Source organism: Natrix helvetica, assembly GCF_964273705.1.
Source record: "Natrix helvetica genome assembly, chromosome: 3".
Taxonomy (NCBI): domain Eukaryota; kingdom Metazoa; phylum Chordata; class Lepidosauria; order Squamata; family Natricidae; genus Natrix; species Natrix helvetica.
In genome coordinates, this window is record NC_138549.1 from 78,321,085 (window position 1) to 78,382,343 (window position 61,259).

The following is a 61,259-nucleotide window of genomic DNA, read 5'->3' on the forward strand; positions in this document are numbered from 1 at the left end:
TGGTTTTCCCCCCAATGGGATTTCCCCATGTATTTTACCAGGAAACGTGGATAAGGCAGGCAGGAAAAGTCTTTGGCCTCCTAAGCATACCGAAGTACTCTGAATCCGTTGGCAATATCCATTTTTCTGTACGGGTTCATGGGGAGCTAATCCTAACCCTAAGTGGGTTTTCCCCCCAATGGGATTTCCCCATGTATTTTACCAGGAAACGTGGATAAGGCAGGCAGGAAAAGTCTTTGGCCTCCTAAGCATACCGAAGTACTTTGAATCCGTTGGCAATATCCATTTTTCTGTACGGGTTCATGGGGAGCTAATCCTAACCCTAAGTGGGTTTTCCCCCCAATGGGATTTCCCCATGTATTTTACCAGGAAACGTGGATAAGGCAGGCAGGAAAAGTCTTTGGCCTCCTAAGCATACCGAAGTACTCTGAATCCGTTGGTGATGTCCATTTTTCTGTACGGGTTCATGGGGAGCTAACCCTAACCTTAAGTGGGTTTTCCCCCCAATGGGATTTCCCCATGTATTTTACCAGGAAACGTGGATAAGGCAGGCAGGAAAAGTCTTGGGCCTCCTAAGCATACCGAAGCACTCTGAATCTGTTGGCAATGTCCATTTTTCTGTACAGGTTCATGGGCAGCTAACCCTAACCCTAAGTGGGTTTTCCCCCCAATGGGATTTCCCCATGTATTTTACCAGGAAACGTGGATAAGGCAGGCAGGAAAAGTCTTTGGCCTCCTAAGCATACCGAAGCGCAGTGGCGTAGCGTGGGGGGTGCAGGGGGGGCCGGCCGCACCGGGCGCAACATCTGGGGGGCGCCCTGACTCGCCCCGCGCCGCCCTTTGCCGGACTGTGGCCGCCTCTTTCCGCGCCCGGCTCGGCCCACGAACTAAGGTCCCAGGCCCCTCCTGCGCACCGCCTACCTCCCAGCGGAGTCGCCAAGACCCACCGCGCCCCCCTCGTGGGAGCCAAAGAAGAGCAGCGCTGCGCTCCGTCTGCCCGCCGCTGCAACGCCACCGCGTCCACCCGCTCCGCCTGGAGTGCCCCGGGGAGCCGGTGCCTTCCCGAAGCCCCCGGTGCGCCTCCCACCCCCGCGGCACCTGCTTCCCTTCAGTCGAGCCTTTTCCCGCTGCCCTTCGAGCTCCTCCTCGGGAGGAAGGCAGGAGGCCAGCATGGAGAGCCTCACTTGACTGATGCCGACCCAGGGGCAGCTGCAGTCGGGCCGCCCTCGGGTTAGGGGGCGCAAATTACTTGCCTTGCCCCGGGTGCTGACAATCCACGCTACGCCACTGTTGCTTAGCAATGGAAATTTTGAGTACACAGTGGTCATATGTGGTCATAGATCGAGAACTACCTGTGCTAGAATAGGACTGGGGAGACACAGTTTCAAGTCTACCTTCAGACGTGAAAATTCCCTGAGTAACTTTGGAGCAAACATTACCTCTCAGCTTAGTATCTTCCATCTTCCTACCATATAGTGGAAGGGAACAACTGGAATAGGAAGAGCTATAGTCTGTTTGCTACTTTGAATTCTTAGAGGAAAACTGGAATATACATCTAACAAATATATCAGAAATAACATTTTGCGTGGAAAAATAGAATATCTGCCAACTTTCAACTTTGAACATATTTTAACTTAAGTCAGAAATACATAAAAGCCAATTGATCATTCCAAAATAAAAAGGGATAAATCTTCTACTCTAATTACTTCATCAATTTTGTCTTTCTGGTGGCTTCAGTTATTCTTGGTTTTGAATCTGTTTAATATCAGATTTTGGTTTTGAATCTGTTTAATATCACTGGTACTTTAATGATGTTGACATAAAGATAAGAGCAACTGAAGTCAGTGAAGTTGAATAGAATAACAGAGTTGGAAAGGACCTTGGAGGTCTTCTAGTCCAACCCCCTACTTAGGCAGGAAACCCTATACCATTTCAGACAAACGGTTATCCAATCTCTTCTTAAAAACTTCCAGTGTTGGAGCATTTGCAACTTCTGGAGGCAAGTTGTTCCACTGATTAATTGTTCTGTCAGCAAATTTCTCCTTAGTTCTAAGTTGCTTCTCTCCTTGATTAGTTCCCACCCATTGCTTTTTATCCTACCCTCAGGTGCTTTGGAGAATAGCTTTTCTCCCTCTTCTTTGTGACAGCCCCTGAGCTATTGGACTATTGCTATCATGTCACCCCCGGTCCTTCTTTTCATCAAACTAGACATACCCAGTTCCTGCAACCGTTCTTCATATGTTTTAGTCTCCAGTCCCCTAATCATCTTTGTTGCTCTTTTCTGCACTCTTTCTAGAGTCTCCACATCTTTTCTACATCGTGGCGACCAGAACTGAATGCAGTATTCCAAGTGTGGCCTTACCAAAGCATTATAAAGTGGTATTAACACTTCACGTGATCTTGATTCTATCCCTCTGTTGATGCAGCCTAGAACTGTGTTGGCTTTTTTGGCAGCTGCTGCACACTTCTGGCTCATATTTAAATGGTTGTCCACTAGGACTCCAAGATCCCTTTCACAGTTACTACTATTGAGCAAGGTACATATACTGTACCTGTGCATTTTGTTTTTGTCGCCTAAATGTAGAACTTACTTTTTTCAGAGTTTCATTTTGTTAGATAGTAATGTTTCCAACTGGATATTTTGCTATTTCTGGAACCAGTGCTAATGATTCCATAATTATTCATCCCATTTGGCAGCCAGTTCACTTTTTTACAAGAAAGGAGGCAGGTCGGGTTTTCAGCAGGGTGAGGTCAGGAAAGCCAAGAGGGTAACCCCAACAGTGTAATCAAAGATTGGCCTGTTTTACACATATTGTGTGTACCAAGTGAAAACACCCATACATATTCCATCCAGCTGCCTAGTTCATAGAGCAACCCTGGTCTTTTATAATATTATAAAAATATTTTCTCTTGAAACAATTAAAATGCAAACAGCACATAGAAGGTCAACTTATGATACAGGATTTAAAAGTAATTTCAATGTAATAAAGGTAGAGGTAGGTTGGGGTTTATGTCTGCTGAGGAAAATCACTTCAGCTAAGAGCGTCTCTTAAATTTAGCACCAACATCAATTGATTTAAAAAACAAACTCTTAAGGGATAGAAATTGAGCAAGTAAGCCGTTGCTGGGAAAATTTAAAAGTTTTCAAATCCGTGCAGCAGGCTCCAAATTTCGGCCTAGTCCTGCAATTTTGGGTCAGCTGCAGTCTGCATAATTCATACACTGGATACTTTTTTTCCACAGCTGTCTAATCTCATCCCCTGGCCAAATTTTCTGCAGAGGCAATGTATGATCTAGAGCAGTTGTGTCAAACTTGTGGGCCATGGGCTGGATGCATCACGTGCTGGCCACATCCATCCTCAGCTTCGCAAAAGTGAAAAAAGTCATGATACATCACGTGATGATAACATGATGCCACGAGTTTGACACCCCTGATCTAGAGTATCTCTAGCAGTCCTGCAACAACTTTATTGTTAATACTTTTAGCTATTACAAATGAGAAGGAACCACTTTTTTGATATTTATTTGTTTGTTTATTTATTTATTTGCAACGATGAGAAAAACCTGTTTTAAAATCTGTGATTCAAATTCAAGTCATAAAGCACATCCATGGAACTCATATCCACCTGCTTCTGTCCCTTTGTTAGCTCCTCCCATGCGGTGACAAAGGGGCAAAATGGCAACAGAAATGGAATAGTAGGACTTGCCTCAATCACAGATGTTGGAAGTTGTTTATGTTGGGTTAAGCAGTTCACGGAACAGAGTGGCAGTTTATTGACTGGAGAAAATTAGATTAGTGTCAAACAAATCTGATTTTAGGGGCTAACTAACTCCCTCGGTGTTAATTGGCTAAATCAATTAGTTTTTTTTTTAGTTCACCCAACACACTAACTGACTCTTCAATAGTTAATCATTCCATGTGAGCAGCCTGTATGCAGGATTAATAGGAATTAAACCTTCCTGTCATTTCCTGTATTGGAAGTTAAACTGTAGCTTCCTTGGAAGCTGCAGAATATAGATCTATATTCTGGAAACAACATATAATGATGAGGTTGATATGAATAGAGATTAAATTCTATCGCAATTGCATTGACTCATTCACATAAGCCTGAATTCACAATAAGCCTTTAGAACAATAGATACTCCATATACTATGCTTACAACCAAATACTGCATATTTACTTTTAAAAAGCATCACAAGCTAGAAAATAAGCTAGTGAGCTATCAAACCGCATACAATGTTGTTGTGTTGAGTACATAATTAAGTATCTAACCTCAAAAATAATTTCAGTCTAATTATCTAGTTGGCTGCCTGTTTTTTAATTCAGTCATCGCTCCATGTTTTAGGTGGTAAGGAACATACAGGTTTGAAAAGCAAAATATCTTTTCTCAAAATGTGGATTTGTCCAGTGTCAATTATAGATCATTACTCATGCCTCAGAATCATTTGAGCACTTTGTTAAGATAAAAGGGCAAATTCATCCTGTTTTCAGAGCTTTGTAACATGCTTTATTAGGTAATTGATACACAGGCTCATGCTTACACATCATCAACTCAGCTGACAGTCTGAGGAATGAAGGAAAGCTCTAACAACACTTTGTCATTGACGAGCAACATTTATATGCTAACACTAAGCACTATATTCCATAAGTAAATAAGATGCAAGGAAACCCACAGAATCTAGTTAAACATTCAAAGAAGATCAAATCATGAATTGGACAATCCACATTTAAAATGAAAACTCTGTGGGGCAAAAGATACTCTTCTTTTCTCCAACAATTTAATTTCATACAAGAATATTTATGCAAGGGTACGAATATGCAAGCCCAGCTGAGTTCTCAGTCCATGAAACAGAATATAAGATTTCCACCTTACATATTAGACCTATAGGAGGCAACATGGTTATGATCCTACTGTTAATACAACTATGTGTATTTGTCCAAAACAGTGTCTCTCCCAAGCGCCCTTGCAAATGGAATGGGATTTTCTCCCCCCCAAAAAACACCAAAAAACCAGTTGAGGAACTTGTGCCTCTCAAGATATTGTTGAAATCCAGCTCTCCTTGGCATGGAACTTACTTTCGAAGAATAAAAATAAAACTTTTCCCTTAGGAGATGGTTCACCCTTCTAGAACATTTTAAGCTATGAGCTGTATTGATATAAAAATAACAACTGTTCAATAAGATGGAGGAAACTGTAACGAAATGTGATGTTCTATTTGTAATCTTCATCATATTCATTCTCAAAGATAGCATCTTAGTAAAATGTATTCCCCACATGCTGTAATTTTAGCAGGCATATTATCCAAGAAGAAAAAACTAGAATTTCCATTTGAATTAACATCCACCATTTGAATTCTCTCCACTTCATTTTTTTTAAATTGAATTTTACATCTGACCACTTCTTTCGCAAGCCTTCCAAAAAGGATTTTATGCACACCACAAGCGAGTCAGTTCTCACCCTCCCCACTTCCAGGTTACCAGAGTCCAAAAAACATAATCCAGTCAGGGTCCTGTCCTCTGAGCTATTACAGAATAACAAAAGCCTCCTCACCCCTATTGCCCAAAATAAAAATAAAAATAAAATACATTTCTAATGCTCTCTAACCTTGTTTTCTGTGTGTGTTTGTGTCTATTTCTCTGATGGTTTCCAAAAACAAAACAAAATCTGAGAAGTTGGTCTTCCAGAAAGCTATGCAAGGGAAAAGCTATATTTTTAAAAAAAAAAAAAAAAAGTTAATGAAATCATTTAACTCTTCAAACATTTTTCCAGTCCCTTTCTTGCATTCTAAATGCTCCCCTGATATAGGAAGGTGAAATGATAATGTGTCAGCAAATTTGCAACCGGGCATTTTTCCAAAATAGCTGTGCCCATAGCTCTGTGCTGCTTTTTATAATTTGCACTGGGAAGGTAAGTTGTGAGAAAACAGTCTGGAAAAGAAATAGGAGGAAGGAGACAGTAATGAGCAGATGAACTGGCAGGCAGAGTGAGGCAAAGGTTCCTATGAATGGCGGAAAGGAAAATAGCAGCCTTGCTGTGTAGTCAAATAAAACAGAACAGAGTTGGAATCCATTTCTCCAAACTAATATTACAGTCCAACATGGACTCCTCCACAGACAAAGGACAACTCCTCTAAGAATTCTTTTAACCAACTTCCTTTAGTTTTTCTTTACAATAGGGCACTGCACACTAGAACAACTAGATACAAGGATAGTTTTTCCCCGAATGCCATCCCTCTTCTTAATAACTAATTCCCACAACACTATCAAATAATTTAATAAGACTGTATTATTATTATTATTATTGCATCAACAGAATTGTATCACAGCGGCCAGTAGTTTCGCCGGATTTGGCATTAATTACTAGTCGGGCCCCACCCAGGGGCCTAGGACGTCGTAACGTATTTTCGTAATATGTGTGCGGATCCAAGCAGTGTGGCCTTTTGCATTTGACTGGTGGTGATTTTGTCAATTTTTAACTGTTTTAAATGTAATTCCAGTGCTTTTGGAATAGCACCCAGTGTGTCGATTACCACTGGAATTACCACTGCTGGTTTGTGCCATAATCGTTGGATTTTGATTTTTAAGTCCTGGTATTTCACGATTTTTTCATATTCCTTCTCGGCGACCCTGCTATCACCTGGTATTGCGATGTCTATGATTGTAACCTTATTCTTCTCAACCAGTGTGATGTCTCGTGTATTATGCACCAGTATTTTATTCATTTGTATGCGAAAATCCCACAAGATCTTGACCATCTGACCCTCGATGACTTTTTCAGGCTTATGTTCCCACCAGTTTGTTGCTGTTTTAATATTATAATTTTTGCACAAATTCCAGTGGAATTATTATTATTATTATTATTATTATTATTAACTTTATTCATTAAACATGAAACTCAGCCAACTGAACATTCAAAAATGCATTACAAATACCAATGACTGGTGCTAATGGTTGATTTGGTTTGCTGCCAGCATCCTTGGTATCAACCAAGTACCTTCTTAAAATATAAGATGTTCCGAGTAGCACAGTTTTTTGCAGTTCCACTGGTGTTATTGCAAGAAGCTGCAATTTGTTGATGTATCTTGTAAAATTCTTGGACATGGTGCCAAGTGCCCTGATGACAATGGGTATCACTGTTACATGCTTCATCCATAGCAGTGTAGTTTCGATGGCCAGGTCGCAATATTTCATTATTTTTTCTAGTTCTTTTTCTTCGACTCTGGCATCTCCAGGAACAGCGATATCAATAAACTATACAATTCGACCCTCTACAACCGTGTTATCTGGCGTGTTGTGCTCCAAATGACAATCCGTTTGTATTCGAAAGTCCCACAAGATCATACTCTTGTGGGACTTTCATAAAGATTATTGTTGTTGTTGTTGTTGTTGTTGTTGTTGTTGTTGTTGTTGTTATCTTCCTTACTAATATCTATCTCTTCCAACTTATTACTACAACCATGTTGCTTGTATCTTTAAATTTATATTGTTTTATTTGTTTCCTAATACAATTTGATAGCTTATTAGTAACCTTGACTAGCACTAAGTGTTCTATCATTTTATTCTTTTTTTTAATAAAGTTTTTATTTTTAAACAAACATAAACAGACAAAACAAAACAAAGTAAAAACATAAAATCATCTTCCATTATGAACAGTGTGTCAATTGGTTACAAGACTTTTGTGCATTCTTTCCTTAGTCATCACTTACCATTTATATAAAAACACGTATTATCAAATCGAATATGTATCTTTTTATTCTTGATGAATGTATTTTATTCTACTTATGTACACTGAGAGCATATACACTAAAGACAAATTCCTTGTGTGTCTAACCATACTTGGCCAATAAAGAATTCTATTCTGTTCTGTTCTATTCTGTTCTGTTCTATTCTATGAGATATTCAAATGATGTAATGATAAGTGCACATTTGGTTTATTATTAAAACTAAATTTATTTTTGCATTCAACACTAGTGCTACCTTAGACAATTCAGATGTTCCCTTTCTCCTTAATTTCATCTAGAAAATTCTGAGAATTTCAATACTCTCATCAGAAGGGCAACAGCTTAGGGAAATTTATGATTATGGGCTCATATTTCAGGCTTTCCAATGCTCACCTGAAAATAAGCTAACATTTGTATCAATATAAATGATGCTGTTTCTTTTACAATGACAGTTGTCAACCAAGATTTATCGCCCACTGACAAAATGATATGAGATCTTCAACTATTTTTGTTCATCAAATTAATGTCCAGAAATGCACTTGGTAGGACCTAAGTCAGTTTGCAGTTTGGAAATGAAAATCAAAACATCCATAAACATTTCTAGTGTCCAAATAATAAATGTGCAAATCCTTATTCTGGCTAGAGAGAACATTGTCATCTCCAACCATGGGGCAGTGAAATTGACAAGCTAAACCTTGTGGAATTTTTAGCCACACATTGCTCCTCATCAGAAGCTGTTTTCCTGGGAAATGACCAAACATGATATTTCTTACACTCAAGAATTTTTACTTTGGCTTTCCTTATGTGGCTTTCATTTATAACACTTCCTTTAGTTTTTATTTACAATTAAATATTCAAATGATGTGCTGATAAATGCACATTTGGTTATTATTATTAAAACTAAAATCATTTTTGCATTTGAGACTGGTGCAGTGGTGGGATATGACTGGTACACCCCAGTACGGGCGTACTGGTGCCTGCTGGGAGCACCAGGAACCTTTCCGATACGGTGCTCTGGAGGGCCCGCCCACCCGCCTCCTCTCCTTACCACTTTTTGAGCCAATCGGGGCTTTCGCGCACGCGCACGGAGCATACAGCACCTGCGCAACGCTCCACTGAGCAACTGGAGCATCATGGGCGGTAAGTACGCATGTGCCCGTTCACATGGTGGACACCGTTGCAGCATACCGGTTGCAACGGGATCTGGAACCCACCACTGGACTGGTGCTACCTCAGATAACTCAACTATTCCCTTTCTCCTTAAACATTTGAAAACACAGTCAATCATATAATTATCATCAACAATTTTATGATCTCAATGTACTTGGTTAGGTAATATAATGACAGATGAAATTGCTTTAAAAGAGATGAAATTATTGGTGGAAGTGTTCAATCTCTAAAAGAGTTTGCCTGCTCATTTTTGGGCCTGTGCTTTGTGTCATTCAGTTCATCTTAATAAAAGTAGATATTGATTGATTATATTCCATCAAGTAATTTTTGGCTCCTAGCGGCCACATAGATTTTTGCAATAAATAATAAACAAATAAATAAAGTAGAATCTTGGATATATTACAAAAACAGTTTGATACAGTAGCACATTGTCATGTAAATATTTATAAGACTGTATTCAATGTTTGTTAGGGAGGTAACTGCTTTTGATCCACTGGAACACATATACGTCTGGTAAAAATGTGCTGTTTAAAGTGTCCTTGTATAGTATAAGTTTTTTATTCTACATAAATTGCAGGACCCCTCAGTGGAAACCATTTTATCTCTGAGTTACCTACTGACTATATTACACAGCTGTTGAGATAAATAAGAGAGAAAGAGAGAGAGAGGGAGGGAGAGGGAAATTATACTTCCTATACTCTAACCCCACATACATGTTGAAAGTACATTTACCAGAACCAGTCAGAGCCTACTATGGGATCTCAATTCCATTAAAGAGATTAAATGGAAGATGGATCACACACATATTTTGGTTACAGATTTTCTAGCATATCTAATTTTGCTTTGCTTTGTTTAGGAGTAGGTGAATTGAAAAGGTCTGCTGAAGCCCTACAAAGTCAAAATAAGCAATACTAAACTGTATGAACAAATATAGTTCTATTTGCTAAAAATATATTGTCAGTATGCATGCAGATATTCTAACAGAACAACAAAAATAGCTATTCTCTAACTATAGAATTTGTCAGGTTTTTACTTACTTTCTTAAGGAATAGGCTAGGGTGTGGGTGTTTTAAAAATAGACTTTTTCAGTTTGGGAGAGAGGAAGAGGCTGGAAGAGATGATTTTTCCAGAGCATTGCTTACTTTTAGGAGAAAAATCCTTAGCGCTCCTTAAAAGACTGGCAGAAATTGTAGCAGTATATTATGAAATGCTTCCATCTAGTGGAATAGAAATTATCTGCATGGTACTGAAATAATGCCGAACACATATTTTCAAATTTTACCATCAAAATACATATTGGTTATATTGCTCCTTTCTTGTGTTAATAATTTTGTCTCCTAATCAAGATGTAGTATCTACTTTGATTTTGTTTTGCTCTAGCAGTTTTAACAGATAATGATTTCTAAATGAATCATAAGAAAAAGAATCCAAAATCTACACTGAGCCAGTTAACTTTATCAGGCTAAACTAAAGATAGATAAAGTAGTTAAAGAGACCCAATTTGGCCTAGTGGTTAAGACACCAGCTGAAAATCAGGAGATAGAGAGTTCTAGTCTTACCTTAGGCATGGAAGCCAGTTGGGTAACTTTATCTCAGTCACTCTATCTCAGCCCAACCCAACCCATCTCACAGTTGTTATTGTGGGGGGAAATGAGTCATTTATAAAAAATAACTATGGTGGTATTTAAAGTAATAAACCATTTTTAGAAATAAAGTATCAGGAAGGAAAGTTGGGGTGGTGGAGGATGTTCAGCATATGCCAATATCACTTCATTCACATTGGAATAATCAGCAAATATATAAACTTATCCAGGATCAAACCAAAATTACCAAAGATTCTTACAAAGACTTTTGGGGGGGGGGATTTCAGTCCCTCATTTTTGGAAGCATAAAAAATCAGTGGTTAAAATAAAAAAATAGTTTTATCCTTACCTTTGGAAAGTGGAAGATTTTTAAATGGAGAGAAAAACTGGACTAATTTAAACATGTACTATTTTGTGATACATAAAAAATGAGAATAGAAGCTATGAAAGAGAGGCCAGTTTATAACCTGAGAGAAAAATCTTTATAAACTTCCTTGTGACCTAATAAAGACATTGCCTATATATTGCTTTATACTGTAATCTATTAGGAAAATTAAAGCTGCAGGAACTGGGTATGTTTAGCTTAAGAGAAAGAAGGACTAGGGGAGACATGATAGCAGTGTTCCAATATCTCAGGGGTTGCCACAAAGAAGAGGGAGTCAAACTATTCTCCAAGGCACCTGAGGGTAGAACAAGAAGCAATGGGTGGAAACTAATCAAGGAGAGAAGCAACTTAGAACTGAGGAGAAATTTCCTGACAGTTAGAACAATTAATCAGTGGAACAGCTTGCCTCCAGAAGTTGTGAATGCCCCAACACTGGAAGTCTTTAAGAAGATGTTGGATAGCCATCTGTCTGAAGCGGTATAGGGTTTCCTGCCTAGGCAGGGGGTTGGACTAGAAGACCTCCAAGGTCCCTTACAACTCTACTATTGTATTATTGTTGTATTATTGTATCTTACCATGTTTTTTTATATTTGCAGTCAGTCTCTAAATAAGCAAAGATACATTCAGAATTAAACAGATCACTTCACTATTGTCTGCAATATACTTTTGAATTGATGGTATTTTTATGCCAAATTAGTTTAGCAATATATTTTATTTAATGTTTCAGCTCCATTGCTGTCTCCTAAAATAAAATTCCTTGATCTTTGATCTTGTTCAGTAGATTTCTTTTTTTAAAAAAACATGCAGAGTTTGAAGTCCTGCAGCTGAGCAGTTTTGTCAGCCACTGATAGACAAATTTGCTCTTGTTCCACATCATATAATCATGCCTGACAGCTTAATTTATCACCAGATATTTAAAGTATCTAGGATATTTCCTACATTAAAAGCTTCCGTTTATACTTTTAAAAATTGCAATATGCGTTGTCCATCATTGCTGGATTTAACCCCCTTTTTGGCTTCAGTAAAAGACACTGAAGTTATTGGGTGGGGTATAAGCAATGCCATATAATTTTTGTTGAAGAAACATAATTCAAGTGCTCCTAGCTTAATTAGAAATACCAGTTTTTAAACTCTTAAAATGCACATTCTATGCTTGCCAAAAAGGAAATGGATTTTAGTTCAAAATGACTTGAAATAAAAGCAGATGAATGCTTTTTCCCCTTGAATGTTTAAGCATTAAAACAAATATATTACATCACTACCCTTGCATTTCTCAGTAATTTTTTCCAGGATTGAACTTTTGTGGCTGCAAACCTAATTTTTTAAGGAATACCAGCTGCACTTCAGTGTTCATGTACATGGCTGTGTGTGTGTGTGTGTGTGTGTATGAGTAATATGACTAGCCACCCACTTTCAAGCTTGTAATAATATTATTATACCACAAAGGGCAAGCTTTCTAATTTTCTGTTATGATACCATTAAGAATCTGGCTTTTAAAAACTGGCTACTTTCTACAGGTAGTTCTTGACTTATGACTACAATTGAGCCCAAAATTTATGTTGCTAAGTTGTTAAGTGACTTTTGGTCCCCATTTTATATCCTTCCTTGCCACAGTTGTTAAGTGAAGCACTGCAGTTATTAAATTAATAACAGTGTTAAATGAATCTGGCTTTCCCACTGACTTTGCATATCAGAAGGTTGCAAAAGGTGATCACATGACCCCAGGACACTGCAACCATCATAAATATGAACCAATTGCCAAACACCTAAATCTTGATCATGTGACCATGGGGATAATGCAACAGTCGTTAAGTGTGAAAAACAGTCATAAGGTTCTTTTTTCAGTGCTGTTGTAACTTCAAATGGTCACTAAACAAATGGTTGTGAGTCAAGGATTATCTGTATGTCATATAAAAGTGAATGTAAAAACAGGGGCCCTAGCTGAACTTGAACCAAATTGAAATACAGAAATTAATACACAAAATCCTAATCTAATTGTCTTCCATTGTTATAGCCATCCCCTAGCCATTAAAAATAAGAGAGGAAAAGCAATAGTTTAGTTAAGGAGATCAACAGTCAGATTCTTTTTTTACTGTAGAAACAAACAAGACATTGTGTTAAGACATCTGAAAATGGGATAGTAGGAAGAAAAAACTACTTCTGATGCTTATCTTGAGCTCAGATAGAAACCTCTTATATACTATTCAATTGGGTAAATGATGAACTGAGAAGGACTTACTTTTCAATTAAAAATGTCTACGCAGTTTAAAATACTGCCTACTTGGCTGAAATCAGATAATATATCCAATATAAATCAGGGGCAAGCAGAAAGACTCACACATGTGTCAAGCTAACTACTTTCTGCCTAAAATACACTAAAATACTCCACACTGCTTGCCTTCCCTTGGGAACAGATAGATAAGGTTTCATGGGCAGGGGGACGGGCAGTCAACCTTACAGTTAGCTTTCCACAAAGAAAGTGTACATATGGCAGGGTTTATTTTTTAAACAAAATTGTATTTCTATTTTTCAAAATACAAATTACATACAAAATTGATGAAACACCCAAAATTACCGTTAAACACGACCATGCGTAAATTTAATTTAAAAATAGTAATAAAAGCCAAAGGAAAGAAAACAAAAAAGGCTTCATGTATTAGACTTAACAATAGCCACTGGTTCTTTACATAACAATATCATAAATATCACAAAATTTTGCCACAGTAGTATTTACTGCTTTATTCTTTGATTAATAGAAAATATCACTTTTTCATAAACAGTTATGCCATGCTTACAAAAGCCCACATTTCTTAACATCGGAAATAACTTTCCCAGTTTTTCAATATAATTATTTTATCCAACCTACGGGCTCCATATAGCTATAATTCCTTCTAAAGCATATTCCAAAATTGTAGTATATAATTCAACATCACATTAACATGTTTAACATTTAAAGATTTCCTTGATTAAAGATTAAAACACTGTTCCAGAAAGATACCAGATGATCACATGACCATGTTCTATGGGCCTACACTTCTTACAAAGAAAATCTGATGTTCCTCTTTTCCAAATACATTTTTGGGAGATCCACTATACTTAAAATACATTTTTAATTAATCAACGTTATCCTCAATTCATTTTAACATTTTTAAGGATATAAATCCATTGATCAGGCCTAATTAGAGAACTCAGTTCTTTTCAGTTTACATGAAATTTTAAAATAATTAGTTAGAACAATTTTTATGGGTCTGATTAGCATCTTCCAAGCAGGGTATTCACAATTGCATTATAGACAATTGTGATCAAATTTGATTAAATTTCTGCAAACGGAGGAAATACCTATGGAAAATAGATGTAATTCTTTATTTTACCTCTGGGTGGCATTATTACTCTAAAAAGAAAGTTGAAGCCAATATACAAAGGTTTAGTATTTGAGGATATAATAACATCCGTAATTCTTAAATGTGGGTTACTTTCTTTTAATAATAAAAAAACATAGACATTTATAGACAATTTAATTCAAATGAATTCTCTACTTTACACTTTCAATTCCACAGTGCCATAGCATTAAGAGTTCCAAAACAACTGAAACTGGAAAGAATACTTGAGCATTGGCTACAGAGGAATTTTAAACCAAAGGATTTGAGTTACTAGCCATATAAAATGCACATAGCTATCTATATTGAATTAATGTTGACCCATTTAGAAGTGATGGAATCAAGACTAATCCTGAGATAGACATTTCGGTTAAACTAGCCCAAATTCATAACACAGTAGTAATGTTTTCATAGAGCCAGTTTGGTATAATAGTTAAGGCACCAACTCCAGTGAGTCATTTAACAGCTGTGGCAAGAAAGGTTATAAATGGATAAACCTCACTTAACAACTGTCTTGCTTCACAACAGAAATTTTGGGGTCAATCATGATTGTAAGTCAAGGACTACCGGTATAAATCCCAGCCAGAAGCATAATACCAGTCTGCCTAATAATTACAGATAAAATCAATCCATGCAAAGTAAAAATTCTAAAATATAAATGTACAAATAAAAACCAACGAACATATTTCAATATAATAGTTTAATATGACTTTTCCTCAGCATTTTAAATATGTACAAATACAGTTACATTTAAAAAAAAACCAATTCTGACTACATGCAAAATCTTTATAATTTAACTTTAATGTTACAGACATTTTACATACATACAGTATAAGTGCAAATATTTGTGGAAAACATAGGTAGGACATGATTATGTGTATAATTACATAGTCAAACTTCAGTCAAATCTGAATTTCTTTCCCCAGCATGAAAGCAAAAATGTTTACTTCTCTTTGTGTTAGGACAAGAATCTTTTAAGGTCTTCAGCCAATGGTGAACCTTTGATTCTTTTAACAGAGCGATATTAAAACAACACAGTTTTTGCTTTCAAACTGTATATGCACTACAAAAGTAACAGCAGAGGGAAGGACTATTCAGAAACTATCTCCCTCCTTTAATTAAAAAATATACTAGTCCCTGAGATGACAAAAAATGTGTGTGGAGGTGTTTAAATCACTATACTGTCACATCATATTTACCCAATGTATCACCTGGGACCCATATTGCTATGTATAAGCTTTCCACCTTCCTTTCTAAAGCAATTTTCAATAAACCATTAAAAACCATAGCCAAAGGTTAAGGCAATATCCGGTCTAGCATTTTATTGGGGTTAAGACATGACTACTAAATGGTAAAACTTAAGGCATTTCGCACTTGCTCACACATCTATTTGCTGTATACTAGGCTCAATATGTTGTCAAGGAAAGACTTAACTGCAAAATAGATTGCATATTTCTCTCTTATTAATACCAAATGGCACAACATTAATCTAAATAACAATGCCCTCATTTTCCGGAGAAAGGGAAAAAGTTAGCCCCCTTGAATATAGTTGGCCTAGTTATAAGCAGCAAATAAAGTAACTCTTACCTCATTAAACATTCATAAATATAAGACCAGTGCTGAATTAAGTAATGTCTTCTTTGATATGAGCTCAGAGGTTTAAAATAAACTTACTGTGTTCCTGCAGAATGAATTGGATTTTGAATTGGATTTTTCTATCTAAATTTCATCTGCAATACAAACAAGGCCAGGTGGTACATTTGTGGGCCAAGAACCATTTTTCTTGGCATTTTCATCTGCTTCTTTAGTGAGAAAATTAAATCAAATGTACACAAAGCCATTGGTATTTTTACATGCATTATATGGAGACACACATGTATTTGCTTTTCCACATTCCGGAAAAGCGATGGCAATATGAGCCAATTGCGAATTGAATTTCAGTTCTCCTGAGATATTCATTTGTGAGACTGTTATATCAAGATATAGAACCTTTACAATATATAAATATAGCTTTCTGATCAATCCCTCATCTAAAGCAATAATTTATCCACAATCGATTCATATGCAATCCCAAGATAAGTGTGTGATTTATACCCAATGTAAAGTTTCCTGTAGGTTTTCAGGGGTAGACCAAAGTTTATACTCCTTTTTGGGAACTGTTTTTCGCTTCTCAAAGTTTGTAGGTTCACCTCTTACAAACTGTTTTCCTTGTGATTTAGCATTTGGCATGCCCCCATCCTGAAGGTGGAATGAATTTTGTCTCTCTTCAAGTTCAAAACTTATGATGAGTGACTGTGCTACAGAGTTCAACTCATCCTGGTCCACCACTGGTGAGATTTCATGAAGAGGGCAGTCTGTTGAGCTAACAGGCAAAGTAGGTGATGGAAAATGAGCTGTAAAATTCCCAGTTAGGGTGCAGATCTTTTTGATAAGAAATCTGAATGGACGTTTATTTGTATAAGCACCTGCAAGGGGGGAAAAAAGTAAATCAAGTCTAAAACAATTCAAAATTAAGGAGTTGAGTCACTTAAGCATTAATTGAAAAGAAACACGAATAATTTATTTTCTTCTGACTTAGATTATTTTACGGAAATGATGTACAAATGTACATAACTATAGAAATGGCCATTTGTCGGGGCTGTAATTTGTTCCAATATTTGAAAATCTGTTCAAGGCTCCCTCAAACATCCACCATAAAGTTACCTTTAAAAAAAAAATCTTCCAGTAAATAATATGTAGAAGCTGTTCAGTAGGCATCTATTTTGGCAAAGTTCACTTTTTAAGAAGGCACCAGGTTTTTATAAAGCACCTACATTTCTGGGAGGGAAATTAATAGGAACTGCTTGTGTATATCAATAAACAAACACAAGAATAAAAAAGCAAGTCAGATAGAAATAGACTATAGAAACTATGGAAATATATTCCTTGCAAATTAATCATAATGATTAATATATGTTGGTGGTCATAGAGTTAGGAACAAGTTATAGCTATATAAAATTATTTGATACATGAGATCCCGAAATGTAAAAACATACCTAATTTGGAAACATTGGTTGAGATAATATTATGAGACAACATTAAGAGGAAAAAATGGGGACACAATAGATGCATAAAAATGCCAAATCCAATCTAAACATCTGGCTGACTATGTTACCAACCATAATGATTATAATCACCAGTTTCTATCACAACTTTGTGGCCATAATTTTCAAAATGGTTTTGCCAGATAAATACCTTCTAATAAATGAATAATCATCTGGTGGGCTTGATCTAAGCAATGCTGTAATTCCAAGAATTCAGTAGCTTTATCGTGTGCCTTCTTTAATTCTTCGTCAACAGATTCTTCTTCTGTTAATAGACTTACTACTTCATTCTGTCAGTAGGAATAAGTTTTTTTCAAGATGATTAAAAAAACACTTTTGAAAAAAATAAGTTAGTATTTGAGAACTACTTAAGCCAGTAAATATCATGGTAGTATAATGCACTAAATAGAACGTCTGTGGTCATTTGATTTATAATTTAACAATATAAAGCAGGGGTGTCAAACTGGCGGCCCACAGGCCAGATGCATCACGCATAGGCCACGCCCATCCCAGCTCCGCAAATGTAAAAAACATCGTGATATGCCACATGACAACAACATGACGCAACGAGTTTGATACCTGTGATATAAAAGATAAAAAATGTTAAAAAACGAATACGCCATTATGTATGTGTCAATAATATGGTGAAAAACTATATTCCAACTGTAGTGGGAAGAAAATTGTGATGAAAAATGTAATACAGATAGTCTTCAACTTACGACTGAGCCTAATTTTTTTGTTGCTAAATGAAACATTTGTTATGTGAATTTTCCCTCATTTTATGACCTTGTCAGTTGTTAAGTGAATCACTGCAGTTGTTAAGTTAGTAACATAGTTATGTGAATACGACTTCCCTAATTGACTTTGCTTGTCATAAGGTTGCAAAGGCGATTACATGACCCTGAGACACTGCAACCGTCATAAATATGAATCAGTTGCTAAATGTCTGAATTTTGATCCCATGACCATGAGGATGCTGTAATCATCGTAAATATAAAAAATGGTCATGTCACTTTTGTGAGTGCCATTGTAACTTTGAATGGTCACTAAATGAAGAGTTCTAAGTCAAGGACTACCTGTAGAGTTTCTACTTACCTTTTTACACTCAGACATGATCTCTTCAAGGTGTTTAGCCAATTCAATTGCTTTATACTTTATTTGATTCTGAACCTGAAAAAAAAAATAAGGATTTGAGCAATTAAAGCAGCCCTTCTTTAATGTGAGTTTTAAAACAGCTGCATCTGTTTCCAGCTGCTTTAACACATGTCAGAGAGGTATTGGCCTTGTGCAAGGTTCAAAGCAGTTCTTCCAAATAATTTTGCAAGTATGTACAGCCGAGCCTCAGAAATTGCAATCCACCAAGAGGAACTGCAAAAGTTCCAGAAGGGCAGGTTACAGAAGTAGATTGATACATAAATAAAATCAATCAATCTTTAACCCTTTGTTAGACAAGTCCAGTTATATGAACACTTCATAAGGGGAGGATACATACACCAAAGATTGTGCACAGAAACATCATTCACAAATATATTCAGTGGATGAGAAGAAAAAAAAGCCATTTACAGCTGCAATTCAACCAGAGAAAAGGCTAGAGAAAAGGATCACACACAACTTAGTGCATATAAATTCAATAATTCATTAAAACACAAATTAATAGGATAGTGATTTTAAAAGTTTAAACCAACATTTATCACAACTACAACTAAGTATCATTTAAAATTTTGCTTCATGAATAATGTTTTAATTAAGCATTAATATTATTTGTTCCACTAAGAGAATTAATTTTTACTTTTTGTCAGGTCTGTCTAAAACTGCTAAATGTTTTGTAGTAAAAATATTTAACACCATATCATATCTGAAAATTATTCTTTCAATATTTCGTATTGCACAAAGGTGAGTTAAGAGCAGGGACTTTATTAATGGAAATAATAATTTTCAAATCAAAATGCATAAGATATTTTTAAAATTTCTTTAGGCTAACCTTTCAAAAATGTTTTACTATTGGCAAAAGTAATTTTGGGGGATTTTCTGAGTAGTCTTTCTCATTGGCCAAAGTAGCTGCTGCACTTTAGACCAAGTGTGTAAAATGCAATTTTTAAAGGCATCCCTGTGAGAAGCACAGTGAAGATATTAAAACTAAACTGTTAAGGATGTGGATTACTTTTTGGTCTCCATATTGATTGGGACTCCAGCACATCAGACCAAATTGGCCTTCATTCCCAAAAATCTGTTTACCTTGAAATAGACAGCTTTCCTCTCCCATGTACAAATGGTTATATGTTTTCATATGGCGTAACAGATGGCATAAGACAAAAAAAAAATCCTATCAAGAATTACTTATGAAGGTATATGAGAGCCACCAACATATTCTAGAAATTCTCAATAAAATCAAGGTGAAGCTTGTCAAAAAATTATTAAATTTGTGAAGACTTAAAAAAATACTTCCAAGATGTTGAAAAAAATATTTTTATTTTCACATCACCTCATTCTGTGGGTACCATTTTGAGAATTCCTTCTGCATTGCCCTGCATGTTTTTTGTATATAATCTAAAAGGTGTCTCAGTCCCAAGACTATTCCATCATAGATATCTGGTATGAACTGTTTCTGATACAAACAGAAAGACAGAATTAAAATACAAAGTAAAAACTCAATTATAGTTTTCTAATAGTTATGAATGCTTACAACGGTTAATAATTCAATGCCCATTTATAGAAATAACACCATGGCTATTTGACACAACCATCTTTTAAAAAATATTTATTACATTTCAATGCCACAATCAAAAAGGTAAGCAACAGTCCAAAATCATGAAACATACAGGGAAAAATAAAAACATCTGAGGTAAATAATAAGTGGTAATTAAGGGAAAAAACCAAAGCCAACATCCTTTCTAAAACAATGTACAACAATCTAGCTGAATATAATATCCTGTTAAACTAAATAAGCCTTTAAGAAAAGTTCTGTCTCAACCAGTTTCCAGGACACTATCAATATTGGGCAAATCAAGACAAAAAAATTTCCACCCACTGGGTTCAATCCCCAGCCCCACCCCAGACTTAATGGAAATGAAGAACCTACAACAGTTTTTCTGAGATATGTACATTTGGCAAGTCAATTCTGGCTGAAGATGGTAAGTCTGCAGCTACCTTGGCATCAAGTCCTATCATTCATTCACGTTTTTTATAGGCAGTCTTCAACTATGGCTGTAAATGAGCCTGGAATGATGGTTGTAAGTTATACCAGTTGTAAAGAGCAGTGGTTAGAATGCAGTATTGCAGGCACTCTGCCCACAGTCTGAAATTTAATCCTGATGGGGCACAAGGTTGACTCAGCCTCCCATCCTCCCAAGGGCGGTAAAATGAGGACCCAGATTGTTAGGGGCAATACGCTGGCATAAACCACCCAGATAGTGCTGGGTGGATCAGTATGCCCAATTTTGCAAACTTATTTTTGTGCTCATTAAGCAAACGTGGCAGTTGTTAACAAATCCATTTTTTGCAATGAGCAGTTTTTACTTGAAAAATCAAAGTATAGAGCTGATTTCCAGCAAAATAAATGTTGTAAATGATGACCATATGATGTGGGAGACTGCAAATGACCATAGATGCAGGCTAATTGCTGAGTGCCCAAAATGTGATGTGGGGGAGGGGGAGCTATCAGAATCTGGATCATAAGTAGCCTGTTGCAACTTCTAACTGTTGCTAAGTGACTGATCATAAGAACTACCTGTATGCACACACACACACACATACTGTACACATAAATGCACACACCCTTACTTTACCTTTGCATTGCTTTCATCACCTCTGTTTCCATCTGTAACACTTAGCCCTGAGCCCGTCACTGCTGCCAAATGTCCTATGTATTTAGCAAGGTGCTTCAATATTTCCATTATTTTCTTCTCTGCCTCTGCTACTACTGATGACAGATCTGCACAGCCACCCTGGAAGATAAACTTATAGCATGAGGAAGTGTTTGCTGTTTGAATTTTCCTCATTCATTCCAATTCATAGGGTTAAAATAGCAGAGACTAAATTTAAACTGGTGATGTGTATAAATTGATTTAAACAGTATTTACAGTACTGATATTTATAAGGGTCACTTGCAAGATCCCTTACCTGAAAGAGCAATTGCAGATATCCTCCCAAATGTTTTGCATCTTCTCTTAATTCATCAAAAACTTTTACAAATTCATTGGTTTTTTGGAAATTCTTCAGCCATTGGTTAGTCAGAACAACAAATTGTTGGAAAGCAGATGTAATTGCTATGCTGCAGGACTGGGCAGTTTGATCCACAGAGAAAACTAAACACAGAGATAAAATCCTCAATTAGAATGCAAATTGAGAACTGGGGAAAACTTAATAGCTCCTGTTTCAATTAAACCAATCTGATTTGTGTTTTAAAAGTAGAGCTTACAGTTCTCTGGATTTTCTTCAGCTTGTCCATAAGCTTTTGTCATAGCAATGACTCGAGTATATATTGTAATCAAAGTTTTAAAAAGAATTTGTGCTATGCTTTCTTCTTCGTGAACCTGTCCCAGCACATCCAAAGCCGAACTTAGCAGTTCCTTACAAATGCCTGGTACAAATGACTCGTGAGGATCTGAGATCAGATTGGCCAATGTATCAGTTGCGCCTAGGATAAAAGAAGACATGAGCATCATGATAACCAGTATGGCTTTCCTTATTTTTAGTCAAGACTTCCCTCTGCAAAATATATAATTGGGTTTTTTTTAAATCATTTGAGAGGAAAATATATCAAAGAAAACATAAATTTTATAAAACTTCAAGGACTTTTATAAAACTTCAAGGACTTTAATAGAGGGCCGATAAAATAAAAACAATGTTTAAAGACAACTTTTGAAGGGCAGAGCATTACAATATACATACCTGTTACACATGAATTGTGCAGTTTCACCTTTATCCCAGACAAACACCCAGAGATTCTCTTGCTCTTTCTCAAACTTCTACTTCTCCTAAAATTACACAGGAGCCAAGTAAAAGAGATCATATTTAGTTTCAGTAACACTTCTAAGAATGCCAGTATTCTTTGTCAGTCTGCATTCCCAGAGTATCAGCTTCATGCCAGTCTATTTTCATTCTCAAGGAAGATGACTTTAGGTCTCATACAGAAGTAGTGTCTTTAAGACCTTCTTCCACGCTAGGAATAGGAAAATTGGGATTCCTTTTAAACAAAAGCAGAAAGAGAAAAGGACAAAACAAATGAAAAAAATGGGAACTGAGGATGGAAGAGGGAGATTTACTGTCTTCCCAAAAACTCCTGAAATCTAAAGAAGAGAACTAAATAACTAAGTCCAGGAAAACTGCATCTGAGAACCAGATGTCCAGGTGAGGTTATTTCCCAAGAAGTTGATTTAAACGTTTAACATTTTTTGTTCTGTGTTTATGGGTGCAATGAGCCGCCCCCTGTTTTAAATTCAGTTTCTCTTTATGAGGCTGGTCTTTGAATGGATTCCAAGCCTTTCTGTTCTTCAGGCTGGGTATTAACATTTTTGTAAAAGAATTTTTTCTGATCTATGTTAATAAATTTGAAACTTCCCTTACTTTTCTGTAGATTCTGGCAGAATATTCTACTGGAATAGATGAGTAACATCTGGCAGGATAAGATATTCTTGGATAACGTTTAAGTCAAGCTTTTATTGTTCTCATAATCTGAAGAGATCCATGACTATATCCTTAAAAGATGGACTGTCTGCATTTTAATATTTAAAGTTTAAACATTGACTTTTTATTTTATTCTTTTACAGAATAAAGTTTGATTTTGTTTACTGCCAATGAGATTTGCCTTCCAAGGGTTGAAACCTCTAGTCCAGTGGTGGGTTTCAAATTTTTTTTAGAACCTATTCTGTAGGTGTGGCCTGTTTTGTGGGAGTGGCTGGGCGGTTATGTGACCGATTGGGCGTGGCCAACTTGGAAAATGTGGTGAAACTCACTTAACGATGCTCTTGCTTAGGAACTAAAATTTTGGGCTCAATTGTGGTCATAAGTTCTCTTTTTCTTTCTTTCTTTTTTTTCTTTCTTTCTTTCAATTCTCTCTCCCACTTTCTTTTTTCTTTCTTTCTTCCTTTCTTCCTCTTTCTGTCTCTCTTTGTGTGTCTCTGTCTCTCTCTGTGGCTCTTTGTCTCTCTCTCTCTCCCCCCCCCCTCTCTGTCATTCTCTTTCTGTGTCTGTCTGTCTCTCTCTCTCTCTCTCTCCTCCCTCCCCTCATCTGTCACTGTGTGTGTGTGTGTGTGTCTGTCTGTCTGTCTCTCACTCTCTCTGTGTGTGTGTGCCTCTCTGGCTGTCTCTCCCTCTCTGTGTGTGTGTGTCTCTCTCTCCCTTCCTCTCTCTCTGTCATTCTGTGTGTGTGTGTGTGTGTGTGTGTGTGTGTGTGTGTGTCTGTCTGTCTGTCTGTCTCTCACTCACTCACTCACTTAATCACTCACTCTGTGTGTGTGTCTCTCTGTGTGTGTCTCTGTCTGTCTGTCTGTCCCTCCCTTCCTCCCTCCCTCCCCCTCTCTGTCACTCAACAACTGGCCTGCATTTATGGTTTTTTGCAGTATTCTCCAGTCATAGGACCAAAATATATGGTTAAAAGTACCTGGCAGCGGTGTTTTTCCCCGGGGGGCTCCGCAGAACATCCCAAGACCAATGCCACCACATTTTCCCTCTTCGGGGACAGGTCCTCTTCAGAAGGACGAGGCCCCGCTGGTCCCCCTTGCGTTCCTCATCTTCCGGCTGTGGCCCCACGCCGTGGAAAACATAGGCACGCGCACATCCCGCACAATTACAGCCGGAGCAGGACCAAAGCCCCTCTCCCAACTGGCCCTTCCTCCCTCGGAGGGCTTCAGAGGAAAGCTTCTGCAGAAGCCCAGGCGAGTGAGAACAAGTTCCTCCTGTTACGAAGTCTCTGAGACTGTAATTGTACGGGGTGTGCGCACTCGCCTATGTTTCCACGACTCGGGAGCCCTCCAAGGGAGGAAGGGCAAGTTGGGAGAGGTGCTTTGGTCCTGTTCCGGGCTGTCATTGTGCGGGGTGTGTGGGCACCTATGTTTTCTATGGCATGGGGTCGCAGCCGGAAGCCGAGGAACGCGAGGGGAACCAGCAGGCTCTTGTCCTTCTGAAGAGAACCTGTCCCCAAAGAGGGCAGGTATGGTGGCATCGGTCTTGGGATGTTCTGCAGAGCCCCCAGGGAAAACGCCGTGGGGGATGGCTTTTTAGCCAGACGGCTGTCAGAGAGAAGAGGGCAGCGCATGCAATGCTGTTGGGCTTGTGCAACAGCCAAATCCTTGCCTCCTGTTCCTTCTTCGGCTGCTGCACAAGCCCATGTTGCGTGCACTGCCCACTTCTCTCTGACAGACACCTTGTTTCCAATGGAGGAGGTGGGGAATGCATGCGTTTTCCTCCCTCGGCATGGATTTCCCACCTCCTATTGGTAACTAGGTGGCTTTTGATGGGGCAAACCTGGTGCGGACACGTGGGGCAAGCGAGCGGTGACTGGGCGGGCGGGGGGAGCGAGCAAGGGGGCAGGCAACGGGAGGGAGCGTTCCGGTATGCGGCCTCCGGGAGAACAGGTACTGGAAGACACGCTAAATTTAAGGAACAGCGTACCCCTGAAACTCACCCCTGCTCTAGTCACATGCTTCTACTTCTACTTATAACTTGGTTGGGAGGTAGCATTCTTGAAATTTCTTCCATTTTTAACATTTTGATATTTGATTACCAGAAAGGCAGAATTGTGAGAGTTTTCTCACACACATTTTAGCGTTAGTGGCTGGCACCCCCAATAAAATAGATAGTGGCAGCAGAAGTAACAAGCTGTTTCTCCAAGCTAAGGCTACAATGTAAAGTCTCAAAAGGTTTTCAGGAATCTCCAGCCTTGCATTATATGAACTTATCCTTTCTATAATAAATAGAAACATCCTTTACCAAATGTAATGATCAATGATTACAGAACCCCTTCAGGAACATCACTGGCTTCCTCATAGAAAAAAATAAGCATCTCAACAACAATATTTACATCTATTTTCTCTTACTTTGGGAAATGCAATTTTGTGATCTTGAGACATAATTTGACGCTGTTCTAGTTACCTCCTTGTAGACTTGGAACAGCTGGATACATTTGAAAAATCAGGTTCCCACTCATCAGTAGGATCATAAAAAATCTCATCAGTTCTCTCAGTGCTGTTCATCTGGAAAAAGAATTTGTTTTGCTGAAGATCATTTTTAGAGTTTAAGACTAAAGGCAACATTCAACTTGTACTAGGATATAATCACATATTAAAATGCAGATCAACGTACTATTTTTAAAACTCATACTTTTTCCACAAAGATTAAAACCCATGGAAGAACTTTTCTCACATATCTCTAAATCTAGGCCTTCCCTACACAATATAGATCAGGATCCTTATAAATGACTGATAAAGTTATCATCTTATTGAAAATAAGTACCGTATTTTTCAGAGTATAATATGCACCTTTTTCCCTCCTAAAAGAGTGTGGAAATGTTGGTGCATCTTATAAACCGAATAAAACCATTTTTGGCCTCTTGAAGCCTGTCCCCACATCCCATTTTTGTGAAAAATGGGCCATTTTTTGCAAAAACGGAGGCGTTTTTGCCTTCCCCCAACTCCCAGAAGCACTCTGCAGGCTTCAGCAGGGCTGGGGGAAGGCAAAAATGGCATTTTTGTGAAAAATGGGCCATTTTTCTCAAAAATGGAGGCGTTTTTGCCTTCCCCCAGCTCCCAGAAGCACTCTGCAAGCTTCAGCAGGGTTGGGGGAAGGCAAAAATGCTGTTTTTGCGAAAAGTGGGTGAAAAATGGGCTGTTTTTTTGCAAAAACAGAGGCATTTCTGCCTTTCTCCAGCCCCCAGAAGTACTCTGTAGGCTTCAGCAGGGCTGGGGGGAAGAAAAATGCTCCTGTTTTTATGAAAAACGGCCCATTTTCCGCCCATTTTTTGCAAAAACAGGAGCCTTTTTCCCTTCCCCCAGCCCTGCTGAAGCCTGCAGAGTGCTCCTGGGGGCCGGGGAAACCAAAAACATTTTTTCATACTTACCTCTTCGAAATCTTGGTGGGTCTTATACATCGGTGCATCTTATAGTCCGAAAAATACGGTACTTCAGTTAACGTATCTTGGTGCAAGCCCATACTGGCACTCATAAAATGTGCATTTTTTTTCCTTAAATGAGTGTGATCAGAACTTCAGGTGATTTATAGTAATATAGACACATTCCTTTCTTTGAAACTTAATGAGCCTTCCTGTAGTCAGTTGACACAAACAAATCTAATAACTAGTGAAATTAAAAAGAAGAGAATTGTACACTATTATTATGAAAAGGCACCTGGGTATGTCCGATTTGTTTCTCCATAGAAAAAATATAACTTTCTGGATGAGATTCAGGTGCTTTTTTTTTCTTTGACAAAATAACAAAAGGCCATTCCCCAATCCCTCACTACTACTTCCATGCCACATATAAAATGTTTTAAGAGTCAACTGAACATCACTGAAGCCAACAGAATATCTATTTTATGCAGCAATATATTCATTTTAATAAACTTTCAGCATAAATGCAACATTTATAAAAAGGTTTCAAGTAGCTTATCACTGATCTGTACTGCAGGATTCTCTGAAAAATGTCACTGCTGGAAAATATATTGTTATAATCTTTATATCGAAAACAAAATCCTTATGTAGGGTTTATAAAATGTTTAACCCAACCATTACCAAACAACAAAGGAGAAAAGTTCATTGTTTCACATTATATTTCAGGATAGGAACTCTTTTACCATCACAATTAAATTTTTCTGGCTGGATTCCCAGGACATGAGTATCCATCACTCACTGTATCTTATTTTCTAAATTCTCTATTCTGTTTTTTGTTCAGTGCTGCTTGCTCTTCATCTTCCTAACCTTCCTTGCTCGCTTCTATCATTGTCCAGTACCCTGATTTCTTCCCTTCTTATGTTCTTTCTGAAATGCTGTTTCACCAAAGTAAATTTTTCTTTCCACACATTCATAAACTACAGATAATCCTTGTTTGAAGTTACATCAGACCTTCCCAGAGATATTTACAACCTAGTTCTAAAGCAGTGGTTCTCAATCTGTGGGTCAGGACCCCTTTGGGGGTCAAACAATCCTTTTATAGGGGTCGCCTAAGTCCATCGGAAAACACGTATTTCCGATGGTCTTAGGAACCGAGACACCAATTTTATGGTTGGGGGTCATTACAACATGAGGAACTGTATTAAAGGGTCGCGGCATTGGGAAGGTTGAGAACCACTGTTCTAAAGTTTTAATGGCTGCCTTCCCCCGTGGGTCACATGCCTGCATTTGAAGTGCTTGGCGACCAGCCCACATTTAAGGACATTTGCAATGTCATCTCTGGTCACATGATTGCATTTTACATTTTTGCCAAAAACTAAGTTTTCAGCAAAACCATCTGCCACAAAAAATGTTGATTATATGACAGGGTGTCAAACTCATGTTGTCACGGCAGTGTCACATGACATATTGGGACTTTTTTCCCCTTAGCTAAACCGGCCGTGGGCGTGGCAAGCACTTGACGCATTCGGCCCACAAGTTTGACAAGCCTGTTATATGACAACCCACTTGATGACTGTCACAACTTACGACCCTTACAGCTCTAAGTCAAGGACTACTTGGACTTTCAGACTCATTTCAGAGTTAATGAATGGCTATCTATATAAAAATATTTCTTCTGGGCATCAAAGCAAGCTCTTATTTTTCTTCTACAGAGGCAAGCAATGAGATGATACCCATATAGGCAAATTCTGAAAGTGCCTCAGACTCTCCTTCATAAAAGCAATAGGAAGCATTTCAGGCTTTTGCTTAAACAAACCTCATACGCATCTTTCATTGCAGCCAGTTTGTCTTCAAATTTCTCAAGGCTCCAGTATGTTGCAACACCCAGCCTGATGTTACGGACCTGCACTTGAAGGCCATTTTCTTGAGCCATTACATCATGTCTGATAAAACAACATAACAAACTTACTCCCAGAACATAAAGTGACAATCACCATCTGATATACCACCCCTTTTATAATGACAGTTGGTGGGGGCAGGAGGGAATTGCATTTTATAGATTGAGAAGATAACAAATTATCTAGGTGCATAATTTCAGAATGACGCATTTTAAAAACAGCCAAAGACTTTTTGGAGTCATTTCATTTTTAAAAACTATTTAGACTCCAAATGCTACTCCGAAATATGGCTTTAATTTGATTGTTTAAAGGCAATCATCAGATTACAGTAATCAAAAAGGTATGCAAGGAACAACTTCCAATATTTTAGTCAAGAACATACCTACAAAAAACGGTGTGCTTGTGAAGTTTACTGCTGATTGTGTTGGCCTCTCTGAGCATCACAGACAGTTTCAAAGAGTCCCAGTTTGGCTCTGCAAAATGTTTTTTTGAAAAGGTTTAGCAACTCTGGAAATTAAAGCGGAAATGTCTTATTTATAAGAGTACCGGTATATAATTTTTTAAGTTCTTTAATTTTTTCCAGGTTTTATGTCTCTCTCTATATAAATAAATGTAAAAATCCAAATATGTTTCTATATTTATAGGCACTCAATTTTCCTTCCATACACAGGGACAATTCTGCTATTTCTTCTTTTAAATTTGTCCTGCTATAGCAGACACAATTTGGGCAGATTCTGAACATCACGTTTTTGGAGAGTCCTACTATCTTAATTTCTTAGAAACTATTAGAAACCCTAGTATATCAATTGTATTACTATAAAAATAAAGGTTCCCCTTGCACATATGTGCTAGTCGTTCCTGACTCTAAGAGGCAGTGCTCATCTCCGTTTCTAAGCTGAAGAGCCAGCACTGTCTGAAGACATCTCCATGGTCATGTGGCCGGCATGACTAAACACCAAAGGCACATGGAGTTCTGTTATCTTCCCACCAGAATGGTCCCTATTTTTCTCCTTGCACCTTTTACATGCTTTTGAACTGCTATGTTGGCAGAAGCTGGGACAAGTAATGGGAGCTCACTCCATTAGGCGGCACTATGATATTTATGATATTAGCAGAATCCTATTATAAGCTTTAGCCTTTTTTCTTAGTGTTTTGTACTAGTCTAGAATGTTTCACAGCCAGGTCTGTTCAAAGGCCTTTTTTTTTTACTAACAAGACTGACGCAGTCAGGCATAATACAGGTTATGCCTGACGCAGTCAGGCATAATACAGGTTATGTAGACAGTAAACACAAGGTCAATCAAAATGGACTCAAATGTCTATATACCAATGCACAGAGCATGAGGAATAAACAGGGAGAATTAGAAATTCAAGTAAAAGAGGGCAGATATGATATTATTGCCATTACAGAAACTTGGTGGGATGAAACTGACAAATGGAACATACAGCTAGAAGGATTTAAATTATTTAAAAGAAATAGACCAAATAAAAGAGGAGGTGGAGTTGCACTATATATAAGAAATAACTATGTTATGCACTATATATAAGAAATAACTATGTCTCTACAGAAATAGAGCACAACAATAATGAGAACTATCTTGAATGCATTTGGGTCAATATTAAAGGTTGTGGGGGAAATGACATTGCCATAGGTCTATACTACAGGCCACCCAACCAAGCAGAGGAAGAAGATGAACTTTTTGCTAGTCAGCTAACTAAGGTATGTAGGAAGCACACCACAATAGTAATGGGAGATTTTAACTACCCTGACATCAACTGGGAAACAAACTCTGCACCAAGTGGAAGATCCAACAGGTTCCTAACAAACCTAGCAGACAACTTTGTTTTCCAAAAAGTAGAGAAGGAAACAAGGGGATCAGCCATACTGGACTTAATTCTCACTAACAGAGAGGAAATGATAGAAGGTGTTGAAGTCATAGGAACCCTGGGGGCAAGTGACCATGCAATATTAGAATTCAACATTATCCAAACACAAGTAGTAGAACAAAGTCAAACTAGAGTCTTGGACTTTAAGAAAGCTAATTTCAATAAACTTAGAGAGAGCTTGGGAAAAATTCCATGGATGAGAATCCTCGAGGGGAAAACAACTCAAGAAGCTTGGGAAATTTTGAAAAATGAGATTAGAAAAGCCCAGTCTAACACAATACCAATGAAGAAGAAAAACAACAGCTCCCAAAAGAAACCAGCATGGCTGCATAAACAACTATCTGACAAACTGAAAGACAAAAAAAGTAAGTATAAAAAGTGGAAGGAGGGGGACATAACTAAGGCAGAATATCAGCAAATAGCCCGAGCCTGTAAAGATGAAGTGAGGAAAGCTAAGGCTCACAATGAAGAAAGGCTTGCCACAAAAGTAAAAATTAACAAAAAAAGCTTCTTCCAACATGTTAAAAACAAGAAAAAAGTTAAGGAAATAATTGGTCCTTTGCTAGGAGAAAGTGGCAAGAAGGTGACAAGCAACAGGGAGAAAGCAGAACTATTTAACTCATGTTTTGCATCTGTCTTTACACAAAGGGATAAAACAGTCCAACCTATCAAAAGCAGCACCACAAAATTAGGAACACAAATTGAAATAGGGAAGAAAATGGTAAGTGAGCACCTGTCTACCCTAGATGAGTTCAAATCACCAGGACCGGATGGATTACACCCCAGAGTTCTGAAGGAACTAGCAGACGAGATCTCAGAACCACTGAATTATATCTTTCAGAGATCCTGGAGCACCAGGGAACTACCAGAGGACTGGAAAAGAGCTGATGTGGTTCCCATCTTCAAAAAAGGGAAAAAATTAGATCCAGGAAACTACAGACCTATCAGCCTAACCTCAATACCAGGAAAGATTCTGGAAAAAATAATCAAGCAACGAATTTGCGAACACCTAGAAGCAAACAAAGTAATAGCCAAAAGCCAACATGGATTTGTCAAAAACAGATCATGCCAGACTAATCTTATTGCATTCTTTGATAATGTGACAAAATTAGTGGACCAGAGGAATGCCGTTGATATAGTTTACTTGGACTTCAGTAAGGCTTTTGATAAGGTAGACCATAACCTACTACTAGATAAAGTAGAAGAATGTGGGTTAGACAGCATCACCACCAGATGGATTGGTAACTGGCTGACCAACCGCACTCAACGTGTAGTTCTCAATGGAACTGCATCTACATGGAGGGAAGTATGCAGTGGAGTACCCCAAGGCTCTGTTTTAGGCCCAGTACTCTTCAACATCTTCATCAATGACTTGGATGAGGGAATAAATGGGGAACTCATCAAATTTGCAGATGATACCAAGCTGGCAGGAATAGCCAACACTCCAGAAGATAGGCTTAAGATACAGAAGGATCTTGACAAACTTGAACATTGGGCACTATCTAATAAAATGAAATTCAATGGTGAAAAGAGTAAGGTTCTACATTTAGGCAACAAAAACGGAATGCACAGGTAGAGTATAGGTGATACCTTACTCAGTAGTAGTAACTGTGAAAGGGATCTTGGAGTCCTAGTGGACAACCATTTAAATATGAGCCAGCAGTGTGCAGCAGCTGCCAAAAAAGCCAACACAGTTCTAGGCTGCATCAACAGAGGGATAGAATCAAGATCACGTGAAGTGTTAATACCACTTTATAATGCCTTGGTAAGGCCACACTTGGAATACTGCATTCAGTTCTGGTCGCCACGATGTAAAAAAGATGTGGAGACTCTAGAAAGAGTGCAGAGAAGAGCAACAAAGATGATTAGGGGACTGGAGACTAAAACATATGAAGAACGGTTGCAGGAACTGGGTATGTTTAGCTTAAGAGAAAGAAGGACTAGGGGAGACATGATAGCATTATTCCAATATCTCAGAGGTTGCCACAAAGAAGAGGGAGTCAAACTATTCTCCAAAGCACCTGAGGGTAGAACAAGAAGCAATGGGTGGAAACTAATCAAGGAGAGAAGCAACTTAGAACTGAGGAGAAATTTCCTGACAGTGAGAACAATTAATCAGTGGAACAGCTTGCCTCCAGAAGTTGTGAATGCCCCAACACTGGAAGTCTTTAAGAAGATGTTGGATAGCTATTTGTCTGAAACGGTATAGGGTTTCCTGCCTAGGCAGGGGGTTGGACTAGAAGACCTCCAAGGTCCCTTCCAACTCTACTATTGTATTGTATTGTATTGTTCGGAACGACAAATCATCATTAATGTTGGCATGGAGTGAAGCCCTGCCTGTTTCTACACCTGTCTCTTTTCCAAAGATGAAGACTAAATAATAACTGCCATGGGATCCAGAATTTAAATCTAGAATAGTTTTGGAAATTTGGTACACACTTATCAAGAGCTTAATGCCACTGTACCTAATGGGGCCTTGTTTGAGAATAGATTGTGAAGAATTACAGGGTGAAGATAATTTATTTCAGTAGGAAAAGAAGTTTGCCTGTCCTCTACCCAAAAACAGGGATTATAAGTACAGATAGTCCTCAGCTTACAACCTTGTTACCCACTTAACAACTGTGGCAAGAAAGCTCATAAAATGCAGCAAAATTCATGTCGCATGCGCAGGAGGGTGGGGCGCAGGGAGGTAGCACGCGTGCAAGGTTAGCCATCACTGTCCTAGATATTGTGATAGAAAATTATATTCTGTCTTCTCCAGTATAAACAGAAGAAGGGGCCCTTCCCAGAGCTATACCAGAAAACAGTTCTGTTACTTATTTAAAATGCATTATTTACTTATTTATAGGCAACTACTAGACAGGTAATTTCATATTATATCCGTACCTTTATTCCTATTTCCCTGATTCTGCTGAAGAATGTTGACTTCTTGAGCAACTTTCTGCTTCTCAGCCTCCAGAGCTTCAAGAATCTTAATGTGACGAACTGTGTGATCTTTTAAAACCTAAAACAAAATCAGGATGGGAAGTTTTCTTGGTAAAAGTTTTTAAAACTGGAGAATGCAGTCTAACACAGGGCCAGTTTGGTCTAGTGGTTAAAGGCATCAGGCTAGAAAGCAACAGACCATGAGTTCAAGTACTGCCTTAAACATTAAAACCAGCTGGGGAACCTTGGGCCAGTCAATCTCTCAGCTCACCTCACCTCACAGGAATGTTGTTATGGGGGAAAAAGGTGAAGGAAGGTTTTTTTGGATATGTTTGCCACTTTGAGTTATTTGTAAAATAAATAAATAAAAGTATGGTAGGTAGTACACCGGAGCGTCTGCAGGGTATGGTTTTAAAAAGTCAAAATAGTAGATGAATCGCACGGTCGTGGCTAAAATATTGATTTTGACTCCACTACCCCGTGAGGACACAGGGCCAGGTTTTATGCAGGACTGCCTCTCACTGAGGGTGTCTGCCTGTTCCAATACATTAGATAGGTGAACTCAAGGCCTTTTCCCTATAATATTGTTACATAATGAGACCTCAGAGGCACAACTTCTTCATGGCCACCTTGGCCCTTTGGAATAGCCTCTTACCTGACATTCACAGCGTCCTATCCTTTAAGTCTTCCAGAAGACTGTGAAGACCTGATTCTTCTCCAAAAGCATTGAGATAGGGTGGACTTAATTTAGCAATAAAGGTGGTTCTAGAACATTGATGGGAAAGCATGGTTTGTTTTTAATTACTGTGAGCTCCCTAGGAATAGCATGTGAGATAGGTAGCCATAAAAGTTCTTCAGATAAATAAACAAATCTCTGGTGATACACCATTTCAGATCTGAAGGCAAAAAGGTATTTCCCAGAGGATAGTCATGGAAGTGTACCACCTATCTTCATCTCCTTACACCGAATCTGAATTTTCCTGGGATTGCACCACAGATGCTATGGGAAGCAAAATGATCCCTGGAAAAGACCCAGCTCTTTAAAGAATTGAGAGAAGTGATAGATACTCCAGCAGACTCCCAAACATCACTTCCCTTCTGAATCCAAAGAGCTGTACAATTTTAATTCATAGTTCCCAGTTTCCATCATTTCTTTCTGAAAAGAGGTTGACAACCAGCAAGAGACTAAGGAATATCAGTGTTGATAAGCCCTTTAACTAGATCCCCAAATTTCTAACACTAAAGAATTCTAATGTTTTTAAAAGTTTATTATGATTAATATTCCTATTCTAAATGTAAGTTCCATTGAAAGACAGGTGTGAGTTTTTGATTTGAGAAAGAAATAATTGTTCAGTGGTTCCATCCTTGAATATCATTAAGGAATCCCAAGAAATGTGCTTTCTGTCATGGTGTCTGCCCTCTGGAATGGTGTCCTCCCCACATTCATATTCCCCTGACCCTGCTGTCCTTTAAGGGAAACTTGGAGACATGGGTTTTTCCCAAGATTTTATTTTATTGTCTTGTATTATTGGATCGTTTTTTTTTAGATTGTATTCATTTTATCAAATTGTCCCATCTCATTGGGAATTCTTTTACTGGTGGCAAACAGTTTTGAGTCAATTAGTTGGGCCTAGCTTTATAAATGTAACTAACAATTCATTAATTTTGATTCCTGCTAATAAGACTCTAAATATCTAACACTTATAGCCTCAACTTAATACAACTGGATAATACATTAGTGATGTTAATTTCTAATAGAATAGGTTTCATGGATTTCATGGAAGAGATCTACTCAAGGACATATGAGACTTACATGTTCTTGAACATACTGGAGAAAAGTACTTAACAGATGTAGTTAGTTTGTTTACCTCTCTGGCAGCCAATGTCTCTATTTCCCATCGCTTCTTGTTGAAGTTTACTTCTAGCTCAAGGCCTCGCTTTGCTTTCTCCAGTTCCTCAATTTTGTTTGCAGCCATCTGATTGTTCGTTTCCTGCAATTGTTTTCTATGGGATTCCTCTTCCTAAAAAATGAAGGAAACTGAATCATAGGCACCAACATAAAGATTTTATTTCATAAAAGCCACTGTCCAAAATGAACAATATTTCATCATTTTCCATATGTGTATGGAATGGACAAAAAGACTTCAATTATGCGTATCTTCCCCCCTTTTTCTTTATCTCTTCTTTTAATACTGTGTAACAGTGCTATCGTCATTAGCACAGAAGTAAGGCCAAATATAAAGGTATAAATCCCTCTGGATTGTTATCACAGGAACAAAGAATGCTCACTGCCTATAGAAGCCATTGCATTTGGACACAGTGGAACAACAATTGAAGAAAAATGAGAAAATATAGGATGGTGAATTAGCACTGTATAGCTTTTATTATTTATTTGGCTGTGGGAAAAGCTGTTATGAAGTTAAAGACGTTTGGGTGGAGAATGGGTTTACATCAATGTAAAGTTCTTAACTTCAGGGCTAAAATCCAACAGTGTCACAGATAACAATAGACAGGAAGTTTTGAACAAATAAGAGGTGCCATCTCTCTCCTGAAAGTATCATGATTTATGACTTCATCCATTCAGAGAAGTGGGTGCAAGTGGTCCTCTTTATCTGCAGTGTTATTAGGTATGGGATAATGTATTCCCAGTCTGTAAAGGCAAACCAGATTGTCATATCTTCAGCAAAGGATTTCAGTGATCTGCTATTTCAAGCATGGGTTTCCTTTGAAGGAGAATGTGCGTTTCCTGTACATTTTGCACATTAGTAAAGTCCATCTCTTCATGGTCCTGTTGGGCTAGAAAAGAGCCCCTCCAAATAATAAGGTACCCCTCTATAGCAGTGGCCCCCCAACGTTTTGGACACCATGAACTGGTTCTGTAGACAGAGGTTTTTCCATGGACTAGAGGGGGTGTGGTTTTACATGCTGCCTGCATCCCGCAGATGGGACTTTGCTTGTTTGCGCAACCTGGTTTCTGGCATGCCACAGGTCCAGTGCCAGACCAAGGACCGGGGATTGGGAACCCTTGCTCTATAGGATTAAAGATCAGACCCTGCAGAGATAAAAGGCTGGCTGAATGAGAAATGAAATTGACTGCTAAGCTTACATACCCAACTGGATACAAAGCTTCAAGAAAAAGGTTTGGGAGTGGTGGGGAAATGTACTGCAATTTGCTTGCAAACTCATCACCTACCGGTAGTTCTATTACAGTTTCTACTTTTATTGTCTTACTTTTACAGCGAGTGTAGATTTGCGATTGCACACAAACATAAGCTTCGTTACATTTCAAAGTTTATCACCTGTTATTGCATGTCACATTAAGACATTGCTTCATAAAAGCATCAGTAATCACCTACCAGTTGTGCTTCTAATGATTTTATTTTGGTCTCATAATTTTGTTGCTGAGCACTAAGTTCTTCTTGAGCCATTTCTTTGGCAAGTTGGATCCCTTGCATCATTTCTTTCTTAGCTTTAAGACGTGCTTCTTCTATTTCCGATTCAAGCCTAGAAGTATTTTGAAATTAATGCTACAATTTATACCTAAGAAGTACTACATGCGAAAGCATAAAAATATATCAATCCTAATATAATTTTTGAACATTCTCAAGAAGGACTTGTTTTCAAGTTCTAAAGAGAATGAATACACACACACACACACGTGTGTGTGTGCGTATATGTATAGACAGACAGACAGACAGACAGATAGATAAAGGTAAAGGTTTTCCCTCGCACATTTATGCTAGCCGTTCCCAACTCTAGGGGGCGGTGCTCATCTCTGTTTCAAAGCCAAAGAGCCAGCGCTGTCCATAGATGTCTCCGTGGTCATGTGGCCAGCATGATTAAACGCCAAAGGCGCACGGAACGCTTTTACCTTCCCACCAAAGGTGGTTCCTATTTTTCTACTTGCATTTTTACATGCTTTTGAACTGCTAGGTTGGCAGAAGCTGGGACAAGTAATGGGAGCTCACTCTATTATGCGCCGCTAGGGATTCAAGCCGCCAAACTGCTGACCTTTCTGATCAACAAGCTCAGTGTCTTAGCCACTGAACCACCATGTCCCTCCGTGTGTGTGTGTGAGTGTGTGTGTGTGGTGTAATGCATAAAATACGTTTAATCTAAAATATTTTATACTGAATTTCTACTTATCCTTTCATCTAGAGTGAAATTTGCAACCTCTGTTGCTAAGTTAACAACATACGCAAGGGACTATTTAAAGCATAACATCTGCTATTACTCACTGAGCTCGTTGAGCAGCCAGCAATTCATTTTTTGCAAATTCGAAGTCCTTTGGACCCTCCTCAGGAAATGAAGTCCCACAGGACAAACTTTTTATCTTCTGAACTTCAGCCGGATTATTAAATCGGAAATAATGATCACCTCCAAGAATGATGCGATCACCCTAGGAAATCCAGATAGTATTGTATTTAGGTCATCTTATAGAAAATATCTGCACAGTACAGGTACTCCTTTAGTTAGAACAGTTCATTTAGTGACTGCTCAAAGTTCCAATAGCACTGAAAAAGGTGACTTACGACCATTTTCCAGTTACAACCATTGCAACATCCCCATGATCACGTCATTAAAATCCAGATGCTTGGCAATTTACCATAGTTTTAATGGTTGCAGTGTCCCAGGGTCATGTGATCATCTTTTGCAACCTTCTGACAAAGTCAGTGAGGAAGCCAGATTCACTTAACAGCCATATTACTAACTTAACAACTGCAGTGATTCAAGAGAGGTCGTAAAATCGGGCAGATTTCACTTAATAACTGTCACTTAGCAATGGAAATCTTGGGATCAATTGTGGAATGGAATGGAATGGAATAGAATAGAATTATTTTTGGGTCATGTGTGACTGGACACACAAGGAATTTGCCTTTGGTGCATATGCTCTCAGGGTACATAAGGAGAATAAAATACATTCATCAAGAATAAAAAGATACAACACTTAGTGATAGTCAAGGTTACTAATAAGCTATCAAATCATACTAGGAAACAAAAACAATATAAATTGAAAGATACAAGCAACATGGTTATACTCAAAAGTGGGAAAAGATAGATACTAGGAAGGAAGAGAAGAATAATAGTCATACAGTTTTAGTAAGTTATTGACAGTGTTGTGGGAATTAGCTGTTAAGCAGAGTGATGGCATTCAGGAAAAAAACTGTCCTTGTGTCTAGTTGTATACTGTATTTTTCAGAGTATAAGACGTACCTTTTTCCCTCAAAAAAGAGGCTGAAAATCTGAATGCTTCTTATACACCGAATACAGCATTTTTGCCTCTTCTCCAAAATGGCCATGCATAGTCTTATGGAGGCTTTCAGAGAGCTCCTGGGGGCTGGGGAGGGCAGAAATGAGCAAAAAGCGGGCCGTTTTTTGCTCAATTTTGCTCCCCACCCCCAGCCCCAGCCTCCAGGAGCACTCTATAAGCCTCCATAAGGCTATCCATGCCCTTTTTTGACAAAAAACAGGCCATTTTTGGGAGGTTTGCAGAGTGCAAAAACTATTTTTTTTTAATTTGCCTCTTCAAAACCTTGGTGCGTCTTATACTCCAGTGTGTTTTCTACTCTGAAAAATACGGTAATTTTTGTTGTATAATTCAAGGGCTACCTGTGTAGAGATAGTCTATTCTAAACAAATCTATGAACTTAAAACTTGAAAACCACATGTAAATAGGTTTACAACTGTGTCTATCAACTTACATGATGTAGAAGTGTAGCTCCTGAAATGCATTCCCCATTAACATATGTCTTTGCTTCTCCAACAGGAAGAATACACACAACTCCACCTTTATGTCTGATAACACTACAAATAAAAAAAAAACATATCAAGATGTAAACGCTGAGTGCACCTGAATAGCAATTCAGTAACCAGCTCTTTTGAATTTGATCGAAATCAGTGGAACATACCAGTGATCATCAGCAATTAAGATGCCAGACAGCTGAATATCATGACATGAATTTGGCTTGCATTTCCCAACTGTAGTTTCTCCTTCCTTAATCATGTACAATAGCATCTCAGACAGTTGGGGATCTTCATTAAGATTAACCAAATTAGGCAAACTGTTATCCACCTTGAATGTAATGCCGGCTTTCTAAAACGAAGAGTTAAGAAAGTAAGCAATTCGTATTTGAGATTTGAAAATGGTATGTTAGTAAAAGTTGAGTTGTTGTATTATTTGTAACTTTTAAAAACAAGGCTTGTCTTTTGCAATTTTATACCTTCTAGACGTATTGAAATTCTACTCCCACTTTAGTATAAATAATGGCTCAGAATTGTGTGAGACAAAGTATCTGAAGTCCACCTGCCCAGCAAAAGTTTCTGTAGATAAATAAATGTATCCAGGATTAACAACAATAGCAACTAATTGTAACAAAGAATAGTACCTGTAATTCCATTGTTTCCTTAAACTTCTTTTTTTCCACTTGTTCAAGTTTTTCTTTCCAGGCCCTTTAACACAAAATAAAAATATCACCTGGTACTACTAAATAATAAATTTAAAACATATTACAAGTGCCATGGTAAGAAGTTAAAAATGAACATGTAAATCTAACTGAACAGTCTTTGTGCCTATGTTCATTATGGAAACATTAGCTTTACAAAACGAAAGAAGCATAATCTCATGACAGAATTTGTTTCAACTATCCAGGAAAAATATAGGACTTTAAAATATAATCAGTAATTACCAGTATTTTAAATTTAATTATGTGAAAAAATTGACTCCATGTGTTTATGCAACAAGTACACAGATTTATTATCCAATAGCCAATGAACATAATGAAGCAAACATTAAAATTGCCAAGCAGATCAAATAAAATTTGATTTTAATATCTATAACTATAGATAAAGCTAACTATCTATCTATAATCTATCTATCTAGATATAAATATACAAATCGTTTCTATAATAAAGTATAATGGTTAGGTTATGTCAGTCATGGGCTGAAGCAAGATTAACTTGCTTCATAAATTAAATCATAAATCTCTAAATCCCATTGACTTGCATATCAAATTGCAATGAGCAGTCTGAATCAAATCTGATGTATTTAAATGGTTAAACTTCATATCTAGTATCTATCAAGGTGTACATACTTACTAATATTTTTTATTAACATTTATTTTATTGAGTCATATATATTGCATTTTACAGTGGAAAAACCGGGGAAGAAATCATTTCCTTTATGAACTTAAAATGTCAGTGGTTCATTATTACAACCTTATAATTAATTATCCTGTAAGATGATTATTACCTTTGCATCTCAGCCATCTCCCGCTCTTGATAGTGTAACTTCATTCTTAAAGACGTGATTTCCTGCACGTAAAGTCTCTGCTTTTCAGGATCAACATTCTGAACATTCTTCTGAGCCAATTTCAGTTTCTCAATCTCAGCTTTCAATTCTATGTTCAAAAAAAAAGTATAGCAATTACTCAGAAGCCAATCCTCTGTTAGCAGTGTTTTGATGATCTTTCTCAGAAAGAGGTTAAAGTGTCATCATTTAAAAAAAATAGTTGTGTGCAACAATTAGGCTGCATTCAAAAGCAAATCTGAAGCTGCAGAAGGCATTTTATGTTCATGTAAGAATCATAATAAATTAATTACTCCCAACATACTACAATACAGGCAATCCTTGACTTACGTTCATTTAGTGACCAAAGTTACAACAGCACTGAAAAAAGAGATTTACAATCAGTGGTGGGATTCAAGTAATTTAACAACCGGTTCTTTGTCCTAATGATTTCTTCCAACAACCTGTTTGCCAAACTGCTTAGAAAGTTAACAACCGGTTCTGCCAAAGTGGTGTGAACTGGCTGAATTTCACCACTGCTTACGACCATTTTTCACACTTATGGCATCCCCACGGTCACGTGATAAAATTCAAGTGCTTGGTATATTTATTGGTTCATATTTGTTTGCAGTGTCCCAGAGTCATGTGATCAGTCTTTTATGGCCTTCTGACAAGCAAAGTCAATGTGGAAGCCAGATTCACTTAACAACTGGGTTACTAATTCAACAACAGCAGTGTTTCACTTAACAGCTGTGGCAAACAAAGTTGTAAAAGGGAGCAAAACTCACTTAACAACCTTCTCACTTAGCAACAGAAATTTGGGGCTCAATTGTGGTCGTAATTCGAGGACTACTTGCACATTCACTGTGCCTCTATCCCGAAAGCACGATACCTACCAGCCTTCTTGAGATGCAGCATAAAGAACTGGGTCTTCATATTCCAAATATGAGATATTATATGAGGAACCTACAATCCTCTGTTTCTGTCTTGAACAATGTGCAGCCCAAAATTATGTTGAACTCAAAATGTAGTTAGTCTTAAGTGTGGTTTTCTAAAATAAATCCATTAATTTAGTTTAGAATAGCCAGTGTAGGAGATTAGACACTACCAGGGAGCTAAGGGTTCAGTCCAAACTTGATCATTAATTGGGTGATTTTGGACCATCACATTCTCTCAACCCAGTTTACTTAAAGCAATTATTTTTATGGAGACAAAATAATGTATACCAATTTGAGCTGCACAAGGAAACCTGGGATATAAATGTAACACATCCAATCAAACAAAACTGGCATTTTAAGAAAATATAAAATTCAGATATAATTCAGATTATATCTTTAAAACATAAAATTTGGTTGGGTTCTAAAGAAGAAACTATCACCTTAAATTTAGGAACCATCAATGCATTCAACTAGTCTTGCAAGATCAAGCAAGATCTAGTTTGCAAGTTCAGCGAGTTTTCACTTTTTTGTTCAATCGTTAATAAGCTTTGGTTAATGAATTGATGAAACCAATTTCAAATTGCTCCTACAAAATGCATATTCTCCAGTAAGTTCACACACATCTTGGCACAGGAAAAAAATGTGAGTGATTTAGACAAATAAGCAGGATTATCATTCTTACCTTGAAGTAATTTCATATTCATATCTTCGTTCACTTTGGCAGTGTTGATTATGAAACAAGCTTGCTTAGCATATCGAAGAGTACTGAGTGTTTCTTCTACATTGCTGGCTGCAGGGCTGATGGTGGCAATCATAGACGTCTTTGAATTTCCACCTAGACTTTCCTTTAGCAGCCTTGGTTTGAAAGAGAATAAAGTCACAAATGTGTGTATTGTCTGCAGTTTTAAAAGGGGACAATAACAAGCTAAAATCAATCCAGTTAAGGCAAAGCCAACAGATTTCTTCACTCATGGGATCAGAGACAGGTGTCCAGTAGTGGAGGGATTTAATTTATTTTACTACCGATTCTGTGGCCGTGGTTTGGTGGGCTTGGTTTCATGGGCGTGGCAGGGGAAGGATACTGTAAAATCTCCATTCCCTCCCCACTCCAGGGGAAGGTTACTGCAAAATCTCCATTTCCTCCCATTCAGCTGGAACTTGGGAGGCAGAGAATAGATGGGGATGGGGCTAGTCAGAGGTTGTATTTACCGGTACTCCGAACTACTCAAAATTTCCGCTCCCGGTTCTCCAGAACTGGTCAGAACCTTCTGAATACCACCTTTGGTGTCCAGAAGTCTTAACATTACAGATAGTCTCCGCCTATGAACATAATGCCCACTATGATCACAAGTCATGACGGTTTTAAAACAGGTCATCCACATGACCAAGAAGTCTTCTGACACTGCTTGCTAAATACCGTGTTTCCCCGAAAATACGACAAGATACGCGAAGGGCATCTGCGCTGCTGGCGCCGTCCGCCGCTTGGTTTTTTTTTTCAAAGCACGGAGGATGGATGCCGCTCTGGAAGTACGCTCTATGGTTGTGGGCTGCAGATTGTACAACCATAGAGCGTACTTCCAGAGCGGCATCCATCCTCCGTGCTTTGAAAAAAAAAACCAAGCGGCGGACGGCGCCAGCAGCGCAGATGCCCTTCGCGCGAGCAGGGAGCGGAAAAGCCGCTGCGCAACTCCCCTCTCCAGCCATGCAGAGCCCCATTCACTCACCTAGGGGCATTCCGAAGGCACCGAGCCACGGGAGGCGGAGGGCGGCGAACAGGCGCTTGCGTTGCTTGGTACCTTCCGGATACTGCTAGGTCGGTCAGCGGCGCTGTACCCGGCTGGAAAGGGGGGTTGTCGGGCGGCTGCTCATAAGCTTGGTCACCTCATGGCTGCTGCGTTGCTGCTGCGACAGCGCAACACAGCCATTCGACCCTGAGGCTTGCCCGGCTCTTCGGGAGCCCGCTCGCAAGAGAGCAGCTGCCCAGCAACCCCCCCCTCTTCAGCTGGGCACAGCGCCGCTGACTGACCTAGCGGTACCCCGAAAGCACCAAGCAACGCAAGCGCCTTTGCCCCCACCTCATTCCCGTGGCTTGGTGCCTTCGGATACCGCTAGGTCGGCGAGCGGTGCTCTGCCTGGTCGGAGGGGGGGGATTGTCCAGAGGGCTTATTTTCGAGGGTGGGCTTATATTTTTGTGCACGCGAAAAATGTCGCAAGGGTTTAGTTTCAGGACAGGTTGTATTTTCGGGGAAACACGGCAGTTGTCAAGAGAACCAATGATTCACTATGGGACGTTTTTGCCGTAAACTGGAAATAAACAGCCATAAATACAGCCAAGCATCCAACATGCGATCACATGTGTGTAGGGAGGGCAGCTATCAGAATTTTAGAATTGGGCCATAAGAACCTCCACAGAGGTCAGTTATAACTTCAAACGGTCGCTAAGCAACTGATTGTAATTTGACAACTACCTGTATTTATTTCCCTGGTATATTTCTCCTTTTCTCACTGTAAGAACTAGTAAAGGAAAAGCAATGCAAATAGTTAGAGATGTTTCATTAGCTTTTGTGATGCCGTATTAGGATTACAACTAAGCTGTAGATTTATTTGACAAACAGCGTCACATGAGCCGATCAAAGTTCACTCAGCATATCGCAGGCTTTCAGTAATGGGATGGCTGGGACACTAGTTAAAAAGCAGACCTAGTTTGGCTTTGAAGCTACTGAAGAAGCTATTGAAATGAGCTTCTGGGACGGACTGAAGGACTTGTAGCCTTCCAGCTACCAAATATTAAGGTATTATTCATTTTTATCCAGGTGTATACATAATCAATGTTTAAAATAAATAAATAAATAAAATACATATGAGATGCCAACTGTACCTTTATGTATGCCAATCCTTTCTGAAAAACTTAGAAAGTTATGTTAATATAGAAACTCTTATAAATATATATTAGCTTCAGTCTTAAACTGATCCATTTTATTTTTGAGTTTTAAGCTCATCTCAGATGTTAAATAAACTCTAAGTTCATTTAAGGTTGTATAATTTTCATGAAATATGAAAGCCCTTGAAACAAAATTGTTGAAGCAAGATTTTTTGTCTGATCTTATTCTCTTACAAGCATAGATTCATTGCCTCAAACTAAATTTTGAAAAATGAGATTACAAAAGCCCAGTCTAGCACAATACCAATGAAGAAGAAAAATATCAGCTCCCAAAAGAAACCAGCATGGCTGCATAAAGAACTATCTGACAAACTGAAAGACAAAAAAGGTAAGTATAAAAAGTGGAAGGAGGGGGACATAACTAAGGCAGAATATCAGCAAACAGCCCGAGCATGTAAAGATGAAGTGAGGAAAGCTAAGGCTCACAATGAAGAAAGGCTTGCCACAAAAGTAAAAATTAACAAAAAAAGCTTCTTCCAACATGTTAAAAACAAGAAAAAAGTTAAGGAAACAATTGGTCCATTGCTAGGAGAAAGTGGCAAGAAGGTGACAAGCAACAGGGAGAAAGCAGAACTATTTAACTCATGTTTTGCATCTGTCTTTACACAAAGGGATAAAACAGTCCAACCTGTCAAAAGCAGCACCACAAAAATCAGATTAGGAACACAAATTGAAATAGGGAAGAAAATGGTAAGTGAGCACCTGTCTACCCTAGATGAGTTCAAATCACCAGGACCGGATGGATTACACCCCAGGGTTCTGAAGGAACTAGCAGACGAGATCTCAGAACCACTGAATTATATCTTTCAGAGATCCTGGAACACCGGGGAACTACCAGAGGACTGGAAAAGAGCTGATGTGGTTCCCATCTTCAAAAAAGGGAAAAAAATAGATCCAGGAAACTACAGACCTATCAGCCTGACCTCAATACCAGGAAAGATTCTGAAAAAAATAATCAAGCAACGAATTTGTGAACACCTAGAAGCAAACAAAGTAATAGCCAAAAGTCAACATGGATTTGTCAAAAACAGATCATGCCAGACTAATCTTATTGCATTCTTTGATAATGTGACAAAATTAGTGGACCAGAAGAATGCCGTTGATATAGCTTACTTGGACTTCAGTAAGGCTTTTGATAAGGTAGACCATAACCTACTACTAGATAAAGTAGAAGAATGTGGGTTAGACAGCATCACCACCAGATGGATTCGTAACTGGCTGACCAACCGCACTCAACGTGTAGTCCTCAATGGAACTGCATCTACATGGAGGGAAGTATGCAGTGGAGTACCCCAAGGCTCTGTTTTAGGCCCAGTACTCTTCAACATCTTCATCAATGATTTGGATGAGGGAATAAATGGGGAACTCATCAAATTTGCAGATGACACCAAGCTGGCAGGAATAGCCAACACTCCAGAAGATAGGCTTAAGATACAGAAGGATCTTGCCAAACTTGAACATTGGGCACTATCTAATAAAATGAAATTCAATGGTGAAAAGAGTAAGGTTCTACATTTAGGCAACAAAAACGGAATGCACAGGTACAGTATAGGTGGTACCGTGCTCAATAGTAGTAACTGTGAGAGGGATCTTGGAGTTCTAGTGGACAACCATTTAAATATGAGCCAGCAGTGTGCAGCAGCTGCCAAAAAAGCCAATACAGTTCTAGGCTGCATCAACAGAGGGATAGAATCAAGATCACGTGAAGTGTTAATACCACTTTATAATGCCTTGGTAAGGCCACACTTGGAATACTGCATTCAGTTCTGGTCGCCACGATGTAAAAAAGATGTGGAGACTCTAGAAAGAGTGCAGAGAAGAGCAACAAAGATGATTAGGGGACTGGAGACTAAAACATATGAAGAACGGTTGCAGGAACTAGGTATGTCTAGCTTAAGAGAAAGAAGGACTAGGGGAGACATGATAGCATTGTTCCAATATCTCAGAGGTTGCCACAAAGAAGAGGGAGTCAAGCTATTCTCCAAGGCACCTGAGGACAGAACAAGAAGCAATGGGTGGAAACTAATCAAGGAGAGAAGCAACTTAGAACTGAGGAGAAACTTCCTGACAGTTAGAACAATTAATCAGTGGAACAGCTTGCCTCCAGAAGTTGTGAATGCCCCAACACTGGAAGTCTTTAAGAAGATGTTGGATAGCCATTTGTCTGGAACGGTATAGGGTTTCCTGCCTAGGCAGGGGGTTGGACTAGAAGACCTCCAAGGTCCCTTCCAACTCTACTATTGTATTATTGTATTAAACCTTTATATTGAGAAAAATTATTAAATTAAAAGGGACAATGAAATCCTACATGTGTTGTCTGACACATACGTCACATGTAAGCAAGCAAAGGATTATAACTTCAGGATAAGTAGGTAGGTATAAGATTGTTATTAAGCACCCAAATCCCACTCTTTGGACAAAATATATGATGAGCTTGGTGGCATCATATTTTTTGCCTTCTGGAAAGATGAAAGAATTTAAATACACCGGCAGAAAGATAGAAGAGCTATTTTGCTAAAATGAATAGAATGCAATCAGAGACTTGGAAAAGATATTCAATTAGTCCTCGACTTACGACCACAATTGAGTCCATAATTTCTGTTGCTAAGTGAGATAGTGCTTGAGTGTATTTTGCTCCATTTTACAACCTTTCTTGCCACAATTGTTAAGTGAATCTGGCTCCCCCATTGACTTTGCTTGTTAGAAGATTGCAAAAAGTGATCCGTAATTCCAGAACACCTCAACCATCATAAAGATGAGTCAGTTGCCAAGCCTCTAAATTTTGATCACGTGGATCATGAGGATGCTGAACTGTCATAAGTGTGAAAAGCGGTAATAATATGAACGGTCCCTTTTTTTGTTGCCGTTGTAACTTCAAATGGTCACTAAATGAACTGGTGTAAGTTAAAAACTACCTGTAGGTCTAATACTTACTGTCATAACTGCCGATTCGTGTAATATCCGAGCAAGAAAGTACAGGACAAATGCCAAACAAGAATCAAAGTTTCTCTTACAGTTCTTAAAAATAGGTACGTACCACGTAAGAACAGAGTCACGGTATGGAACAAATAACTTCTTCCTGCTTTGATTTTGATCAGAGAGGGCAGAAATAACTTTCCCCAGAGTTAACAAGGATTTGTTTATGCTTGCTCCTTCCTGCATTGATTAAAAAGAAACATCAATACGTTTAAAATCCCGATTCCTTGTGGAAATAGATTTTTCAGCACTGTAATATTATAGAACAACCTTCTCCAGCTGGGTGCCCTGCAACTTTGTTGGAACCAGTATACCCAGGATTCCCAATCAGCATTGCAAAGGCCAGTTGGGAGCTTTATAAATTGCAACCCCGTCACATGGCACTGAATACCATGGACAAGTAGTTAAGATATAATACAACTGTTTTCTACTCTCAATTTGCAACTGATACCCTCAAAAATCAAGAGCGCTACACCTAGACACATTCAGACAAATCAAGCCATATTTAGAGAAATATAATAAAATGATGATGTCAAGATATGTCCATGAGCTCTGGTGGCGCAGTGGTTAGAATGCAGTATTACAGACAAACTCTGTCCTCAGCCTAGAGTACGATCCTGACTGGCTCAAGGTTGATTCAGCCTTTCATCCTTCTGAGGTTGGTAAAATGAGGATCCAGGTTGGTGGGGGCAATATGCTGACAATATGCTGACATTGTAAACTGCTCAGAGAGTGCTGTAAAAGTGGTATATAAGTCTAACATGGGTGATAAGAGTAACAACAGATGCGGTCTTGCAGGAATTAGCTGATTTCCAATTGTGTTTCTTTTCTTACCCTATTATTATATGCTGTTATAGGTAGTCCTTGACTTAGGACTATAATGGAGCCTGCCCATAAGAGTCACAAGTTGTGATGGTCATAAAGCGGGTCACCCATGTGACTGATACAATTTTCTGACCTTTTTTGTGGTAATTATTAAATGAACGTATTGTTTGTCATGAGCCAGACATGATAAAAATCAGAAGTAAATGCTGGTTTTCCACAAAAACATTGTAAAACATGGACACGTGACTATGGGCGCTGCAGCAAACAGCCATGAATGTGGGTCAGTTGGCAAGCACCCAAAATTCAGTCATGTGACTACAGGGGTGCAGTTGTCAGAACTTCAGAATTTGGTCTTAAGTACTCCTCGGGAGATCATTTGTAATTTCAAATGATCGCTGAGCAACCAGCCATGTGTTGAAAACTACTTGTATAGTGTTGCTGATTAATAAATGTACTTTGATGCTGTAGAGCTGGTATTATTGGTTCTTACTGCAAACATATACAATTTGAGGGATTGATGCTATTGTTTTAGACTAATGATTTATTGTTGACATATTTATTTTGTGCATGTTACTAACTCATTTATAGCTAGACATAGATTGCTCCTTTTGGAATCGACTCACGGATTCTAGTCAAATTGTTTTATAGACGCATTTTAATTTTGTTTCAAATTTTATTTACTGTTTTTTAAGAGAGATTTATAACTGCTCAAAGATCACTCATGAACTTCTTGTACTGGTCTAAGACTGCAATAAACTGACTGATTTCTGCTGGTTTTACTCTTATAAGCTGTATGGAGCTGGCAATAATTAGGTGATCAAAAACTCTTATAAGCGATCATATGTGCTATTTGTATTGCAATTAAATCAATCAACCTTCAAAATCTGTGGCAGCATATCTGTTTGGTATGGAGAATGAGACAAACAAGGCAAGCACTTCCATTAAAAAAACTGCCTATGTATACATTTTACCTTCAGTCTTTCTCCACTGGTTTGACCTGTAGAACAGCGTTCACTCCCTGCTAAGTCTATTAGATTGACACGACTGATGATTCTGTGTTCATATTCTTTCTTTTCCACAATCTCTGTCTAAAACAAATAAATAGATCATTATGATTAAGCACACTATAAACTTCCCAAAGCAATAAATCAGTTTACATATTTATAACAAATAAAGAAGGATCTCCTCCTTCTTACAGTGTGGCTCCCCAACATTTACAATTTTAATAGCAATAACATGCATAGTCAATAAATGCTGCCAGCACATTAAAAATGAAAGGATAGAAAGAAAAATCTGTTGCTAAAATCAGAGACCAGTTTTGTTGATAGATACCTACTAAATAGGAATGATTACCAAGTCTGCTATAGGTTAAAAAGGGCAACACTCAAGACAAATGAGGATTCTGAAAATTCAAGAGGAAGCAGTTTTCATTTTCTGCTGTAATCCATCAAAGGGCAAGCTTTTTTTTAGAGCCAAAATAATTTTGATCAGGAAAGGTTGCAAATCCTCCTCCTTAGAGAAGGCATATTTCATGCCCATCTTTGTCATCCCTCAAAATCATTTCCTGTCCAAGACAATGACGGGGAGTGCTTTCGCACAATTTATGACCAGTCACTTAGTGACTCTTTGAAATTTTGGAGAACCCCTTTAAAATAGGTACTTTTGATCTAGATTTCCAGGGATAGGGCGGAGCTAAGATGGTGGACAAAGAGCAACAGCTGTAAAGAGCTCTTCCAAAAGTAAACAGCTTTTTCTTTTTCTTTTTTCTATTTTTTAACTCACCTTTAACCCACTGTGTAACCCAAGCAGGTGTTTCTGGCAAAAATAAATGCCCATTGCAGACAATGGATTTGCTTAACCATCATCTCATTTCTTAATAATAGGGGATTCATTTAGTGATCATGAAGATTCACTTAATGACCACTGAAAAAATGTCATAAAACCAGGTCAGTTATCTGACGACCCTCTTAACGGATGACATGACTTACAATTCCAGGCTCAATTGCAGTTGTAAGTTGAGAATGGCCCCTTACTGATGGTCTTTGAACAAAATTTTAAAATGAAGGTTTCTCCAAAGGCCCTTGGGAGAGTTACAATAGTTACCTGTATTTGGATGCCTACTATCATAGTTTGTCACTGTCAGCCAGTTGTTCAGACTGGATTTGGCATTTTTGTCTACCTATTGAATCCTTATGAAGGATCTGACAGATGTGGATGGTGTTACAGTTATTGTCACAGGTTGTAAGCAGTTCGAAGTACAGCTACCTTTTGCAATTGACTGGTGGTGAATTTGTCAATGACATTGGTGTTCTGTTTTCATTATTCTGATTATTATTGTCATGGTTATTATTATTATTAGAGCAATAAAGTTTGATTACATTCGGGAAGGTTTTATTACATTTTAATTAGTTTCTTTGACTGCCTATAGCAGGGCTGTCAAACCCGCGGTCCACGGACTGGATGCATCACGCGCCTGCATGCCCACACCCGGTTTAGTGAAGGGGGGAAAAGTCATGATTCGTCACGTGATGCCACAAGTTTGACACCCTTGGCCTACAGTATTCTCAGGAATCTTCTTCACCAAAAGAGTCAGTATTTTTCATATCCTGCTTCTCTGAAGTTCACTTTTGCCTCCATAGTGGACTATATGGAATATCATGGCTTGCACTATTCTGATCTTTGTAGCTACAGACATGTCACAATATCTAAACATCTGTTTCAAGGCCTTCAAGGCTGCCTTCCAAGCACTAGTCTGTAAGTATTTCATGACTGCTTGTTCTTTTACTGTTGATGATTGATCCCAAAATGCAGAAGCTATCCACCACTTTGATATCTTCATTGTCAATTCTAAGGGGGTTTGTTATACCTGTCACTGATATTTTTTATATTTAATTTTAGTCCCAATTTATTTGCACTGTACTTCCTGACTTTTGTTATTAGAGCTTGCAATCTTTGCATTTTCAGCTATCAGAACACTATGTCCATGTTAAAAAGAAAATCTCCTTCAGAGAAGGAAGTTATTTAATTAATATTGTCAATGTTTGAAAAGTCTTATGATAAAGCCACCATCAGCAAATGTACACAATCTTTTAACACAGTCCTCTTAATACCTTGGTTTGTGTCATCACCAACGTGAAAACAGAGTGAGATCGAGAACTCTTGTCATTCATGCCAGTGGCAGCAGTAGCTCTATGCTTATTTCCTAGCTGGAGCCAATTCTGACAAAAAGAGAGGAGGTGCAAATGTTTAAAAAGCACTTTGTATCCCATTACGACTTCAAAGTAATCATGAGGAACAGCTAATGTGAATAAAACAGATGTAACCGTACATATAGAACTTAGCTATCATAGATTAGTATCTTTTAATCTAATAAAACATTCAAATTTTAAAAGCATTCATTTGGAAAAACAGCTACCTAAATTATCTCTATCTAGCATAAGTGCAATAGCATCTTGTTGGCCCCTTAAAGAAATAGGTGAAGCCTATCTCTCAATCTAATAATTCACATTGCTGTTGCGATTGCGGTCTTCCCAAGCTTTCAATTGGTCTATACTCTACACATTAAAGTGAAGCTTTCCTCAAACGTCTAGTTCAGTGATGGCTAACCTTTTTGTCATCGCATGCCATAATGCCATAATGCACTCATAATGCAATTCACAAAACTCTAACCCCATGTTCCCCCTGCACATGCACTCCCCCCGTGCGCCCCGTTCCCATCCATGCGTATGCAACCCCCCACACTCCTGTCCCCATGCATACCTGACCCCCTCTGCGCCAACCGTACATGCGTGCATGCCCCCCCATTCATGCATGTGTGACCCCCCCACACACATGTGCGGTAGAGCTGAACTGGAGCGACAGCTCGCGTGACCGCGGAGAGAGCTTTGCATGCCACCTCTGGCATGTATACCATAGGTTCACCATCACGGTTCTAGCTACTCACTCTTCTCCAGCCCATGTTGCTTGGTTCCAACTTTACATATCAGTAGTATAATGATAATAACAAATTACTAGATTCTTTTTGGTAAGGAATGGATGGTCTCATTTTGGACGGCAAATAGGGAAGCAAAGAGTTCCACTGATTTTTTTAAAAAGCTTCCATAAGCTATTTTATGTTTGTCATGTTACTTCTTCTTTAAAGAGAGCTTCCTCTTGAAATTATATGGTATGCAAATAAAAAACAGAGTCTTTCTCAAATTCTTCCTGAGTTTGTAAAGAAAATGAATTAAATGATAATGCAAGGAACTTTCTACTAAGATGCCAGTATTTATTACTAATTCAAATATTTGAATACCATACAAAAGTCAGTATAATGTAACATACTCTCCCTCCATTACTCTATAATGTTTTCTTTACTAGTTAATCATTATATCATTACACATTCTATTGAAAGATTCATAATTTATATTTAAGTAACAAAATTTTACCTGAATATCAGAGTAAGAACTAACAGCATTCCTAAAAGGAAAGGAATAATTTTATCTAGTCAGAAAAATGAATGTTGACACATATGAAGCAATCTGCTTAAATTATATTTCTTAATTCTAATAGTATAATCTAGTATTAGTATACAGTTTAGATACAGAACAATAAACACATACTGACATACTTGCGCATAACTTACAAAAGTTTACAGAGAAATTTATTTTTTACTTGCTTGTTGGGCCAAATGGAACCAATTAAATGGGATTACAAACTAAATATTTGCAATCTATCTTCTAAGTAAAAAAACAAAGCAAAATGTTGGACTAGAGCTTATAATTGACTAAGCAGGAGAATCCACATGGGTAGATTTGAGGTCTGAAAAACTAGTCAAGGGACCAAGTTAAGGAGAATCAAGATGGATGGCTGTTCTATTGGAAGTCTAAATAATAAATATCAATTTGGAAACAAGACCCCAGAGGTCAGTGAGTAAAATAAAATGAAGTCTGGAGAAGAGAAGGAAGTTAATGAGAGAGAGAATATCCATAGGAAATTTGATTAGTTGAGGACTGAATTTTGGTATTTACAACAGCTAAGAAATAAGGGTAAATTTCTTGATATATTTTGCATCATCAAATAAAGCTGCAGTTCAGCACCCAGGCACTCATAAAAAAATTCAGAAAGTAAAATGTATGGCTAATCCAAGCATATCCAAAGAGATGTCCTCTTTGCACAATCAAACTTCCTATCAATTCTAAGTCCCCTCCTTATAACTGTGCATATTCCCCAAACCAGTTCAAGAGCAGATTTGGAGAAAACAGGAACACTGAAAGAAGAAATAACTTCTCCTGGCAGATACCATTCTATCAGAGAAAAGGCATCATTGGATAATCCCTTACGCTGTCAGGTCTTCCACATATGGCCCAAAGACTGGATGTTCTCTTACACGAAGCTTTTAATTAAAAAAAAAAAAGCTGATTAGAAATGTGAATGTTTTAAAAGAATTAATTATTTTTAGTTATTTATCAAACAATTTTATGTTGCCACCCAATTCTCTTACAGGCAGCACACAACGTTAAGATCTCAGTAAAACACTATAAAAATGTGAAAATTCTCAAAAAAGTTGTTTCACTTTACATTTTATTTATAAATTACGAAGAATATTAATATACTTCACTGTAAGAATTGCATCAGACAAAACAGCAAACAAATTAAGTTTTAAGAGGTTTAAAAATAAGAGTTAAAACAGAATAATAGAACAAAACATCAGAGAAAAATAAAATAACCCAGACTAGTTACTTAAAATTAACATTTTAACTTACTGGTTGCTTCTTCTCTCCATTTTCAGCTCTGAAGATAAGCAAATCATGAATTTTTTCATTATAGATTTCAAAGTAGCTGATTTCAAGATGACAAGTAGTCTAATAAGAAGAAAAGTTTGATTGCTGATTAAGTACTTTGGGAAAATAAAGCTGACTATATGATAGTGGAAACTGAAAAAATGTGATCCAAGGACTTTTTTTGACTCAGAGAACCTCCACAGAGAGGATGAAACCAAATATTTGCACCCTATTACTCCATTGGAGAACAGAAGTTTTAAGCTCCTCATAGGCAAAATAGATGCTTAAAAGCTTAGAGGATGCTTAAGACACCAATCTCACAGCCTAAAAACCCTTTTCCAAAATAAGATATGCTGATATCTTAATTAGGATGAATGGCCAAATGTATAAATGTAGACCCTAACAATTTCTAGGATAAACAATAATCAAGGATCATTGTCTCAGTAGTTTCTTTCTAACCCAGTCAGTAATGGTTTAAAACAGGGGTGTCAAACTCGATTTTATTGAGGCCGCATCAGGGTTGTTTGATCTCGGGAGGTGTGTGTGGATCTTTTAGCTGGCAGAGGGCTGCAGGAGGCCCTTGCGAGCTCAATTTTTGCCGGCAGAGGCACCGCAGGCCAGTCCTTCATTGTTTCCAGGGCAGCCCCACGGGCCAGATCTTAGCACCCCGTGGGCTGAATCTGGCCCACAGGCCTTCAGTTTGACACCCCTAGTTTAAAGTGATACAATTGTAAGCATGTTTTGTTCACTTTTTACAAAAACCGCATTGTTCTATAATACTAGCCAAACTATGAGGTTGGTGATCCAACTTCATAATGCTTGTGAGACTGTTTCAATATATCAATATATGTGTCTTGAATGAAATAAAAAGCATAGTATGTAAAAACCTTCACCTGAAGGAATAGAATTGGTTTCTGATGCTATTTGACTACATACTTTTGGTAACATGCACGAAATCTACAAACCTAAAATTTAAAAATCCTAGCATGCATCTGAACTTAAATTTTGCTTTTCCTACTAAAAGATTTTAGATGGCATAAAGTTTATCTGCATCACATTGTTCTTTATATGCACTTTTATAAATGTTAGCTTCTATCTACTTCAGCTAAGGAAAAATTATCACAGTTGAAGCACTATTATGAAGAAATTTTATTTTAATTACATCTGAATTCCAGAAACTAATGAAATGCACATTTAATTATTACAGGCTAAAACAATACTTCAATTCCAAATTGATGAGGATGTAAGCATCGCAGTACCTGCTCTGTTTCTTTTTCTGCTATTTGATAGAAAAGATCTTGACAGAATCTCGGTATTATTCCTCGTTCATCATCATCAAAACCCATCATGCTGTAATGACAATTTAAATATATTCAGTTCAGCAGAAGACCTTTGAATTTCTTCAAATCATTCTCCATACAAAAGAGGTCCAGGTTTAAAAAAAACAACTTAAAGGAATCAGAATTGTTCTATAGAATCAGAATACTGAAAAAAATTAACCATCTTCATTAGACTAATAAATGAGACATTGTCAGGGTAATGACGATTTAATAGTTGACCAGCTGCTGTAAGGCTGTAAACCGAGATGATGACATGGGGATGAATCAGCAGGGTTACTGCCACTTTAAGAAGCTGTATATATAAAGGAGGACATCTATCTCTCCTTGTGTATCTCTCTCCATTGTAGTTCTCCGTGTAGAGTTGAAGATTGATTGCCTGCCTAGTATTTGCCTCACGTGTATATACGTATATATAAGTCCTGTATATAAACCACTGTTTGAAAGACAAAACCTTACACACACACACGCACACACACATATATTCTAATAACAAAGGTAGAAACTTCTTGCAGATTTCATCTTCAAAAGCTATAATAGTATCAATTATCAATATAGTATCAGTATAAATATATCTGATAACATATATAATAAGGCAAAGAAATGTTGCCTTCCTTCTTGGATACTCCAAAATTAGATTATCCTGAAAACAAGTAAAAGTGCTGCTAAGCTACTGCTGGCAAGACAGAAACAAAAGAGAATAGGTTTTTGTCCTTGTAAATTTATTTAGAAAAGGAGGCCTTTGGATACAGAAAGTCCACCCAACTTCTCAGTACATCCAATGCCTCATTTTTACTTTAGCCAACATCACTGCCAATTATTGGAAAGTACCAACCTTGAAGGCTGACTGTTCTCTCCTTCATAGTTGGGGGGGGGGGGATCCCATGTTTTGGAGAATGATTTCAGAGGATGCAGCTCAGCTATGACTTTCTAACTACAGCTGGGAACTTAATATTCATTCTGAATCACACAGAACAGTTATTTATAGCTACTAAACATGTGATTAAACCTCCTACACACCCTTGGAGCTTATTGTATTGCTTATTAATGCAATAAACTTGTATTAATACTCCTGTTAATAATACTTGTACGGCATTTTTAAAAGACCTCACATACCTTGTTACAACCATCTTTACCATATGCCTTCTAAGGAGAGCAACATTACTAACTATATTGCTGACAGATATCCAAGACAAAAAGTGGATTCAACAGTGAATTGAATCAAAATATTTTCAGTTTGACTTAATGTATTATATAAGTTCAGCTAACTTATTTATCCAGCAAACCACATTTAAAAGAATCTACGGCCAGCCCTAGCATAATTTCTGCATCCAACCCAAAAGATGGTTGCCTGAGAACATTTAGTACACCTTTGTAACATTTTTAAGGAATTTCTGGTTAAACTCATGCTTTAAAGTCTGTTTGCCACCATATTATTCTACCCCTAGTTTACAAGAATGTGTGCATTTTTATCATATTCTCAGAAAGATTTTTTATCGTGTTCTCAGAAATTTTATCACTGGAGAGTTGCCTTCTATTCTAATTATATTCTAGAGAGGATTAAATATGTTAATAATCTGTTGAAACAACGAAGAGACTCATGGCATCTCAAACACTAGCTGAGGTTCTATCTTAGTTTCATGGATTACATTGATTTCAACAGATGCAATCATATTTCAGTAAAAATATTAGTTAAAGATCACTGTCAAAGGCAACATACATTGAATGCTGCTGATCCTCATTTGCCCCCCCCCCATATTTTCCCTTCCAACTCAACTTACGTGTAAGATTTTCCAGAACCAGTCTGCCCATATGCAAAAAGGCAAGCATTGTATCCTTCAAAGGCCGTTTCTAGAAGAGGCATTGCCAAGGATTGGTATATTTTTTCTTGGCTTGCATAGTTAGGGCACTTATCAAAAGACCAGAATGAAAAGTCAAAGTTGAAACTGTATATTTGTTTTGTAGATGGATGATGAACAACAGTCTCTTGCCCTTCCATTGAAACCACCTGGACAGATTCTTCATTTCTGTCCCTAAATAAAAACACAAAATAAATGTAATTTGCAATGAGGTAAACACTCAATATATTAAATCTATAATAGTTGTGAAAACTAACAATTTGCATTTATCTAGCTAATGTTCTAGGAACTACAGGGTATATAGGGGATCACATTTGGGATATGAGTTGTGAAAAGATAAAAACTCTATCATGATCAAGAATATCATTTTATAGTAGTTTTCACATTAGTATAATTTTTCTTTATGTGTTTTTCTTTATCTAACCCAAATAAGAGACTAATAAATTGTACTGATATCTTAAGGTTTTACACCATCAGAACCTTATGATTCAGATATGAAATGGTCTTGGATGAAATTATGTCAGGACCATCATGATGTAGTACAACGGACTGGAAAAAGTGACTTATGACCGTTTTTCACACTTAGGACCATTGCAGCATCCCCATGGTCATGTGATCAAAATTCAGATGCTTGGCAACTGACTCCTATTTATGATGGTTGCAGTGTTCTACAACCTTTTGCAACCTTTTGAAAGCAAAGTCAATAGGGAAGCCAAACTCATTTAACAATTGTGTTATTAAATTAACAACTGCAGTGATTCACTTAATAATTGTGGTAAGAAAGGTCATAAAACGGGGCAAAACTCACTTAACAAATGTGAGTCCAAAATCCTGTTGCTCCTTGGTCCAAAGTCCTCTTTTCTGATGAGAGCAACTTTTGCATCTCATTTGGAAACCAAGGACCCATAGTATGGAGGAAGAACGGAGAGGCCAATCAAGCACAGTAATCCCATGGTCATTGAAACAGTTTTTGGTGCTTTTGGCAAAAGTTGCTCTCATCAGAAAAGAGGACTTTGGACCAAAGAGCAACAGGACTTTGGACCACTGTCCTTCATTAAGACAGCTGTCTACCAGGAGATTTTGGAGCACTTCATGCTTCCTTCTGCAGACGAGCTTTATGGGGATGCTGACTTCATTTTCCAGCTGCTCACACTGCCAAAAGCACCAAAACCTGGTTCAATGACTGTGGGATTACTGTGCTTGATTGGCCAGCAAACTTGTCTGACCTGAACCCCATAGAGAATCTAAGGGGCATTGCCAAGAGAAAGATGAGAGACATGAGACTGAACAATGCAGAAGAGCTGAAGGCCGCTATTGAAGCATCCTGGTCTTCCATAATATCTCAGCAGTGCCACAGGCTGATAGCTCCCATTCCACGCGGCATTGAGGCAGTAATTGCTGCAAAAGGGGCCCAAACCAAGTACTGACTACATATGCATGCTTATACTTTTCAGAGGTCCGATATTGTTCTATGTACAATCCTTGTTTTATTGATTGCATGTAATATTCTAATTTTCTGAGATGGTGGATTTGGGGTTTTCATGAGCTGTACGTCATAATCACCACAATTATGACAAATCACGGCTTGAACTATCTTGCTTTGCATGTAATGAGTCTTATCTCATATATTAGTTTCACCTTAAGTTGCATTACTGAAATAAATGAACTTTTGCACGATATTCTAATTTTTTGAGTTTCACCTGTATATGTCCACTACACAAAAGAATATATTTAAATATTGAAGGAAAGCATATTTAATATTTAGCATCATACAACAATATAAAATAAATGTGAATTCACTAGGACATTTCAGTAGGTTTAGTATTGAACAAAATAAACCTGCAGGGGAAGGCAAAGAAGGCATGGTTTTTCGGCTGCCAAATCTGCAGTGTATTATTCTGCTGGAACTGGACTTGAATCCCTAATTCTATAAAATTTTAAAGAACGCCCCTAAACTCCTGAGGTTCAAAATAATACCAGCTAGAAATGGAAGTTATGGTGCTGGTAGGTTTGAGAGCAAATGTTTCTGCAACCTACCCAAAACTACACAGATTCAGGATAGGTGAAAGCATACTAAAAAGACAAATATGGAAGTCATTATACTGCATTGCAAAAAGCTGTAGATTAACTTTGCTAGTAGACTAGCAGAACAGTGTTTCTCATTCCCAACAACTTTAATTTATATAATTTCAATTTCCAGAATTCTTTAGCCAGCATGCTGGATGGGGAAATCTGAGAGTTGGGAGTCTACAGACCTTAAAAAGTTGCTGAATTTGAGAAACCCTGGACTAGGGAAAGAGACAACAGGAATAAAATTGGATAGCTCTTGTTCGTCACTAAAAGGGCGTCCATGATGATCATAATCTTGAAAGGAGATAATGCCTGAGTACAACTACAACGATCTGTGCAAAGACTTACCTGAAGCTAAAGGGCCGTACTCTCACAGCCACAGTCACTTTACTATTTTCTATTTTAAAAGAATTGTCTTTAAAGGACACATTCTGCTTTATGCCGTCTTCTTTAACTGAAGCAACTCGTTGAGCGTATGTGGTATTTTCTTGTATCTTTCCCATTTTGCTTGGAGTGCATGCATCACAGCTTTTCTTTTGTGAAATTTGAAGGCAAGTCATCCTATTTTTTAAGGTGGAAGTCACGGGACACTTGGCATACCGAACAGTCGATTTAAATACTTCTGCTGTACTTTTCCTTGGTGTCTTCTGCCTTTCCAAATATTCATTTTTAGTAACATTATTCTGCCGCTTTTCACTTCCATTTGATTTACTGAACCTTCCAGGTGTTTTTAATGCTGATGGCTTACTATTAGGAGTAGTTGTGGTTAAGCGTAACAATTGAGAAGTCTCATGTTGATTTTGAGAAGCAGCAGGTGTCCTGGGTTTTATGGGTGTGACATTCCCAGTAACACTACTATAATTGGTCTTATAATTGGTCTTCCCAGTAGCCTTAATAAGTAAAAGATCACTATTGTTACCTTTGGATGAAAATGGAGCATTGTTACTTTTTGGTGGCAAGTATCCAGCATTTTCTGTTTTAGGTTCATAAATATTATTTGTCTTAGATTTCTCAGTTGATCTAGTTAAAGTTCGGGGCTGGAGGGTTAATCTTTCTTCCACTAGTGTACTATCACTGCCATGGATTTTATCTATGTTGGATTCTCCTTTCCTCGTTGCTCTTCCTCTTTGGAGGGTCAACTTGATTTCTGATGTATATGCAGGTAAAGCACTGGGCAATTTGTTACAGGCAGAAACTACATAGGTCCTATTTATTTCTTTAGTCTGATTCAAAGGTTGTGAAAGTGAACTAGTTCTTTCATATTCTAATACATGCGGTTTTAATTGTTGTCCAAATCCAGGTGAAGAGACATTTCCTGAAGGCTGTTTTTGCGAAGACCCAACAAGCTCACTAACGTGGCTTTTCTTAGGAATAGAAACGATAGACATTAAGACTAAATACTACTAACTACAGCTGTAGAACTGAAATTATCTCATATAAAATCTGTCTGAAAAAAAAATTGGCATCTAATCTCACTTTCTATATAATGTAAACAAAATGTGTCATGATGGCATCTGAAAACAAAAAACAAAAAAAGCATTGTTATTTTCAAGTGGGAAAAAATCAAAAATAAAGTGTGAGGATTGTAGGTGGTAGCATATGCAATCAAATAACTAACAATTCAAGCTTGTAAAATACCTCTTAAATTTCAAATAAGACTGCACTGCTAGAAAGGGCTTATTAACTGGTGGCATGCATTTCTGACTAAACAGTATTTGTCCATCTATTTCACAATATTTATAATCTTCCTTATTCCTAACGTAATCAAGTAGGTTACAACAAAGCTAAAGCAAAGAAAATTATAAAACATATACAATTAACATATTGCAATTTATGAGCATTATTGAAACCAGAATTTCTGTTACTAAGCAAAGCAGATGTTAAGTGGTTAACTGAGTCACATTCAATTTTACAACCTTTTTTTGCCACGGTTGTTAATTGAATCATGTGGTCATTAAGCAAATCCAACTTCCCCCATTGAGTTTGCTTGTCTGAAGATGCCTGGGACAGTTGGAAATGGTAATCACATGACCCCAGCACTCAAATTTTGATCACATGACCATGAGGAAATTGCTATGTTTATAAATTGCTTTTTTCATTATTGCTGTAACTTCAATTATTAAATGAATGGGGGTATAAGTGAAGGACTACCTGTAATATTTTTTTCTTAAAAAGTCAATTATAATATTAAA

General features: G+C 37.8%; 1 protein-coding gene across 2 annotated transcripts; it reads right to left on the reverse strand.

The window, feature by feature from the left end:
* Nucleotides 1-14,921: 14,921 nt before the first annotated feature.
* On the reverse strand, nt 14,922-60,578 carry KIF14 (kinesin family member 14). Of its 2 annotated transcripts, none has more exons than XM_081946853.1 (29): nt 59,416-60,578; nt 56,920-57,171; nt 55,061-55,151; nt 53,784-53,882; nt 53,361-53,413; nt 52,467-52,497; nt 51,150-51,257; nt 49,011-49,127; nt 47,276-47,394; nt 41,980-42,152; nt 40,324-40,471; nt 39,461-39,524; nt 38,984-39,168; nt 38,777-38,879; nt 37,313-37,473; nt 36,431-36,578; nt 34,943-35,095; nt 33,036-33,153; nt 28,645-28,735; nt 28,181-28,307; nt 25,413-25,513; nt 22,212-22,297; nt 21,739-21,957; nt 21,441-21,625; nt 21,107-21,265; nt 19,804-19,920; nt 18,417-18,491; nt 17,473-17,611; nt 14,922-16,703 (listed from the first exon to the last, which is right to left on the reverse strand). In XM_081946853.1, the coding sequence occupies exons 1-29, from the start codon at nt 60,453-60,455 to the stop codon at nt 16,327-16,329; spliced, it is 4,839 nt and encodes a 1,612-aa protein (XP_081802979.1). In that variant the 5' UTR covers nt 60,456-60,578; the 3' UTR covers nt 14,922-16,326. The 2 variants fall into 2 exon arrangements, with proteins under 2 accessions (XP_081802979.1, XP_081802978.1); XM_081946852.1 differs by having other exon boundaries at nt 19,804-19,926.
* Between the last annotated feature and the right edge of the window lie 681 nt (nt 60,579-61,259).

Excerpts from the sequence above, each read along its gene's own strand:
- KIF14 (XM_081946852.1), bottom strand. The coding sequence starts at position 60,455 with ATGTCTATCGTTTCTATTCCTAAGAAAAGCCACGTTAGTGAGCTTGTT. Across the intron at positions 51,258-52,466 it reads GTTCTTACTCTGATATTCAG|AATTGGCTCCAGCTAGGAAA; the intron begins GTAAAATTTTGT and ends TCTTTTTGTCAG. Across the intron at positions 40,472-41,979 it reads GAATATGAAATTACTTCAAG|AATTGAAAGCTGAGATTGAG; the intron begins GTAAGAATGATA and ends TTTTGAACATAG.